This window comes from Protomyctophum parallelum (genome assembly GCF_964188405.1).
Source record: "Protomyctophum parallelum genome assembly, chromosome: 5".
Classification (NCBI taxonomy): Eukaryota; Metazoa; Chordata; class Actinopteri; order Myctophiformes; family Myctophidae; genus Protomyctophum; species Protomyctophum parallelum.
Genome location: NC_139702.1, coordinates 31,139,296 through 31,211,384, shown reverse-complemented (window position 1 = coordinate 31,211,384; position 72,089 = coordinate 31,139,296). Strand labels below are relative to the sequence as shown.

Sequence of the window (72,089 nt, the reverse complement as noted above, 5' to 3'; positions counted from 1 at the left end):
GCACAGTGATATTATCCTCACTGTAATTCAACTTCAAAGTGACGATTTATACACTTTAAAAAAATAGGATTTTCCTGGTCCTATACGTGGGAAAAAACCTTGCATTTCCCTGTGTTACTTTCTACCTTTCAGACCACTATTAGTCTCGCGTAGCCAGACCAACTATTCCACAATCTCAGAATGCCATATAGAGTCTGGAACTACATGCATTTTAATTAAACATCTTTACACTTTGTTTTAGAATTTCCATTTCTAGTAAGCGGCAATCTTCAATTATTTTTGATTTGAAGTAGGACACATTTGCGTGACCGTAAAGACGAAACGGAAGCAACGGGGAGGAGGAGGCGTCACGTTCGCTGATTTATCCTCTGGTCGTTTTCAGAGCTTCCGTTTTGCTCCAGACTGTACGACGGGAAGCATTTGAACATTGTGGGTTGGCAACAGTCTGGCCACGCCAAACTAGACCACTATGTACAGCATAAGTCCTCCAGTCCAGAGATAGCCCCATGGTGTATTACTTTACCACTTTATTCTATTGTATTGTATTTCCCTTTGTTTTATTGTATACATTTTTTTTCTTCTTTTTTGGGGGGGGAGGGGGGGGGGGATGCACTTAATATGTAGCTCATTCCTGTTACATGATGGTGGATGGAAGGAGTGTGTGTGTGTGGGGGGGGGGGGGTCAATAACAGGGTTCAACTGCAATGATGAGCACTTCCATACGCCTTGTGGTAATACTGTAATCAACTGTATATTCTACCTGCGTGTTTGAATGTATGTGGGTGTTGTGTGAATGTTCTTCATCTTGTATATACTGTAGTAATACTGTACATGTCGGAAGTGACCCTGTGTGTGCATGCGTGCGTGCGTGTGTGTGACTGTGTGTGTGTGACTGTGTGCGTGTGCGTCCGTGTGTGCATGCGTTCATGTACGTGCAACACTGTCTCACCCTCAAAAGCCATATTGTGACCAAAAATCACACCCGTGTGAAGCGCTCTTATCATCGTACATCATCCACTCATTGTCAATGGGAATTTCTTTGTGTAGGACAAAAATAGCCAATTTGCTCGTCTACATATGATGTAAATTCTCCATTCATTGTCAATGGACACTATAGCTGAATATAGGAGGGGCTAGCGACCCTCAAAAACTGTGACTTGGCTGGAACTTCCAGTTCTCAGACCCTAGACAGTCCACAAAAGAAACGGCGCGACGCTGGTGTGCGCCGTCTCAAGCAGACTTTAGCCATGGGGGGCATCGCCGAGGGAGTCGTCAGGCGAGTGAGCCGTCGTGCCAAGCGTTGTGAAGTCGGACTGAGCCGACTCAGCGCAGTTTAAGTTATGTCCAAAATGGTAACTCATATTACCCCTCGTCAACATGTGACTTATTTACTCCCACTTCAAGTCACCGTTTAACGATTGGTCACTTTTGCCCCAAGAGGTCACAGTATGACTTTTGGAGTGAGACGTGTGTGTGCGTGCATGTGTGTGTGTGTAACATGGTTAACCTTGTGTCACAAACGCCACTAGCCTCTGTAATGGCGTCACTGTACGACAGCCTACTAACTACCCTTTGCAGATTGACGTTGAGGTTCATCGCGTCTCACGTTTTGTCTTCGTTGCACTGGATGTTGTTGCTGAGTGGGAATGGCCAGCAGCTGTGAGAGAGAGAGACCTGTGAAATATAGAGTTTTAAACAAATAAAAAAAGACTGTAAAAAAATCTACGAGTAGTGAATCATTGAATGAAGGAAAGTTGGAGGGTGAAAAGAAAGAAACACAAGCCACACCGAGTCGATGATGAAGACGTGAAGGGGTATTCTGATTTAACCCTTTTCTCGCTGTATCTGGATCTGTACTCTAACTCTGACTATGGTTAAGACGCCACAAATCTGCCGGAGTGCGATCCAACGGAGACACACACACACACTATCTTTTTCCACTGACCGTGTGTTTAGTGCTGGGCCGGTTGTGGTGTTGTCTCTCTGTGTATGTCGTGTGTCCGCTGTCCGCTCAAATTTTCGGCCCATCACATCGCGGAAAATGAAACCACGGAGTTGGGTTGTGAAAGCCCTGCTGTGGGCGGTGTGACGCGTTTGAAAACGCAGAGGTCAAGACAGTGACGTGTCACAGCCATAGGTCAAGACAGTGACGTGTCACAGCCAGAGGTCAAGACAGTGACGTGTCACAGCCAGAGGTCAAGACAGTGACCTGTCACACAGAGGTCAAGACAGTGACGTGTCACAGCCATAGGTCAAGACAGTGACGTGTCACACAGAGGTCAAGACAGTGACGTGTCACAGCCAGAGGTCAAGACAGTGACGTGTCACACAGAGGTCAAGACAGTGACGCGTCACAGCCAGAGGTCAAGACAGTGACGTGTCACAGCCATAGGTCAAGACAGTGACGTGTCACAGCCAGAGGTCAAGACAGTGACGTGTCACAGCCAGAGGTCAAGACAGTGACGTGTCACAGCCATAGGTCAAGACAGTGACGTGTCACAGCCAGAGGTCAAGACAGTGACTTGTCACAGCCAGAGGTCAAGACAGTGACGTGTCACAGCCAGAGGTCAAGACAGTGACGTGTCACAGCCAGAGGTCAAGACAGTGACGTGTCACAGCCAGAGGTCAAGACAGTGACGTGTCACACAGAGGTCAAGACAGTGACTTGTCACAGCCAGAGGTCAAGACAGTGACTTGTCACAGCCAGAGGTCAAGACAGTGACCTGTCACACAGAGGTCAAGACAGTGACGTGTCACAGCCAGAGGTCAAGACAGTGACGTGTCACACAGAGGTCAAGACAGTGACGTGTCACAGCCAGAGGTCAAGACAGTGACGTGTCACACAGAGGTCAAGACAGTGACGTGTCACAGCCAGAGGTCAAGACAGTGACGTGTCACAGCCAGAGGTCAAGACAGTGACGTGTCACAGCCAGAGGTCAAGACAGTGACGTGTCACACAGAGGTCAAGACAGTGACGTGTCACACAGAGGTCAAGACAGTGACTTGTCACAGCCAGAGGTCAAGACAGTGACGTGTCACACAGAGGTCAAGACAGTGACGTGTCACAGCCAGAGGTCAAGACAGTGACTTGTCACAGCCAGAGGTCAAGACAGTGACGTGTCACAGCCAGAGGTCAAGACAGTGACGTGTCACACAGAGGTCAAGACAGTGACGTGTCACAGCCAGAGGTCAAGACAGTGACTTGTCACAGCCAGAGGTCAAGACAGTGACGTGTCACAGCCAGAGGTCAAGACAGTGACGTGTCACAGCCAGAGGTCAAGACAGTGACGTGTCACACAGAGGTCAAGACAGTGACGTGTCACACAGAGGTCAAGACAGTGACTTGTCACAGCCAGAGGTCAAGACAGTGACGTGTCACAGCCAGAGGTCAAGACAGTGACGTGTCACAGCCAGAGGTCAAGACAGTGACGTGTCACAGCCAGGAAGCACAGGCGTAAACGGAACTTCTGCACACTGCATACGTCACGTCGTCTATGACTTGCTCAACTGAACTGCGACCGACAGAATATTGTTTAGGCTTTAGACCGGGGGGTGGCCAAAAGGTATAGATCGCGATCTACCAGTACGGTAAACCACATGACATTCCCCTAAAAATATATAATTTTAATAAAAATCACACCTGTGTGAACCGAGTGGTGCAACTCCCCTCTCTCTCTCTCTCTCTCTCTCTCTCACAGTGTGCGTGTGCGTGTGTGTGTGTGTGTGTTTCAAAATTCACCATCAAAGCAAGACTGCAAGTATTACCAACCAAGTACAATCTGTCCATCTGGTATGCCGACACCCACACTCCACTCTGTATAAACCATCATGATTCTGAACAACACTTAGAATCCATCGCACACATAACAAATGGATGTAGTGCATACAAAATTGATTGTTGCAGTTGCAGTTCGAAAAGATGTGCCATCTAGTGCAGCAATGTATAACATTCGAGAGTGTTACCAGATTGGTTTAGCTGTGCATGCGATGTCTTTGCTAACATCCCAAATACACCTGATGTTGTATTTGTTGACACCAGTCACAAGGAGGTCCTGATTCTGGAGGTCTTTGATTTGTACATGGACCAGGCATTCCAAGATAAACATTCTAGTAAGTACCAACCATTACATGGAAGTATAACAAACCTGGGGTATCGTATCGCTGTAGATTTGCCATACTGATATTTGGTAGCCTGGGCCGCATGTGCATAAGTTGACCATGAGTGGCCTGATAGCTGGCATGACAAAAAGCAAAGCCAAACAACTTGCCAAATACTGCTCTGTTTCGGCTGCTATAGGCAGTTTGTCTGTGTGGAGGAGGAGGTGCCATGTGTATCTTTAAGTGAACATGAACTGTCAACCCTGTTATATTTGTTTCCTTTTGTGGAAAAATAATGTGTGTGTGTGTGTGTGTGTGTGTGTGCGTGCGTGCGTGCGTGCGTGCGTGCGTGCCGCAAAACATGCCAAGTCAGCTTTCTTTGCACGCAACACTGTCATACAAAAGAGTTATGAATGGTGCTCGACTCTGTGGGAGAAGAGGTCTGTCGGGTCGAGGGAGAACACAGAAGAGGAGAAGAGGTCTGTCGGGTCGAGGGAGAACACAGAAGAGGTGCAGAAAGCCAAGAGACGAGGGAGAGGAAGGAAGCAGAGAGGGCAGACGGCGTGGGCAGGAATGGTATCATGCTATGGAGGCCAGAGTGAGTGTAGGGCTCAGACTTTATACTGTCTGCAAGGTACGGCCGCTAGGGTTGGGATATCCCTCTCAACTGTCTGATTCCTTAACGGTTATCTTTAACGGTTTGGGTTCCAACCGGGCCCTAACAGGTGTGTAACTCTGAGGGTGTACAAATGGACCCTTACGGGCCCATAATGGTTCCATTTGTACACACTGAGTAATGGTGGTCCTTGAAATGTCAAAGTTTGAGAGCCACCGGTATTATGGTATTTACATAGCAGACGTGAAGTCCACATACCAGCTCTGATAAAACACGGTTCCACAAACGGTTCCAAATGTGACGGAACCGATTCCGGATCCTCCGGTTCCGGGTCTCGGATCCCAAACCCTAATGACCACACAGCTTAATGGAAATCTGTCAAGCCTTCGGCTACAGAGTGTGAATTAGCCCTTAGACTTCTTAGAAAGACCTTGACAATGCCATTTTGGTGGGCGACAAGGTCGACAGGCATTTTGTCTTATACGAGTATAAAACAGCCTTTAAGGGGGGACAGTACTTTTGTCAAGGAGATAAAATAAGTCCTCTTAAGTCCTCAATATATCCTCTATCGAAGTCCCAAACTGGTTTTGAACACAAGCAGGACCTTTTGGCCAAAGCATAGAGATGAAACACCTGTCATATTGATGTACTGCCCGGGAGGCTATAGTTCCCTTTGTGCATTTCTGTAATTACCTGTAATATGAGGCTAATCTGCTAACGCCATCAGTCACGAACCAAATGAAAACTCAGCGATTTCCCCCAAAACCCACTCTAGTTCCTCTTACTGTAACCTTATATGTCGTTTCCAGCCCATTCGGGGGTATAATGATCTGTGTGCTTTACAGAAGTAACAACCGAAAACAATACACCGTCAAAACGAGAGGCAAGATAGGGCCCTATAGGGTTCATGTGGTTAATTTACTAAATAAAATGTAACCAAATGGACCCTTGTGGTACACTTGAGGATTTTACAGCCCAGAAACACCATGCCCATAAAACTGAATCATGGCAGCAAAGCTGGGTTTTTGAACTTCCCCTTGTAGCTGGTACTAATGCCTGTGTGACCTTTGCTTTGGCTTTTTATCAGAGAGGCTGCTGGGATACAAAGCAGACTGCAACAAGGTCTCGGGAGAGGGAGGGGGGCTCGTTTTAGCTTTGTTTTAACAATCACTGCTTAACATACGGTTTATTTATGTAGGCAGTGACTGGACTGTAATTTAGCATCTACGTAGTACACGTGCGCGCACGCACGCGCACACACACACACACACACACACACACACACACACACACACACACACACACACACACACACACACACACACAGTCACACACACACACACACACACACACACACACACACACACACACACACACACACACACACACACACACACACACACACACACAGTCACACACACACACACACACACACACACACACACACACACACACACACACACACACACACACACACACATTATATTGTACATAGATAAGAGGATAGAGCCTAGGCGAATTTATAATTGATTTATACTTAGTTGCACACTGGTGTTCTTGAAGATATATAAGCTCACAATGCCTCGCGTTCGTGACGCGCTGTGAGCTTGTAGATCTGCTATTTACTGAGCACGACCAACACCGGCACGCACTAAGTATAACTGAGGCTTTAGAGAGAGAGAGAGAGAGAGAGAGAGAGAGAGAGAGACCTAAAGCCACAGAGTGGGGGTGGGACAGACAAAGGGAGGAAGAGAGAACACAAGAAAAGGAGAGTGACAGAGTGAGGGAGGGAGGAGAGGAAAAGAGGAGGGGGAGGAGGACGGGAGACATGTTTCCTCTGTTGAACCCACTTCCTGTTCTGAGACTAAATGGAGCGACTGTGAAAAATGACATCCCCCCCATCTCTCTCACATGCACACACACACACACACACACACACACACACACACACACACACCCTCACACACACACACACACACACACACACACACACACACACACACACACACACACACACACACACACACACATCAGAGAAACCCAGACCACCTCCTGCAGGGTCCTATACATGGCTTCAGAAGGGAGTAGAGGGGAGTGGAAAGGAGTGGAAAACTGTCTCCCCAGTGGCACCGAAACACGAGGAAACCTCTCCAGCACAGGACGTTTTGTCCTTGTCGTGCACTCTGTGTGTGACTGTGTGTGTGTGTGTGTGTGTGTGTGTGTGTGTGTGTGTGTGTGTGTGGACGTGGACGTGAATGATACATTGAAAATTTTAAATAGTTGAAAAATATATTGTCATAATCACAGGCAGAAACCTTGCGCTAATATTTTAGAAATAGGTCAACTGGCCCCAAGGCCAGTGCCCCCCAAAAAATGAACCGAACTACTTAATATTGACCAAAACCAGAGCAGAACTCCCACCACGGGACTCGGGCAATCAATGAATACAGTTGCAACCACTATATTAATGGCAAGTATTTCATACAGCTTAAGTTAAAAAAATCTGAACTATCCCTTTAACTTGGCTGAATAGTTGGGAAAATAACCCAGCTAAATGGAGGAGTGGCATATCCTGGCATTTTCAACTACCTAGTGAATTCTCCAGATAAGTATTAATACTTAGTCTTGCAAGATGTAATATATATCTGGGTACAAATATATCTGGGTATTGAAAATCTCAAGGGATGTGACCGTGACGTATATACCGTGCGACCCCTTTAACTTGAGATTTACAATGCTAGCACTTTAGAATCTCTGATGGAGTATATTACGACGCGCACACACACACACACACAAAGCACACAAAGCACACACACACACACACACAAAGCACATCATTCCTCTGTTGTAGCAGAGTTAACAGTTCAACTCTCCCTCACATTTTAGTAGTGGACCCATCAAGTCCATTTAAAGGGCAATTGCACGTCACGTCACGTCACGTCACGTCACGTCACGTCACGTCACGTCACGTACGTCACAACACCTATGTTTGTGCTGAACCTGGGGGAATAAGATGAGTGGAACTCACTCTGGTGTTATGCCTGTTTTGGCCTGATGGCCACTGGTCCCTTGAGTACGTCTGTCTGTCCTCAACCCATGAGGCATGTGACAGCAACATTTACTTGTTGTTAAACCTCAAAACAAAACCTAGAGAAAAAGCCTGGTGCCTGGTCTCACACCTCTCTCAGCAGTTACTAAAGTTTATAAAGTTAGAAGTATTTTGTGATCCTGAAACTGCTGTTTGTTATGCTATATTGAGTGCATTCTTCAACATTTTAATTTGTGTGTAATGTGAAAAACCTAATTTAAAAAAGTGCACAATGTTTCCGTGGCACTTTATATCAGATGTCATGTCAGTGTGTGTGTGTGTGTGTGTGTGTGTGTGTGTGTGTGTGTGTGTGTGTGTGTGTGTGTGTGTGTGTGTGTGTGTGTGTGTGTGTGTGTGTGTGTGTGTGTGTGTGTGTGTGTGTGTGTGTGTGTGTGTGTGTGTGTGTGTGTGTGTGTGTGTGTACTCACTACTGTGAGCGTGCAAGTGCTCGCTTGCGCGTGCCGTCACTGCCGTACACACGCTAGACTATACATGACAGACATTACATTATTATTAGTGGCAAATCAAAGCCTGGACACTTTAATTGCAATCTAAAGCTTGGAGTTCACGGATCGTCAAATGCATTTAATGAGAAAAGTGACAGTGGTGAATGCTGCTCACTGTTCTAATATCAACAAACCCCACCAGCACCCACATGCATACATTCATCATCCATGCACACTGCCCTGTGTGTGCGTGCGTGTGTGGTCTCATGACTGTTGTTAAACTGATTTCCCTCAGGCATGTTTTCATTGGACCTAAAGCTGAACTCTGATATTTAATAATGAGAAAACAAGGCCGGGTCTCTCTCTCTCTCTTGGTAGTTATAATAAGTTATAATGGTTGACCATGAGTCCCTCATGTCTCTATACACTATAGACCGATTCACAGAGGGTTTCCTGGGTGCGGCCATTACTGAGGTGTATCATTAAGCGCAACAGCACTGATTAGCTACACCTGGCCTACGGAGCACCTGCCCAGGGCACCCCTCTGTGAATCGGTCTATAGTGCAGGGGTCTGCAACCTTTTTAACATAAAGTGTCATGTTGTATCATGCCAATTTTTGATTATGGAGATATCCTGTATACAGTATGCATGATGCCACTGACAGCGTTCTAAAACCCTTGGACGCAATCTATCACAGTGCACTCCGCTTTATTACAGGAGCAGGTTTCAGAACACATCACTGTGCACTATATACATCAGTAAGAATGGTCTTCTCTGGCTCTTAGGCCTGACTCACACCTTTGCATCTAGCATACAACATTGATGCATGCTAGATGTATGAAAGCCAGGGTTTGTTTACATCTTGCCCCAATGCATTTCCAATGGAAGGCACATGGTTTGACACAACATTTGTGTTGTATGAGGGGGAGGGGTCCAGTCGAAACACAGCCGAAAGCCGTACAACAAAAATGTTGTGTCAAACCATGTGCCTTCCATTGGAAATGCATTGAGGCGAGATGTAAAGAAACCCTTTCTTTACATCTAGCATGCATCAATGTTGTATGCTAGATGCGAAGGTGTGAGTCAGGTCTTTGTCTGTTATAAAGGTGTGAGTCCTAGAAGGAAACAACATGCTACCCTGTTTACGTATAAAGCACTAATTGGTAAACTACCTCTGTATTGAACAAAACTGCTAGATCTCAATACATCAGCTTATTATGGTACCAGATCACAAGATACGCTTTTGTTGAAGGTACCAATACAACTACTACTAAATTGGGAGATACTGCCTTCAGGGTGTATGCTCCACATTTATGGAATAATTGTCAAAACAAATTGAAGATGAATGTCCTTGTTTCATTTACTACTTTTAAAAGACTCTTAACTGACCTCACACTAGAGCAGGGGTGTCAAACTGGTGATCCGCGGGCCGCATGCGGCCCGCGACGTCGTCTTCTGCGGCCCGTCTTGCATTTTTTTAATAGCCAATTTTTTTTTTGTAATAGCCAAAATATAGGCTAATAAGTAAGGCTGCATGAGATATCGAACATGTACCTTCATCAAAGTGGAGAATATAAGTATAAATCAAGTTGAGTAAAGCCACTCTTCTCTGCCCCTCTCTCTAACAGACACAGTTAACGATCGCTTGTTAAGTGCCTGCCAGACAGACAATCAGATGAAATGAAGGCAGGTGTAGAGTAGAGTGTAGACTAGTGAACTGAACATGCTCTCTTTATATCAAGTACTTCATACCAGCCCCTTATGAAACTACTTCTCCCCAAATCCAAATGGATTTAATTTTCCATCCTGAATTGCAGTAACTAGCATACAATGAGAACTGAGAAGATCTCCACAAAGGTTTACTCATCAAAACTGATTATAAAACTGTAACCATCAAAGCATGCACTCAACATATAATGGTTATGTGACCATGGCATGAGCATAATATAAAATCTTATACGTTTTATCTGATATTGATTAATATGGGGGGTGGGTTCAATTAATCGATTATTAATCGGCAGAGCTGTCGACTATTCGATTTGACTGATGGTCACTTTGTGGCATCCCTACAAGTTACAACAAGTGAGTAAGTGACTATCTCTCTTCTATACTGGTGTGTGGCGTCTCTTGCGTGATATGATGAAGTGGAACGGTGCCAGTAGCCTGTGCACATTATAGGGACAAAGTTGTGTGTGTGTGTGTGTGTGTGTGTGTGTGTGTGTGTGTGTGTGTGTGTGTGTGTGTGTGTGTGTGTGTGTGTGTGTGTGTGTGTGTGTGTGTGTGTGTGTGTGTGTGCGCGACTTGTTTCTGTTCAGAGAGAGAGAGAGAGCCCACAGATGTGTGGGCATGGGGAAATCATGGAATGGTTTGAACTAAGAAAATGTAAAAATAAGGCATTTTCCCACGTTCCAGTTTTCTGACTTTTTATTTGGCTGGGTCTGAGCACTATGTGTGTGGCTTGCTGGCTGGCTGGGTCTGAGCATACATAGATAGATAGATAGATAGATAGATAGATAGATAGATAGATAGATAGATAGATAGATAGATAGATAGATAGATAGATAGATAGATAGATAGATAGATAGATAGATAGATAGATAGATAGATAGATAGATAGATAGATAGATAGATAGATAGATATTATAGTAGTGACTGACTGAGACATCGAGCGTGCGTCCGCAACTGGTTGTGGCCCCCATCAAGTGACCTTTTGACCAATGCGGCCCTCGCCCCAAGTTGAGTTTGACACCCCTGCACTAGAGGAAGGCATATGCAACTGCTTTTTGTTATAAGGTTTTGTTTCTGTGTGTATGTGCTTGTGTATTATATCTTTTGTACTGTGTGTCCATGTCATGTATGTAAAATCGTTGCTGTAAATGTTCTTGTTTGTATACAGGGCGCCATTGAAAAAGAGACAATGGTCTCAATTGGATTCCCCTGAAATAAAGGTTTCAATCAATATTTTGTCATTTTCGTGATAGTCAGTGTGCCATATAATTATGATGACACTACATCAAAATGTAATATTTCCAGTTGATTTTGATACATTTGATTGTCCACAGAATACACAACAACCTTAGAAATATTTTCTTTCACATCAGGATGTAATCTCCCAGAATCCCTCCCCAGTTTTGAGTTGGGAGTTTGAATTAATGTACAATTATGTGCAGGATGTAATTTGTAGATGTGAATGGACTTAATTTAACTGATGAAACTTTTTTGGAATATTTTATTTTAAAAGAAAAAACATCTCTGTCTCACACTTGTGCCTAATCACCCGAGTTCATAAATGTTGTAAAAGATGTTCATACAATCAATCAATAAATCAATCAATCAATCAATCAATCAATCAATCAATCAATCAATCAATCAACTCTATCAACAAAATATTGTACTTTTTCTTATATACATTTGTAGGAAACAAAAACGAAACGAAAAATCCCTATTTCACATAGTGAAAATAAATACAAGCTCACAAGTGTTGCAGCAGGGCACATTGTGAGCTAATTGTTATGCTTTTGAATAGGCCTACTTCAGTATTTTTGAACTTAAGTATGTTTTTAAAAGTCTACAGCTCTCTCTGGTGGTACAGACGGTGTACTGCAACCGTTACAAAAAACGAATAAAAAAAGCTGACACTTCCAATGAGATTTGTCGGAGCATTGATTGATTGATTGATGAATAGGTGCCCTTGAGAGTGGTTTTGAGGGATTCACATGTCTTAATGACTGTTGGTAGAGCGTTCCACATTTTGGTGGCATAAGAGCGAAAATAGTCCCTTGTTTCCGATGTAGTATCACCGAGCAGAGCAGACAAAGTCGAGCTGAAGGAGAAAAAATATCATTCATATTTTATTTGTGTGTAAAATGAGGACGACCCATTTTCCATTTGACACTCTCAAAAGATCTATAAAAGGGTCCATTTGATTTTTGGGTACTATTTATTAGCCTACCATCCTTTAGTTGGGGAGTCGGGACCACAAGGTGGCCTCAAGAACTACTGGTGGTCCCATGGGACCATGGTTTAGATTCGACTGTACTAACTATTGAACCTCAACTAGGCCGTTTAGCTCAGTTGGTTAGAGCGTCGTGCTAATAACGCGAAGGTCGCGGGTTCGATCCCCGTAATGGCCACAGTACTATTTTGATGAATTGAACATATGGTGGACCCTCTTGTAAACAAGTGTAATGCTTAATTGGGTCGTCCACTCACAGTTAACAGTCTTTGTATTGAGTTTGTGCTTGAAATGTACTGTAATTCTGCAAACTGTTAATAAATATTTCAATCAATCAATAAAAAAAAGCCTCACCAGACTTTCCACACTACTAGACCATCGGTGAAATGCCACATTGAACCAGTGAGCGGCAGCAACGCACCACGGCGGCGCCTACGTCTAGCCTTTACGACGCAAGAGAAGAAGATATTACAACCGGAAGAGGCAGAAGTGTAAACAACAACATTTCACCATCTAAACTTAAGCTAGAAGTGTTTTCATTAAACTCGTCGTTGCTGACACCCGGTGAGTTTTGTTCTGTTTCATATTATTGACATTCTTAATAATTACCCGATCCTACTTCGACGTTCTTGTAAAGCAAAGAGTAATACGCATTTTAATCATCTTAAACAGCACGGTGATTCTGAGCTAACATCGGAAGCTAAGCTAACTGTGTTGGTCATTATTGAAATGATAGAACCATGTTATTTTTAGTTTTTTAGAACGGCCTACATCTTTTAACCTTTAAAGGACCACTTCACCGATTTTCAAAAATGGGTCGTCCTCATCACTAATACTCATTATAAGATGGCACCATTTCTGTCTACTCGCTTAGCCCTAGAATGTCTATGTTGTTACATGATACAGTTGGTACAGTATTCCACATACAGGAGCCATAGAACACCTAGCCCCTTTCGGGACCCTAGTTTACCTTTTCTGAAGTTTGGACGAAGGTAACCCTAAGGTCCCTGATCGGTTATTAAGCCCTCCATGGGATGCAGATGTACTAGAGTAGACCTAGAATGCCTGTGATCATTTAATTATACTTAATTAATAATTCCAAAGACGTGGAGTGAAATATGGTCCTCTAGTTTTATATCCATGTGAAAGTTCTGGCACAAAACGTGTATTTAGTCAATTATCTCCACTTTTTCAAGAGATGCACACGGACATCTTTCTCTCCGGGCGAGGGGGGGCCGGAATGATCGATGAACTGATTTTACAAATACGTCCTGTTTACCACAGACGTCATCACCAATTGACCAGGGAAACACAAAAGTTTGCAGTCACACAATTGGCAGGTGGTGTGATTAATTACCCAGCACCTATCGCAAAGCGATGTGATGACATTTGTGGTAATCAACAGGAATTGTTGGTAAATTCAGTCCATCGATCATTCCGGGCCCCTCGCCTGGAGAGGGTCCGGGTGCAGCTCGTGAAAAAGAGATATTTAACTAAATACACGTTTTGTGCCAGAACTTTCACATGGATGTGAAACTAGAGGACAATATCTCACTCCACGTCTTTGGAATTATTTAATGGGTGAGTACAAACGGAGCATTTATCACATTTATGCAGCCGTTCTGCCGCTGCAACCGCAAGTCAAGGACACTGTTCTATGGCTCCTGTCTGTGTTTGGAATACTGTACCAACTGTATGTAACAACAGAGACATTCTAGGGTTCCAAACGGAGCTCTGATTATCAGATTTTTCGTTTTGGGGTGATTGTCGTACATGTACAATTGTACATGTGGTTCTATTTCAGCATGATAACTTTCCAGGAAGAGAAAGGATGTCTTTATCAACCTTTTCAGGCCGTGACTCCTCAAAATAGTTGTATTTATTTTGAACTGGGGACCCCCACCCTTAGAGTATGCCCTCACCACCCTGACAAGCAGTTGGAGTAGGAGTTTGTTGACATTACTAGCCGTTGAACACCAGCCAGCATTAACCCATTTTGAGCGGGAAACCCTTTTGGTGTTTTAACTATTATGTTATACTGTAGCTATTGAAAAATAGCAGATCTACAAGCTACGAGCTTGTAGGTCTGCTATTTTAGAAAAATCGTGAAAATGCGGCACAAATCTTGTGAACATATGTATTGCCATGTAATACATCAATGTATTACCTTCTTGCTTACTGTGTAAATCGCTCTGGATAAAGAGCATGAACTAAATGCCTAAATTCAACTGTAAAACAAAAGTGAGTACTTTCCCCCCACCACTGCTTCTCAATCTCTTTTGGTATTATCCACAGTCGGCAAACAGCAGGTACTTGTGATGGTGGACGCTCTGGGTTACTTCACTCCTGCCAGAGAGGAGGAGTTCTGTTGGAACAGAAGCACGGAAACCCCCCGCAGAGTTCGGACGAGCAGCCCACCCCTCAGTGGAGCGCAGGCCCGGAGGTTCTACGAGAGTCTGACCGAAGGAGATGATGATGATGGGGAGAGGAGGAGGAGAAACAGCCCCATGGAGGAGGGAGGTAGGGCCATGTCACCGTTATATCATTTAAGTTGATGATTGGTCACGGTAATAATTGCAATTGACACTTTAATTATTGTGTATTTGGCATTGAACATTGGAACATATGAATACAATACAATGTTTGTTTTTTTTAATTTAAAATTCTGTTTGGTTTTTAGGCTTCATAATCACAAATTGCATGCGGAATATATGACAAATAACTTATTTATACAAATGAATTACTGACACATTTAATAATTTTACATATACAGAATTTCTGCTATTTTTGGAAAATGTATCATTTCAACATGGAAACGATTATGACGATTATGCAAGAATAATTGCGATCATGTAATTCTTGTAATGGGCCTGGGGACAGGAGGAGGAGGCAGACGTGATGCAAGAGAAGAGTCAGGCAACGTGAGACCTGGTACACGGGAAAGGAGAGTTGGAGGAGGTCGAGGGGCCCGGACGACGACGAGGAGGAACAGTAGAGAAAGGAGGACTCATGCTCCACAAGAAGTCGTCAGCTCCAGCACCGCAGAGCTCCAGGGGCTCAAACTACTCCGTTGTGCCCAGGAGGGAGACCTCTCTGGGCTGAAGGAGCTGCTCTCTAGAGGGGTGGACATCAACTTCCAGGTAGGGTGTCGCTGCGCCGCGTGTCTGTGTAAAATACAGTGGATACGTCTATCATCATAACATGGATGTAGTGGTTTACTTCATTATATTTCACCTAGTATTACTTTTGCATTCCGCTTTGTGTTCTTGTTATGTCTGAGCACACTTCCAAATCATCAAGTCAAATTCCAAATCAGTTAGGTTGGTTTTGGCAATACATGATTGAATATTATGAATGTTCTTCCATTGCTGTAAAATAATTAGCTCCGATGGAGTGAACAGAAATGACACAACTCTGTGCCTCTCTCAATGGCTCTGGGACACCCATTATTAAATGAATGCACAAATGTTCAGTTATACCAAGTGTAAACAAATGTTGTTTACATTTGTATCACAGATTTGCTAATTCATTTCATAAAAATCACACCCGTGTGAAGTGAGTGGTGCAACTCCGTGTGGGGGTCTTGGGACACAGGAACGTGCCCAGGGTGCCGGCCCTGGTTCCGGTGAGCCGCCTGGTGTCCGAAATGGTAGAGAAATAAGAAAGTTACCATGGGGGGTTTCCTGAGGATCCCCGGAACATCCAGACCCCCAGGAACGCGCCCAGGGAGGCAGGCTGATTTCAGCGAGCAGCTCCACGTCCGAAACGGTTGAGAAATGACAGAGTTAAGGTCCCTACACACCAAGCTTTTTTTCAGATTTTTAGCGGCGTTTCTCCATCGGTTTTCCGAAAAACGCGTCCAGTGTGCAACCACCTTTACTGTGTGGGGGTCCCCAGGGGGTCCCTCTACTGTACTGTCACTGTACTGTGTGTGTGTGTGTGTGTGGCTCCTCACTCAAAAATAGAAACGTGAGTGAGAAACGTGCGGTTGGGTGTTAAATGAGACGTTTCATTGGTTTTCCCCTCAGGACACTTTCTTCTGGACAGCGGTGATGTGTGCCAGCTCGTCTGGCCAGAGGCCTGCAGTCAGACTGCTGCTGCAGAGAGGAGCTGCGTGGGTGGGAGTGGTGGACGTGCAGGGCAGGGACGCCAGGGACCTGGCGTTGGCAGGTACTACACTACCCCATGCATTGTGGTCGCTATTCTGTACAAACATCAGGCAAATATTTGCCCGATAAACACCTAAAAGCGTGTGCACACCACACAATCTCCATGTGTAACTCAGAGAGTACAAATACAACCGGGGTCCGTTTGGTAATACTTGTGCACTCTCCGAGTTAAAGACTTAAGTTATAGAAGAATACGTTTTTCTGCACTTGTAGCGCATTTCCGTGGTCACCATATGGGCATACCTGACAATAGGTGCCAAAACAAATCAGCACGCTAAAATATGTATATCTGAAAACATTATAGGATAGAAATGAGCCACGTAGTCTGAGCAGGCTGTCCGTGTCTCATTGTAAACAAACACAACTCCACGTAGACACTAACGTCCCATAACCTGAAGGGATGCAACGCTCTGATTGGTTCAGATACACATGGGCTTCCGTTTCAGACTGAAACTGAGGGTTTCACAGGTTTCCAAATGTGGAAAACTGTGATCTTTGACTGGTGTTTGTACCGTTTATCTGGACTGTCCCTCTCCAGAAGGCCACCAGAGGGTGCTGGAGGAGTTGGAGAGCTATGGGAGAGGCCCAGAGCAGGAGACGCCACCTGATGCCAGGTGAGCACACCCGGCAGGACGACTCCTCACAACACCTATGAACCTTTTTAATTTTTTATATTTTGTCCCACGATTTTGTAACCCATTTTTCACCCCTGTGTCAATCATCCTGTGATGTGATCCTGGGCTCTACACACCCTCCGCCAACCTAGGGAGAGCAACGGACTTAACTCATGCTTCCTTCATGCTTGAGTGTCCAAGTTGCTCCTTTACACCTGACAGGGGGGAGTTTCCCTGGTTGGACGTAGCGCGTGGAAGGAACACGTTATTCCAACCAGTTCCTTTCCCCTCCATCAGGCGTCCCGGCTGGCCAGGGGGAGGCAGTTTAGAGACCAGGATTACTGCATGTTTTTGTGAGGGTACCTACCCTAGGGTAACCTATGAACCTTTTTAACACAACCTCTTAAGCCATTAAGACCTGGGACCAGATTCTAAAAATGTCTTAATCAGTCTTAATCAACTTAAATCAGTTTTCTGAAATGTCATAAAAACAATATTTCATGCCAAGACCCCCTAGAATGATATGTAATTGGCCGCCGACCCGCATATTTGGTTCCAGGAACCTGCAAATATTTGCGTTAAAAACGCATGTTGTGAAAGAATATATATTGAAAGATTTGCACACGTTTTCACGATTTTTCAAATCTACAATTCAAGTGTATGAGCTTGTAGATCTGCGATTCTTTTCAACAGCTAAAGTATGAAATAATGGTTACAGATGTGTTCGTATCCTTAATTTCTTAATGTGTGTACTGTGCTGTGCACATGCCATGGCACTGTCTTTTACCGTCATTATACATGTCATACTGTGTGTATGGCTGTGAAGCTGCTATGGAATTCTTATTGCAACATATATTATCAGCAATATATTCTGGCTCTTGGCACAGTTTACCGCACATGTGCTGACTGTTATTGTATGCAAGTGGATTTGAATCTCCCTGGCACACATTGCCAATCTGGGCTAGAGCATGGGTCCCGAAAGTTGACCGGGTCAGTTGGGGGTGCGAATTTACTTTTGGTCATCACAAATATTTTACATACCTGAATAGAGACAAATGTGAACGTTTATTTGCATGAAATCACCTCCAGGGTTAGGTTGGGGTTGTGACTCAATGGCAGCATTATTTTGGGGTCGCGGGCTGACAAGTTTGGGAACCCATGGTCTAGACCAGGGGTTCTCTGGGGGTCGCAACCCCTCGGGGGGGTCCCCAATCTTTTTGTGTTTGATGTTGATGTTATGTTACCTATGCCTATGCTGCTGCATTGTCTGAAGGAAGCCAAACAAAAATAAGTTTTACTCTTATACTCTTGTACCTGTACACTAGATGTAACAATAAAGTACAAACTTGAACCTTGAACAGGTGGCTCTTGACCCGATATGAGCACTGGAGATTAAATAGACGGCAGGTTAATAGCCGGGCCACAGATAAGTGGCAAATGTTGATCCAGACTTGACACCACCAGTAAAACCTTCCCTTTATTTTTGTACTTGTGAGCTGTTCTAACAGATGACTATCGTCGTAGTAACAGTCACTGTGCAGCCAATTATTTTGGATACATGCCAGACGACATGTATCAGCTCGTAGATGGATGTGTCCATGACCCTGTCACAATGAGCCCCAAGCATCCATGAATCCCTATTCTGTGGAAACCGCTTGTAGATCTGCTATTTGTTTTAAATCGTGAAAACGTGTGCACATCTTTTTTTTTTTTTTTAAGATATTTTTTTGCGGCTTACGCCTTTTATTGATTTTTGAAGGGACAGACAGTAGGCTGACAGGAAACGGGAGAGAGATGGGGGGATGACATGCAGTAAAGGCCGTGTCGGGTCCGGGAGTCGAACCCGCGGCACACTGCGACTGGATTACCAGTCCGGTGCCCAGACCGTTACGCTACGGCCTGGGCCACGTGTGCACATCTTTGAATATATATTCTTTCACAGCAAACATTTTTAACTCATATCTTTGCTTCTGGGGGGGGGGGGTCCCTGGAAAAACATACTTTCAGATGGGGTCGGCGGCCGAATACGAATACATATAATTTTGAGCAAAAGTTTGAGCACCACTGATATAGAAACATACGTTTTTCAGAAAACTGTCGTGATTTAGAAGACATTTGTAGAATCTGGTCCTCAATGGGTTAAACATGCTTCTCTTTGTCCTCCAGGAGGTCCCAGCAGCAGCAGCAGCAGCAGTGCTGTGAGGTGTGTGGAGTCCAGTACAGCAGCAGTGTGTCCTCTCACCTGTCCTCCACGCTGCACCAGTTCAACCTGCGGCGGCCTCCGCCCGCCCCCCAGTACTGCCTCCCCGCCTCCAGCGCCAGCTACAAGATGATGCTCCGCTGCGGCTGGGACCCCGGCGCGGGGCTGGGGCCGGGGGGGGAGGGGCCCCGGCGGCCCGTGCCGACCGTGTTGAAGAGGGACCACAGAGGCCTCGGCTACGGGCCGGCGAAGAGAGCCAAGGTCACCCACTTCCCGGCGAAGGACCCCAAAGCAGTCGTCACCGCCCGGCCGGAGGGCAGAGAGCGGAGGAGGGGAAAGGGTGACACGACGGGAAAGAGGAACCAGAGGGAGGAGGAGAGACAGAAAACCTGGGAGAGAGATTTTCGTAACTCGTTTTTTCTTCAAGAATGACTCCACTGCAACACATGAGTCTTCGGTGTGTGTCTGTTGAACTCGTTTGGAACGCGTCTGATAGGACGATATCTGTCTGCATAATCACGCGGCCATAATTCTAAATGCAGATTATCACCTGAGCATTCATTGTTGCCTGGTGTGGTTTGTCCAATGCGCCACTTGCGTGTAGCGGGTTCGAGGTTGGTTGCTGAGTCATAATTTATTGACATTAACATTTGATCAGTCCATGTTTGACATGCTGGGGTGGAGTTCTGTCAACAGTGAAGTCATTCACAGTTGGGGACCATATGAAAATTACATTGTAACGATTCTTGCGGCAAAGGTTATTGCGACTAACGATATTAAGGGGATAATGAAAGTATTCTTAAAACTTAATATGCCTTTTTTTGTTAACCACTTAAACCCTCAGCATCCCTATTCTGTGGGGAACGTTTGCCAAAAATAGTCCATCTACAAGCTCTGAGCTTGCAGATCTGCTATGTTTGCCGAATCGATTTGTGTAGTAAAGTGAAATTAGAGAGTACCAAATGTGCTCTTTACAAGTTCCGTTTTATCAAATGTAGAGGGTTTAAGTGGGACTGCAAAAAAAATCGACTTCATCCTAGTGTATGACGGAGGACAATTTCATAATACATTTAAATCTCTGCGATACGATTGAGTGTTTGTTTTTTATCATGATAAACAATCGTCCCATATCATCCCAGCCCTACTCACAGTGACTCTTTCTCTGATTGGCCAATGCTAAGCTACTGGCATGTGTAGCCGTAGTGCTGGTTAGTCCTAGTCACCCCAGGGCAAATACAGGCTGTCAATGTGATTAAAATACTGTATATAACTGAATTGATAACAAGATTATTAATTATGAATTTATTAAATGAGCTTGTATGAGCTATTTCAACTTTTTTTTAAATGTTTTTCAAAATAGTAAAACATGGTAAAGAAGTTTAGGGATAAGGGCCCGGGGTAAGGCGGCGCACTAGATAGGGCCCATTGCCTACTAGTGGAAACAGAAACTCACTCAAGCATCCAAGAGAGTACAAGAGAGTAGTTCCAAATTACAATCGGTCATATTGACATATACTGTAGCAATAACTTGATGTGAGTTAGTGAGGCCATGATGACATATACTGAATTAGAATTAATCATAACTAGATATAGAAATTACTTTTGTCAAGCTATGGGGTTGTATGCTTAGGTGACCTCCCTCTCAGAGCTAAGCAAAGTCTTGGGTAAGATTATAGGACGGTAGCTTGATTTTGTATAGAACACGCCTGGCTCATGTTTTTACAGCATTGTTACGTAAACTTGCTGTGCGTGTGTGTGCGTGTGTGCAGATTTAGCAAGGAGATCAAGGACACGATCAAAGCATGTTTATATATTATTTACAATGACCTATGTCTCAAAACATTTTACAGCTAAATAACAAATCAGAAGTCATACATACGTACATATATTTGGCCCTCCATATTCTAAACTATTTGTCTTGAAGTTAGAAACAAGGCTATAGCTATAGGCCCTAGGCCTAGGGGCTTGGGTAGAGGTTGTCAAAATGTCAACCTGTGGGTCGTGGGTCATTTTTCAATACCTTTTGAAAAGAAGTAGACCATTAATTACTACATCAAAAGTAAACATTGGCCAAATTGTCAGATGATATACGAAAGAAGCGGACATTTTAGCCGATCTACAAGCTCGGGATATTACAACACAGCTTTGTGAGTTTGTAGATGTTCTATTTTCACAATATTTATCTCCGGGGAGAGATAGATAAAAAACTATTGAGGCCATGAAGATGGTATTTAGAAGGAAAAACATCCTCCAGGAATAAGGGCCAGTCTGCCCCAGGAAGGCTGTAGGCTGTGCCTTCATCGTATTCACCCATTTGTTACAAAATAGAAAAGCTCTTGAATGAAAAAGAAAAACTCAAGCATGAAAATCGTGTGTGTGTGTGTGTGTGTGTGTGTGTGTGTGTGTGTGTGTGTGTGTGTGTGTGTGTGTGCGCGCGTGCGTGTGCGTGCGTCAATCAGGTTAGCTGCAGACAAAGCTGTGCCTTGGAGTGGTTAGCACCACTCAAAAATCTAAACAAAAACAAGACGCATATACATTACACACAAATGTAAAACTAACACAACAAAATATAAAAAGGAGAAAATAACGCTAACCCCCACCCACCCCTCCCTGGACCAATGGCTACGTTTACATGAGCAGTTAAATCCCCTTTTCATTCCGAATAGAAGTTCAATCCTATTACACGTCATGTAAACACCTACAAAAACTTAAATCCGAATGAAAATGCTCGATGCGATCTAAAAACCATTCCGATGTCACTGGCCGGATTATTCCAATGTTCAATGCGATTGAAAGAAAATTGGACTCATGTTTACACTGCTTCGGATGTAAGTTCATTCTGGTCTTTCTGAGCATGCTCCAAGGCGCTCATATCCAAGGCGCGCCGCAGTTTGCACTAGAGCGCGTTATTTCTTTCCTTTTTTCAGATCCGAAATCCACAAAAAACCGTGGAGCAGCAGCAGAATGAGCAGATGCTCTCTCTCTCTCTCTCTCTCTCTCTCTCTCTCTCTCTCTCGTGCTGTAGATAATAAAGTAGGCCTACAAATAAAAACGAGATGATCACCTTCCCAGCGGAGAAGACGGTAAACATAATATGCCCGCCCCTATCCAACCAGCAGCCTCAAAGCTACTGCGGAATGAAATGATGGGATTTCAAAGTAAGTCTTTCGTAAATATGTTTGTATTGTTGAGACAGTCACAATGAATGAACTGCCTATATTTTATGTGTCCAACAGATGGCGTAGTTTCACGTGAATTAACATGTATCATGTCTTGAATGTCTTCTATCACTTCTCCATATAAATTTTAAACACTCATTCGGAATGACCATTTCCCATGGAAACTCGCAGCAAAAACATTACTTCCGAAGTATTTTATTCGGAAGTATTTATTCGGAATGATCACCCTTCATATAAACGCGGCCAATGACTCCACAAAAAGCAGGGTCAAACATCATGCATACATGTGCAACGTTCCTACCACTGTGTAAGGACAGCCTATGCTAGACCATACGTTAAAAAATTCTGTCCAGTTTAAGGAAAGAGTGGCTGTACAAACTGTAGATTTGACTGTATGGTCTAGTTTAGGTACAGTGTCTGAAACACAAAATGGAAATCCAGACCAAAAGCAATTGAGTTGACATCCAAGATATATTACAGTTCGTCCGATGTTTCCTTTTTTTTTTTTTTTTTGCTTTTAACCACTTTAACCAACTTTATTTTAACATAATTTGTATTGAAGGAATGTCACAGGAAGATAAACATCAGTAGTAGTCAAGTTTTGTGAAAAATAACAACAAAAAGAAAACCAAATGGATTATTTTGATTTAAGCATCAAAAGCTCATCGGAGGCCAATATTGTCTTGAGCACAATGAGCAGTGTAATTATTGGTCGTGGTGAACAGATCCCCCAGGCACTTGTGTTATTAAAAGTACTAAACTTAATTCACTTAAATTATTAATTAAGTATGAATGTAAGGATTTATTAACTTAATTAATTTAATTTAAGTACAAATACTCCAACCTATTGGGTTCAATTCAAAAAATAATAGGCCTATGCATTTTATGGTCCAATTCTCCTCTCCAACAGGCCACAGGCAGCGCTAATGATCCTTTAGCCACAGTGTGAATGAATAGTTTATTTCGATCTTTCAGAGAGACATTACACAAAACATTTTTTTTAAGGTGATCGAAAAGGCATAGGCAGAAGCTTATATGTAGCTTGTTAGTGCCTATCCTTATCCCAATGTATTCCAAAATACTAATGAGGATATGCATAACAATGAACATATAAACAAAACAAACAAATGACATTTATAAAAGAAAAAAATGAAAAAGAAACAAACAAAACAAAAAACTGAAAACGAGAAACAAGGAGGAAAAAAGACAAAAAGCTAAAATGTACTACTTCAATCCAACACTAAATAGCATAACATAACTCAACTCCCCACTCATTCCAGGTTATATTTATCCAATAATTCCTGTTTGAGCCTCTTTTCAAATTGCTTTAGGTTGATGCTTTGCTTTATAGGCTGTTCCACAGCTTAACTCCATGAACAGAAACACACATGCTCTTCAAGGTAGTTCCAACACCTATTTGTTTAAAGTTTAGTTCCCCTCTCAACTCATACCTCCCATCCCTATCCCATTGTTCAGTACAGAATTCTTGCTTATTCTGCGGCCCAGATTGCGTCTGTCTCTCGTGTTCTTCCACCAACAAATAAGGCCAGTGACGACGCTGCTGATAACGGCAGTGCACAGCACCACCACTGTGGTCGGTAGGGTGGTGCAAGTGGTGGTGGTTGATGCTGTAGCAGCGGTAGTGGTGGTGGGGGCCTTTGTAGACGATGGAGTGGTTGCAGTTTGAGTAGTTCTCGGTTTGGTGGCTGTGGGTCGAGTTGTGGTGGTTGTGGTGGTGGTAGTTGTAGTGGGAGGTGGGTGTGCGTGACATATCAACTGATCCTCTGTTAGCGACATAAACTCCTGCCCCTTCAAATCCTCTGGACGCTCACAGACTTCAGGTGAAGTGGACTTGATTTTATCTGAGTTGGCCTTCATCCACTGGTACAGGTGAATCAGTCTGCAGTTGCAATTCCAAGGATTGCCGTTGAGATTGACTTTGGTGAGTTTCGCCAAATGTGTGAATATATCCTCCGGAAGAGTCCGTAGGTTGTTGTTAGCTAACCTCAGGGTGGACAGAGAGGCTAGTCTTTCAAATAAGGCTGCATCCAGTGACTTCAGCCTGTTGTTCATTAAATTCAGCTCTGTAAGCTTCTCTGGGCCCTCAAAATATTCAACAGACAAGGTTTCAAAGTTGTTTCTAGACAGGTCTAGCTTTTTAAGTTTCTTGAGAGCACTGAATATTCCATTAGGAAGACTGCTGAGGTTATTTTCTTTGAAATTCAACTCGGTCAATTTGGGCATTTCTCCAAAGAGCACTGGAGGTAGACTAGTGAGTTCATTTTTGTCCAGAGTCAGTGTTTTAAGCTCCGGGAATCCCACAAAGAACCCTTGAGGTAACCCGGTGAGATGATTCCTGTCCAAATACAGCTTGGCCAACTTCGCTGTATGTTGAAACAAGCTGGGCGATAGTTCTGTTATTTTGTTTCCCTCCAAGTTAAAATCCTTCAAGTTGGGAGTGTTGTGCAGTATCCCCTCGGGAAGGGAGGCCAGGTGATTTTCATAGAGTCTCAATATCTGTAGTTTTTTCAGGTTTGAAAACAGACTGGAAGATAAGGTAGTGAGATTGTTCTTAGCCAAATGTAGGATCGTAAGGCTTTCCAGATCATCAAAGGTCCCTTCCTCTATGTATTCTATCTCGTTAATCTGCAGTTGGATTTCATTTAGGTTCTTAAGGCCATCGAACAAGCCTTTCTCCAGACGACGAACCTTGTTGTGTTTTAGGACCAGCCTTTCTAGATTGCCGAGGCCCCTGAAGACTCCCACTGGGATATGTGTTATTGGAGTATTGGAGATCTCAATTTGTCTGAGGTTCACTAAGCCCTCAAAAGCACCAGGCTCGATAGACACGAGTGGAGTGTCCATGATGATTTCCACCTTTTCCAGCTGAGCGCTTCCGTTGAAGACTCCTTCGGGGATAGCAGTGATCTGACTTTTCACAAAGAACACCTCTGTTACCTGTGAGTCCAGAAGACGTGGTATGTCAGCGGTGCTTGCGTCAAAAACTCTCTGGTGTTCCATGGGACATTCAATGTCACTATCACATGTTGGAGATGAATATTCAAACAAAAAAGGTAGAAGAAATAGGACAATCTTGATTCCAGGCATGCTTCTTCTATGGAGAAAAACAAAACAAAGGTTTGGTGTTGAGTTTGGGATCACTCCAGTCGTTTCAATGATGCTGTTAACAATGTAAACTGTACATTAAGACTGTTAACCCATTAAGACCGGGAAGCATCTGTGTCATTTTAGATTTGAAATAAAAAGCATTATTTTATACTTTGGCTTAAAAAAAATAGTAGATATACAAGCCTACGAGTTAGTGGATCTGCTATTTTTGAAAAGTTGTGAAAATATTTGAATATATATATTAGTCATGTAACGATTCACTCAACTCACGATACGATTCGTATCACAATATGAGGTTCACGATACGATTTTCACGATATTTTAAACAAAATATATTTTCCAGACAAATTACCGTTTTTTTATTAATTTTATATAATTTATCTTCCCCCCGAGCTTTTTTTCCCCACTTTTTTTAATTTAACTACATTGCAAAAGAAGTAGCATTACTTTTGACTTTTGAGCATCACCTTGGGCACAGTCACAGACACACAGCTCCTCTCTACGGAACTCTATACTACTGAAAGTGACTGCATGGAGTCTGTCTCATTTCTGTAAGATTACTTAATTTCTGTGCAACAACTGTAAACATGCTTTCTTGTTTAGAACCTAGCTCGAGTTAAGATGTAAAAAAAAGTGTCAACGACCATCACCTGGGCATAGTCACATGCAGACACAGCCCCCCTCTACAGTGCTCTACTACTGAAAGTCTAATTTCTCTCCAAAAGCACTTGAATATGATGGAATATGATTAAAGCTCACATTTCATATCACACACACCATAATTCACTAGCCCCCCTAAAGAAATATATTATATCGTCGAGATTAATATCGATATATATCGATATACGATATATCGTTACATGCCTTATATATAAAATAAAATAAATGTGAACATTTTTAACTCAAATATTTGCTTCTGGCGTCCCTGGAACAATATATTTTGAAATGGGTCCTTGACATGAAAAGGTTTGAGCACCACTGATATAGCAACCAATGTCTATCAGAAAACTATTAGGATTTAGAAGGAATTTGTATAATTGGACTCAAGTCAGAGGTTAAAGCACATCCTTCTCTTCAAATAACCATTACATATTTGTGTATGTTATTTCAAAAACACACAAAATATAGACCAACGTACCTCGTTATCATTTGCTGCCCCAGACGTGCAATGGAAGGTTGTTTCAGTTACAGAGAGAAGTGCAGGGTCATGTTACATGTTATAACGTGATATGTTATATATCATGTACTGTATCTGGCACTGTATCTGAGTGAGTGGGATGCTCGTATGAGGCGTGGTGTCAAAAGGCCTCTGTTGAGTGAGATAAGATTCTATTTATATCTCTGCCTTATTGTTACGGCCTCCAAACAAGTAAACAGAACCAGTGGCTCTAATTGGAAACCCCAACAGAACACCACCAAGAAGATCTGCAAAGTTTTAAATGTATTCTATTTACTTCCCACAAGATAGTGTGTATACTGTAAATATTGGAGAAACAAATACTTCACCAAAATTAAATCAGGAAACCAAAAGGGCCTGGAGATGCCGGTCAAACTCAACGGAAGGATTAAGGTGGGGCCGGGCCACCCCCTATAGGGACGTTTGAAGCTGCTCCCCCCAACCTAACTGAAAAAAACGGACTAAACTCCAAACGAAAAGATATAACTACTGGCCATGTCCAGGCCAAACTAACTAAAGGTAGACTACCGGCCATGTCCAGGCCAAACTTTAACTAACTAAAGGTAGACTACCGGCCATGTCTAGGCCAAACTAACTAAAGGTAGACTACCGGCCATGTCCAGGCCAGACTAACTAAAGGTATAGACCAGGGGTCCTCAACTAGAAATGATGAAGGTCCACACATTTTTTTTTGAATAAGACCGAGGTCCGGTCCCATGCGCGGCGTCCATCGGAGAGCGGGGCTCTATGCCCGTTTAGTATGGTCAAGCCAAGCTTATACAAATCAGATCGCCTTCCACCCAACCAATAATGGGGTGCAGAGTGCAGGCCCGGAGTGGAACTCCAAATCAGGCCGGGAGTTATACGCCCTGGCAGGCCACACTGTGCGCGCGCATAGCGCGCGCCAGAATTTTGGGGGCCCTTGGGGGACATTTTGGGGGCCTTTGCAGCAATTTCACATGAGAAATGTACCATCTGATGTTATTTATATTATTAACTTTAAAAAGTAAAGAGGTGGTCCGCGGTCCGGTCGCGGACCGCGGTCCGCCAGTTGAGTACCCCTGGTATAGACTACCGGCCATGTCCAGGCCAAACTAACTAAAGGTATAGACTACCGGCCATGTCCAGGCCAAACTAACTAAAGGTATAATATAGACTACCGGCCATGTCCAGGCCAAACTAACTAAAGGTATAATATAGATCTACCGGCCATGTCCAGGCCAAACTAACTAAAGGTAGACTACCGGCCATGTCCAGCTTCGGGACACAGCTATATGTCTCCACCAGAGCGTTTGTGATGTTTGGACAAAATGTGTAGGAGTAATATAAACATGTTTTTTTGTTGCAATAATGTGTCTCTTGGTGGTTCTATAACAATGAAATGTTAAAGATATAACACAGTATATTCATAATTCAATAAATGTCTGGCAATATTATTGTAGAAAAGAGGCATCCTAGTGAGCAACAACAACCCTCCCCCTGGCCTATTCCATGTGGACCCACCCACCTCACGTGCTGTCACTCCCTCTCAATCAGTAATCTCACCTGCTCTCACTCACACCTCAATCAGTGGCCAGCTATATATACTGCCTGAGTGCCTATAGTGTCCATGCATGCAGTCAAGTTTGTCAGCAGCAACAACTCCACCACTTGAGAGCCCATGTCCTCCTCTGTCCTGGAGCTTCAGTTTGTTCATGTTCATTTGTATATTGCATTTTATTGGTTATTTGTGTTAAATGTAATCTTTATCTGTTTTCCTGAAACTCTAGCGAGTGTGTGTAATGCGCAGAGCACATAGTCACTTTAGTATTGGTAATGAGTAACTTATATTGAATGTTTATTTCCCACGTTTGTATACTAATATGTAGTGGTAGGTCTACCCATCCCCCCCCTTTGAGTCTAGTTATGTCTTAGGTACCTAATTGTCTGTCTATTTATGCACTGTTGAATTGTATAATTATGTTTCTCTTGTCGTTTTAGTAAAAACCATAACCGTGATGCCTCACCACCTCCTTGCTCAACTCTAATGCTTGTGTGTGTGCAAAGGAAAATAAAGGCTTAAACGGAACTCTCCTTGTCTGTATATTCTGACCGATGTACCATGGTGATGTGAACAGTCCATGAACCAGTCTAAACCCAAACCCTACCCTACAATTATACATGACAGATCCGTCTTGTTTATGACTATAAAGATCATGTGTACCACTGATATTTGGATAATAAAAAGACACTAAAAAAAGTGCACATTAATAGGCCTCCTGGTGGCGCTCTAAAAGCCATCGTTGAAAAATGTAGGCCAGATCTTTTTCATTGGCCTCTAGAGTTTTATGCAGATTGGTGCAGTTTTATGTAAAAACGCGACCTGGCCCAGGCCGTAGCGTAACGGTCTGGGCACCGGACTGGTGATCCAGTCGCGGTGTGCCGCGGGTTCGACTCCCGGACCCGACACGGCCTTTACCGCATGTCATCCCCCCATCTCTCTCCCGTTTCCTGTCAGCCTACTTTCTATCCCTTAAAAAAATCAATAAAGGCGTAAGCCGCAAAAAAATATCTTAAAAAAAAAAAAAAAAAAACGCGACCTGGCCTGTTATAGCGCCACCATCAATCAAGCTGATGTGGAAAATGTCAATTGGCATTTATTTCTCAGCCTTTTGGGAATATGTGTGTACAATTTCACCGCAAAAGGACGCTGCTGTTCACAGATGGACACAGACGATGGAGTGCAAAACATACTGCACTTCGCCTCCCCACCATGCCTTCGGCCTGGTGGAGACTATGACATAACTGAAAAGGAACGATCAGTGTGGTTGAGGTTGTTGCTGGGTCTTTATTTAATCACTGTCAATTTTTTGCAGAGAAAAACATATTGGGCTTTGATGCCATCTTTGAGATCAGATAGGCCTGTTTGACCGTGCAGAAACATAATTGCCTTGATGCATAAAATAATGTACTGTACGTGTGTCAACGAGCAGCTGCACACAGACACCCTCTGCAGTGCTCTAAACTAAAAGTGACTGGAGTCTGTCTCATTGGTTTTTGTCTCCAAAAGCCAGAGGAGGCCTGGCACCCACGGTGGAAAATCTGCCCCCTCAGTTTAAGTTTTATATTGTTTTACTATTTAAAAATGGTGTGCCCCCGTGACATAACTGCCCCCTCAGTCATTAATTTAATCCTGGATCTGAGCCTGCCTTGAATATGATTAAGGATTACTGTGCAAAAAATCTGAAGAAAAGATTTCAGGAAAATGGCAGATCCACAAGCTCAAAACATGTCACCACACACAAGTAGGCCTAAATCATTGACTAATCTTTGATTGGTCAATGATTTACCTGCTGGACTCTGCTCATACAGGGAGGTTACCTGAAGTTAAAAAAACATTGGATTAATTTTGTTTCCGACTTGCTCCAGGCCGAGAAGACACGTAGTCGAGCAATGGATTTCCTGCCGTTCTCTGCCGAGACGTGGACTCTCCTGGCTGCCGTGGTCACCCTGCTTCTAGTGTATGAGTCTCTCTCTTTCTGAGATTTTACAGAAATGTGTGTGGGTGGCGTGTGTGTATGTGCCAGGATGTTATTGAGTTTATTGAACTCTGAATGGAGAGATCTGGATTATTTTATTTTTTAAGTTGAAGTCCTATCTTTTAAAGGATCTAATGATAATTATTTGGTCTTTACACACAGGTACTTTTATTGGCCCTATTGGACGTTTAAGAGGCTGGGCATTCCGGGTCCTACTCCGATCCCTATAATTGGCACCATGCTGTCGTATAGAAAGGTTGGAGCATTGTCCATTTAGCTTCTTCTTTTGACTATCCAGCACACATTTCCCTTTTTGGGCACATGCAAATGACTATAGCCACAATTTGAAACACTAGATTTGTTTTTAAAGGGTTGACTAACCAAACAAAACTCCTATCTGTACGAAAAGGCTTGAATTATCCTTTCTATCTGCAAAATGTTCCACCGGGTCTGTAGGTCATGTTATGAGCTACTTTCTGTCAAGAAATTCTGTGCAGGTGATAATTGTGTTGGAAATCACTCAACGGCCCTGCATACGTTTCTAAAGCAGCAGGATGTTGCATTATTGCAAATGAGCGCTTCCAAACTCCAACAATTTGAAAAAGAATCACCATTTACAGAATTTCTTGACGGAAAGTAACCAATAACATGTTGTCTAGTTGTCTACAGTGGATTTTTATAGAAAGAGCATCATTCAAGCCTTTCGTATGTTAATGTTGGTGAGTTTAACGTTGGCAATACAATCAGATAGGACTTTTCTGTTGGATGTACTGTATGTCAATGGCTGGTGTTGAAACTCTACATTTAAAACATTAAAAATAATCTAGTGTTGAAAGTTGCGGCTCGCCAATGACCTGCGTAGTTTATACTTGTACACCATATTCTGATGCTCTAAGCGTTAGCAATTTAGTTGCCAAATTAGCTACTGACTCTATATTATGATTTATATTATTGTTCACACCTAGGGATGGGCTGATTTTGATATGGACTGCTTCAACAAGTATGGAAAAACATGGGGGTGAGTACTAATTGTCCACCTCTTAATTTCAGAGCTGCCTATACCTGTTTCATTTGTCTGTTGACAACAAAAAATCAACCAGCATCACATGCTTCCTAAAATCATTGGTCTTTCCTCACAGACACGGAACGAGCCATCAAACACCTAGAACTAGAAAAGTGAACTTGGCATTAAAGACTGCTATTATTACTACTATGTCTGCTTGTCAAGCCACCATATCACCATGCCCATTATCTGGCTTAATTGGTCCTGGCTGTTATGTTGTTAAAAGTCAACAAGGGTGCAAAACCTCATTCCATAAACAAGATAGTGATAAATTGCCCGTCATTACCAATGAGTATTAATTTGTTGTGTCGTGAGTCTAGCTGTCAATGGTGTCACTGGTCGCTAGCTGTACTAAACACTGTAGCCTCAGAGCAAGCAAACAAACAACATGGCACCCGGAACGAGTCCTTCTAAGGCAGGCTCCACCCAAACTCTGCACATTTCTCGTCCCCTATAGCAAATGAGCCTCAATCTCACAGTTCAGTTCTCACAGTACTGCACTATGGAAAGAGATATAGGAAAGCTCACTTTAGCTAGCAGGCATTTCATCCACGCTGCCACAATTTCAGAATTAACCAAACCGGATGTATTTAGGAGATTCCATGTATCGTCTTGAGCTGTATGGTGCTGTGTTTCTATGTTGAACAGGCTGTGAATACAAATCTCCCTCTGGGACAATACAAGATTAATATCAATATATCATACTGTTTGCATGTGTGTACGCATCTATAAAGGCGAGCGTGATGTTAATGGATTCAGTGCAACTGAAGTGTCTCTTCTTTGCGTGTCAGCATCTATGACGGCCGCCTGCCAGTGCTGTGCATCACAGATCCTGCCATGGTGAAGGCAGTCCTCGTTAAGGAGTGCTACTCTATATTCACCAATCGCAGGGTAAATGCACACACTGACCATTATGCGCAAAAGGTAGTCTCACCGGCTTCACCGCCAGGGGAGCATTACCCAACGGGTACAGGCCCTGAGTTAGGGGAGGGGGGCTTGAGCCTCTCAAGCTCAGGGGGCCCCAAAAAGTGCAAAGTTGGACTGCATCACTGTTATTAACTTTGCATCATAACTAGTTCAAAGTCTTCTAAATGAACATGATGTTCATATAGTTGGTTATGGACCCATTAAGAGTAAGATAAATGATAAAACGTGGTGCATTGTGGATGGATAGATAGACATTTATTGATACTGCAGGGGAAATTCATTCGTGTGTACGACTCCTGGCTCCTTTTCTGTTCAGTTGTCAGTTGTCTATTGTCAAGATCAGATTGAATACCTGTTACCTTTCTGTGTCATAGAACTTCCGTTTCAACGGGCCACTGTATGATGCTGTGTCCATCGCTGAGGATGACCAGTGGAGGAAAATCCGTGGAATCCTGTCTCCCACGTTCACCTCTGGACGACTTAAGGAGGTACGGTACCGTGTCTCTTCACACCCTGAACTGGTTCAACAAGTCCTGTAGACTAGAGTAACTAAACATGACGTCTACAGTCACACACAGCAGGAAGGAACACCACTAAACATGAACTCCTCTTTGCCACAGATGTTTGTCATAATGAAAAAGCACTCGGCTAACCTGGTCACCTGTATGAAGAGGACAGCAGACAAGGCTGAAGCCTTAGACCTGAAGGAGTAGGAATCGCACTCGCACTGCATCATGTGCATGAAAAATTTCCACACAAACTGAAGTTTTGTCAGTCAAGCCTGTGTGTTTTGAACTGTTTTCAAGGTTTTTTGGAGCCTACAGTATGGACGTGGTGGCGAGCACATCGTTTAGTGTAGACATTGACTCACTGAATAACCCAGCGGATCCCTTTGTCACCAACATCAAGAAGATGCTGAAGTTTAACCTGTTTGACCCACTCTTACTATCAGTAGGTAGGACACCTTATTAGTGTCGTTGCCCTAACAGGGCAACCAGACTATATATAATTGTAACACTTTTTTATTCTTAACTTATTTTGAGTCACTTCTCCTCCCACCATTTTGACGGTACGCACTTGAGCCATATGTCAAATCGACCGGCTTCATCGGGAATCGTGTGCTTGCTCATTGCTAAGAGAAATGTTATATCGTTTAATTTATTTGTGCATTCAATTTCCCCATTGACGTGAATGGAGGAAATGCGAAAACTTGAAAAGCATTCAAGTATTTTTTTCCTCAGAGACCGTAAGCGCTAGTTACAAAACTTGGAGGGGAGGTTCATAATAATTACTAAAATGAATTAACTTCAGCCTCATGGTGGCGCTATAACAGCCAACCTTACGTTTTGAACCGTAATCTCCGGACCTATCCGATTAAAACACCACAGGCAGAATATATATATATATACGTATATATATATATATATTTATTTATTTTGCTTTTTCTTCCTTTATTGATAGGTTGAAAGTAATTTGACAGGAAATGGGGGGAAGACACGCGACAAAGGCCATCGGGAGTCGAACACGTGGCACGCCGTCAGGCTGGCTTTGCAGCCTAGGTGCCCAGACGGTTGATCTTACCGCCCGGGCCACCACAGGCAGAATTTTGTTAGTGCGTATCGTTCAGCCGTAATCTTTTTCCGAAATTAGTGGGAGGGGCCTATTTTATGATTTTTTTTTATTAATCCCCTCCAAATTACAGGGGTGACATAAATTAATGGGAGGGGCCTATATAAGTGATTGCGGCAACCTCTAGTTTTTAAATTAATCTAACCTGGCAATTTATTCTCCCCCTTCCAACTTCCACGTATACATTTTATACATGTTATTTTCCTAAGCATACTGTGATTTGTTTTTGTGTTGAAGCCTCTAGATTCCATTAATTTCCTGACGGTATGAAACTATAAACTTTAATGCATTTGTAACTCTAATATCCATTTTCAGCTTTGTTCCCCTTCCTGGCTCCCATCTTTGAGAAGTTAAACTTGTCTATTATTCCCGCCTCCGTCGCTGACTTTTTCTACGCTTCAATGCAGAAGATCAAGTCCAACCGAGAGGCCACTGCACACAATGTATGGTTGACCTTTTTCTTTATTAAAGACACAAACATTCCTGAAATGTATTAAGAAAAGGTCAAAGGCTTAGTTCCATTGTAGTCCTTCATGGTCTAAAAGTTTTACATGGTATGACTTGTTCGTGTGTGTGTGTGTGTGTGTGTGTGTGTGTGTGTGTGTGTGTGTGTGTGTGTGTGTGTGTGTGTGTGTGTGTGTGTGTGTGTGTGTGTGTGTGTGTGTGTGTGTGTGTGTGTGTGTGTGTGTGTGTGTGTGTATATACTGTAATAAAAAGTATCACGTTTTCAGAGTCGGGTAGACCTCCTTCAGTTGATGATTGACTCTCAAAAAGTCGACAACCCCAAGGAAGATGAACCAATTAAAGGTGACTTATATTGCTCTTGTACTGCATGGTAGCCTACTGGTATAGTAAATGTACATTACACCTTTTAGGCTCACAAATTAATGCCTCACAGCCGGTACACACTTATGCATGCAAACGCATGCACACACTCAGTCTCTATCTAACCTCGCGTCACCAGGCTTTCCACCACTTATCTATCTCTGCTGGATTTCATCCAACATGCACACTCCCACATGTACAGTACACCTACCCAAGTTGTCATAGCCTTCTTAATCTGCACAGAAGAATCCTATAGCCTACTGTAAAATAGTACATCTACAAGCACGCAGGCCGGGCGTTGCAATGCAAAGCGTTCTGAGATTGCAGATCCGTTTTCTTTTTTGCAGACTGTTTGGATTCTAGGGTTCGAGTGGTTCAAGTTAATTAACTACCGGTGGTGGCTCAGGGGTAGAGTGCCTGGATGGTAACCGTAAGGTTGCCAGTTCGAACCCGGGCTCCCCCAGAGATACTGTCGAAGTGTCCTTGAGCAAGACACTGAACCCCTAATTGCTCCCGATGTGCTAGTTGGTGCCTTGCATGGTTTCCGCTGCCATCGGTGTATGAATGTGTGTGTGAATGGGTGAATGTAATGCACAATCTCTGTAAAGCGCCTTGGATAAAGGTGCTATATAAATGCACCATTTACCATTTAACTAATGCTAAGCTAATGCATGCTTTGTGGAATGTGGAGGTGATCTGATCTGACACATACACACAGAGAACATCTGTTATCATTTATCAGTCATGTCTAATTCTTGTCTCTCAGGGTTGAGCGACCATGAGATTCTTTCTCAGGCGATGATCTTCATCTTTGCTGGCTATGAAACCACAAGCACTTCTCTCACCTTCTTGGCCTATAACTTGGCAACAAACCCTCACATTATGAAACGTCTGCAGGAGGAGATAGATACCACCTTCCCTAACCAGGTAAGACGTTAGGAAATAAAACGTCTGGGTCTCCGAGGCTAGTAAAGAAGTAGACAACTGGTGGTCTTAACTTAATTTCCCAATGGTGTGGAATGGATCCCCAGATGTCACTGCGATGGGTCTATGCAGGGTGCAAATTTAGGGCTGACCTTGACTACATGGTTGTACTTGTTCTTGTTCAGCATTTTGGTTTGTCTCTGGCAATGTAAATGTGCTATATACTGTAAATAAACGTCTTAATCGGTTAATATAGTCATAGGAACTTATCTACTAATCGATTACGAATAGTTGATTTTATCAACAAATTGTTACATTTGTGTTTGCTGCATACAGTTGTGCAGAGGACATTTTTTTTATTTTTTTAATATATATATTTTTTATCCCACGACTTTGTAACTCATTTTTCACCCCTGTGTCAATCATCTAATCATGTGATCCTGGGCTCTACACACCCTCCACCAACCTAGTCCCCATATATGGGACAAAAACTTCTAATGTCATAATGGCTAATTGCTAGTATAGACTCACTGCTGGCATAATTAAACAGTTAAATGAAGTTTCCATCCTGGGGAAAAGAATCATACAAATCAAATTACAAAGCGTCGCCTAAGACCAAACGGAGGATATCCCTAGTAGAAATGCCACGTAACATTCAATGAAATGCCACGATAGACACTCCAAATAATGTCTGAGTCCCAGCCAAGTTGGAGCGTTGTAATGCACACATAACGCCAGTGCTTAATTGGACTAAGCCAAATTATACAACAGCAAAAGGAAAACTATCTGACACATTGGAAAGAATTAAGCAACACAAAAGCACAGTAAAAATAGAATGCTATCTGGCCCTAAACGGAGAATACACTGGCAGAATACCTGAGCACCGTGACCCAAAACAGAGAAAAGGTAGCAGTCTTGTCATTGAGAAAGGCCGTCATATGCAGACCTGTCTCCCTAGAGAAGACGGACTATGACCCCACTGGCAGTGGGGTCATAGTCCGTCTTCTCTAGGGAGACAGTGGGCCACTGCACACAAAAAGTGGAAACTGGGCTAAATCTGTCCACTTGTACCAAGATATCGCATATCGGACACATATACACATATTCCCACAGATTACAATCACCCACTGAGATTTAGAAAACATCTGCTGGGTGAAGTACAACAATGTGCAAACACAACAAGTTTTGTGAGCTGCTGTGATAGGAGAAGGATATCAAATGGAACGCAACCACCATGAAGACTAATTCAATCAATTGATCGTGGTACATAGAAATTGATTATTTGACATTCTGACTTTCAAGTGTACATACATCTTGTTTTGATTGTATTATTCCACTTTTTGCTTTGGCAATGTATGTATAGGCTATGTTTTCTCACGCCAATAAAGCCCGGGCATTGAATTGTGGCTTGTTGTCCTGCAGGCTCCAGTCCAGTACGAGGCACTGCTGCACATGGAGTACTTGGACAGTGTGATCAGAGAGTCTCTACGGTTGTACCCCGTCGTCCTGCGCCTGGAACGTGTTGCCAAGGCATCTGTGAAGATCAATGGCTTAACGATTCCAAAAGACACGGTTGTCGCGGTACCCGTATGGACCCTACAAAGGGACCCGGCTGTGTGGCCCAATCCAGAGGAATTTAAACCCGAGAGGTGTGTGTGTCTGTCTTTATTTATGTGCCACCAATAGATTATTCACATGAAACGAACCAACACAAGACAACCTGTCACTGCCTTGCTGTTTGTCATCAGGTTCAGCAAGGAGAACAAGGACACAATCGACCCGTACACCTACATGCCTTTCGGTGCGGGGCCGAGGAACTGTATTGGAATGCGCTTTGCTCTGGTGTCGCTGAAACTGGCCTTAGTCGAGGTCCTGCAGAAGTTTAGTTTTGCTATGTGCAACGAGACAGAGGTGAGACTGAATGTTTAGGTTTTGGTTTTTCATAAACTGTTAAAGGTGCTGTACAGTAAATGACATTTAAATCAATGTTGTTAAAGATTATTGTGGTTTTAATCATTGCTATTTTTAGTCCTGGGTCTGCCATATGGTCTCCAGTTCTTTAGTAAACACAGGGTACATTGTCGGGTGGGTTGCCAATTTCATCCAATTCAGGAGAGACAATCCCACAGATTATTTTGCATAATAATGTTCCGATGGTTGTTCAACTCCTTTAAGAATTAAAATAAAAAGGGCTACATTTTGTTTTGTAAGGTGTTCCATTTGTTCTCATCCTATCTCTGCTTTGTCATTTGCTCATAGATTCCTATTGAGATGGACATCCAGATGATGCTGATGCCAAAACGTCCAGTTAAACTGAAGCTGGTGGCGCGTACGCCCTGCTAATGCCAAAATCACCAGTTAAACTGAAGCTGGTGGCGCGTACACCCTGCTAATGCCAAAATCACCAGTTAAACTGAAGCTGGTGGCGCGTACGCCCTGCTAATGCCAAAATCACCAGTTAAACTGAAGCTGGTGGCGCGTACACCCTGCTAATGCCAAAATCACCAATTCAACTGAAGCTGGTGACGCGTACACCCTGCTAATGACAAAATCACCAATTCAACTGAAGCTGCGTGGAATAAATTGCTTTTGCCAGTCATTTGCCTTCTGTATATGCTTAAGTTAGACCCCTTCAAATGTTCCTTTGTCAGGATGACCACCCAAACTTGATTTGACCTTCTGACACACCTGGATTGAATATATCTTAATATTGCATAGAGATGGACCACCCAGGGCATTGTCTGGCTACAATCCTGAAACTGGTTGAAGACCATATCGGAGGACTGCATCCAACCGGGCCATTGTGTGTACTCGTCGGGACCCATATCAAAACTCTGCCCAATATTTTGCACCAATATGGCAATACTAATATTGTGGTGTCTGTGCTAGCCATAGGTTCATTTTCCTACTTATATTGATCCCAAATGACTTGCCATGGGGTCCATTTAGCAGAAATGCCCCTGTCGTCCACTTTCCACAGCAGACCCCAACAGCCCTCATAGCATAGAGTGGAGCCCCATAAGCTTTTTTTGGCTCCCACACAAGCCGCCAAAGTTTCGTAAATCATGTTTTGAGGTGAGCGTTGGGCACAAGTGCCAATCAAAGTGACTGTACTGGCCAATCACAGCGCGTCTTTTTCAGGACTTATGCAAAACACATATTAACAGCATAACCTCTGTTAAGCGACTGTGGTGGCTCGTGTGGACAACAAAGGCCGATTGATAAAAAATAAATCTCACATGAACACAACAAAATAATGTGTGCTCCTGTCCTTCAGTGAAATAAATGCAGACACTTGAAAAAGCATAGTGTTTAGAAAAGTTTTTGTCTGCAGCAAGAATCACAGTTAAGTATAATAGGTAAACTCTAATAGTGCACAGACACATGATGGAAATGGTATCATTCTCCGCTGTAATGGAATGAGCTACGAGAAGGTAAACAAGGGACAATCAGTCTGGCCAATCAGAGGTGTGTGTGTGTGTGTGTGTGTGTGTGTGTGTGTGTGTGTGTGTGTGTGTGTGTGTGTGTGTGTGTGTGTGTGTGAAAAAAGTACAGGGTTCTGTTTGCACAAACATTCCCCCAATCGAAGCTCATAACAACTTACCCTTTCCTTTGTACAAGGAAGGACATGCGTACATACATACAATAACCATGTGTAATACATGCAGGGACTGGAGTGTATGGGTGTATGTGTTGTGTTTGTATTATGAGTTTGCAAAGTCCTCAGTGGAGTCTCATTTTGACTCTGAACTAGTGAACTTTCTCTGTTTCTTTGTCGTGCTTCTCTGAGCTGTTGCTATGGTGATGTGATGGGCGCCTGTTCTCCTTATCCATCGCTAGAACCCTGCTGGACCTGGTTGAGAGAGAGAGAGAGAGAGAGAGAGAGGGACACATGAGAGGTCCATCCAGATGAATAGGCTCTCTGCAGAGTCAGTCATAAACTGTACATCACAAATTTGTCACTGTGTCTGGGCCGTGGCTCAGCGGTCCAGGCACCTTGGCTGGTAATCCAGTCTGGCAGTGTGCCGCGGGCTCGACTCCCGATCCCGACGGCCTTTAATGCATGTCACTCCCCCATCTCTCTCCCCATTTCCTGTCAGCCTACTGTCTGTCCCTCCATAAAAAATATAAAATAAAGGGTGAAAGCCACAAAAAATAGAAAACAAATGTGTCACTGCCTCACTGCACACTACATCAGCTTTGTTACACACCTCAATATCAGCCTTTTTTTGCTGACTTTTTGGATAACATTTTACCACTTTCAACCTGGTTGCCCTTTTCTGGGCATGTCATAGGGTTTTTAGTTTTTATGTTTTGAAACAACATGGCTAAAAGCTTAGTTACAATTACAATACATTGCTGTAGCTTGTAGATCGACAAATTTTGAAGGTTTTGAATAGGCTTTACATGGTTAAATCAAAAGTCATGTTTATTAAAACGTTTTGCGTTTAGTTAAAAAAGAAAAGAAGAAAATATATTCAGAGGCTCTGAACTGGCTACTACTGCATTTATGCAGTATTATATATATTATATATTTATGTAGTATGCCGTAGTAGCTTTAGTCAGCACATTTAAGACAAATAAAATAAAACAGTACATTCATCAATTAACTATGATGACAATCCTAAAACATAAATTGTATTTTCAAATGGAGAGTGATTAATCCTCCTTTCAGTCTTTGGAGACTTCATAAAACAAACAAGCTTCATGAAACAAATTCAACTAATCAGTTTACTTTAAAACTGAGAAAAATGATGAGTGCCAAAATCACTGAAGTGAAAAGGGGGAGGGGTATATGTAGTATGAATAAATTGACCTTGACTTTTATTTTTACAGGTGCCCGTTTCGAATTACAACTATTATATAGAGCTATTTAACACACCAAAACTATCAATAACTTCCTTTAAAAGAGGGCAGAGAGAGATCTCCATTTTACATCCCAATGCCGCCACCATGTGGACATTGTTTGATTCGCCTAGCTTCTCCTGCTCCAATTCCTCAATCATATGGATCCAGTATCCGACTTTTCCCACCATCTTGTACTTTGTGTGTTTATAAACAGAGCAACCCCTCACATAAAAAAACCCTCTAGGATGGTCCATACCTACACCATAGAAACATCTGTTTCTAAGAAACGCACCAAAATATCACTTAAAAGATTAGAGATTATTACCTGACTCAAAATGTAGGCAAAGTGATTACCTCTCAAACTGTAATCTGTCATGCAGTCTATATAATTACTACAAATCACAAGGTTAATTGGAAGGCTTTCAACTATTTATTTATTTTTGATTCGGCCTCAAATGTATGAGACAGTTAAATCTCTTTATAGGCCTATAATGCAATTTCATTACTTAGGGTACTCACTGTATAGGCTACAGTTAGCCTACCATTTCTTAAATTAGATGCACTCGTTATCCTTAGTTATCCTGTTAATATGCTAATTCCTGCAACATCAGAGGCAGATTTGGAAAGTTTCATCTATTGCCTCATCATCCAGAGGCCATCTGATTACATTGCTTTGAGATCTTAGAAACTATTTGTTGCATTGCATTGTGAATGGGTTAAAAAACATTATACCTACAAATTCCTGAGGAACTGCACAGGAACTGGGTTAAAAAATGTGCAAGCAGTTGAAAGTAACACACACACACACTACTGTCAGTCAGACTGTTTGAATACCATAGATAGACAGTCCCTATTTCATGTCCTGTGCTCCCATCCCAATGCTGCCTCCATGTGGTCATCCATTCATCCGTCCATCCATCCATCTTCAACCGCTTATCCGTAGTCGGGTCACGGAGGCAACAGCTCCACCAGAGAGCTCCAGACATCCCTCTCCAGAGCAACATAACTTCCTCCTGAGGGATCGTCCCAGTGGAACGTGCATCGAGGACTTCCCTAGGGAGACGCTCGAGAGGCATCCTAACCAGATGCCCGAACCACCTAAGCTGGCTCCTTTCCTGGCGAAGAAGCAGCGACTCTACTCAGAGTCTCTCTCGATGTGGTCATCTCACTGATTGATTATCTCCTGTTACTTTCTTCCTCAACAAAGTCCTAGGGAGACATGGGGAGAACATACAAACTCCACTCCACCAGAAAAAGCACTAAGACTTGTTTACATCAGGGTCCTCCATTTTCAATTCATCAGAACATTTAAAGGTATATTCAGTGATTTCACTCAAAAAACCTTAGGTTTCGTTTTTGGCTGTGGGACCCAGCCTTTCGTCCAATCAGGATAGAGAGTCAAAAACGAAACCTAAGGTTTTTTGACCCCCAGGGGTTAACTGGGGACAGGGAGGAACTCCTTATATGGTCAGCACACTCTATAGTAGGGAGGATTATCACAACAAAACAAAAAAATAAGTGATATTTGAATTAAGTGAAATCACTGAATATACCTTTAAAGACATACAAATATACACTGCGATGCAACAAAATAAATCATCATATACACAGTTAAAAAATAAGGGGGGACTTTGACGTTTTTACAGGGGCCACTGGGGCCAGTTTCGAATATGCAGCCGGCCGTAAGTGCTCTTTGAGAGCAGTATTGAGGGAGTCTAGGGATTCATGTTTCTTGTTTGGCTGTTGGTAGGGTGTTCCACGTTTTAGTGACATAGGAGTGAAATTAATTTAGGCCAAATCTGGGTTGAACGTGGTTTGTGGAACTACATAGGTACCCTCACAAAAACATGCAGAAATCCTGGCCTCCCCCTGGCCAGCCGGGGCACCTGATGGAGGGGGAAGGAACTGGTCGGAATAACGTGTTCCTTCCACGTGCTACGTCCGTCCGAGGAAATTCCCCCCGTCAGGTGAAAAGAAGCAACTCCTCATGCATAGAAGGAAGCATGAGGTCATTCCGCTGTCCCCCCAGGTTGGCATTTTATTTTTTGGCACTTGGAGCACTTGTAATATCACTATATTTTTACTTAAGTAAAAAATAAAATAGCAACTGCTATAATAGCCTGTTGGTATGTTGCCAGACCAAATTTTTTTCCAAGATAAAAAAGGGCTAAAAAAACCCCCCCTCAAGGACACATGGGGGTCCCCACAATAAATGATGCTTTATGCAACTATTAACTAATTATATTTATATCACACAGTGCACACTGATACTTATTTTGATATCCTGCAATTTTATGTATTTTATTTATTTGCACAAGACAAGAGACTTTTTTATTAGTACTATTTCTGTTTATTCGCTCAAGACAAGAGATCGGGCACTCTGTTATATCAGTATCATTTCTTATTATGGAGGTCAATGGGTTCATTTTCAATTTAAGTACACTGTACACAAACTACACATTATATATTGTCATTTTCCTCTTCCTGAAAATGCAATTCGTGGGAACATAAATTCACCCACCCTGTAAACTTGACAGTGTGACAACAAACTTGGAAGTTGAAGTTGAGTTCATGTTACCGTTACTAACTGGGCCAAGCACAGAGTCCCGTCCACTCGTCCAGTTCCCCACACCGCATCTTCAGAGCTGCCCAGAATCCATGTTGTGTTCCTCGAGCCACGGAGCACGAGCACTACTGTGGCCCAAAGTAACAACTCTCTCACGTTGCACGAGCCCTCTGTGTGTGTTGACCCCCCCTCCTCCCCTGACACAAAACAACATGGCAGATTACCGGGACGACACCGGGGCTCGAGCCCTGCTGGCCCTCCAGTCCGCCCCGTGCAGCCCCGTGCGGGTCTCGCACGGCTACCACCACCAGGGAGGCATGGTGCTCTCCACCTCCATCGGCGGAGGAGTGATATCGGCGGCCCGGGACGGCGCGATGCGCCGCCTCGCGTCCCCCCCGCAGCAGGCCCTGGCCCGGCTGGAGGGCCGGGACTTCGAGTTCGTCATGCGCCAGAGGACGGTGACGGTGGGCCGCAACTCGTCGCACGGTTCCGTGGACATCAACATGGGCCACTCGAGCTTCATCTCGCGGCGGCACCTGCAGATAACGTACGGCGACGTGGACGAGAGCGCCCGCGGCGGCTTCTCGCTGCGGTGCCTGGGGAAGAACGGCGTGTTCGTAGACGGCGTGTTCCAGCGGAGGGGCGCTCCGCCGCTGCTGCTGCCCCGAGAGTGAGTTCATTCAGTGGGGAGGAACACCCCGACACAGACCTCCCGTTAGCATGTTAGCGTAGCACGTTAGCATGCTTGGCTGGCTAGTAATGAGCCTAGATGTGGCTAACTAGCCACAGGGCTAATTCTCCCATTACTCAAACGTACTCTAACGTTAGTATGTTAGCTTAGCACGATAGCATGCGGAGGGAGAATTAGCTCTGTAGCTACATAGCTAATTCTCATATAAACTCAAAGTCGATGCTAATACTAGCCGCTAGTAGCTGCATAGCATATATTTTGGCCTGCTACATTCATTCTAACACGCCTTAGCTAAAGGAGTGGTTTATATTATGCCGTGCGACGGTGTTGTTCGCGTCCACAATTCGAAATTAGCAGATCTAACATAAGATGTTAAATCAGCTTATTTTCGAAAAGAGACGTCATGACGAACTTAAATCAGGCCTTTTGTTAACTTTGCAAGTTACAAGGGGAAAGGGTGCAGGCTTAAAAGTTTGCAAGTTTCGGAGTTTGACATTACTTGCGCGAAAACGTTTTTAGTCACACATTGAAGGCCAACTGACGATGCTAAAATGTAAACAAATGCGTCAAAAGCAGCGACAACAGCAGCATGCATGATTGATTCCAATAGTATCTCGGTGGAAAGGAACACATGCGTGGTTTGTGTATTTGCTGTTATGGGGGGTAGGTTTGTTTACGTTGGTGTCGATGTGTAAACAGTGGAGTACAACACCTATATTTTGTTCAGGCTACATAGCCTGTCAAAAATAAAGTGCATATTTATTTCCCGTCTACAAGCTAAACACTCGAATGAAGACTGTATGTGACTTTAACTTGTTCCGTTTTTTCGAGTGTCAAGCTCAAACCATAGCATGTTGTTTTTATTATTATTGTTTTGACATGGGATATGTTGTAATGTGTGTAACCCGAGTGTCACATTACGTTCACATTGTTTAACATGACGCCAGTGGCGTTTTTACGTCCCCAGTGTAAACAACAACCCTGTGACAGCTGTATGCATGATCAGATAGGGGCCTTTATTATGCCACCTCTCTCACAGACACAGCACCCAAGACTGTGTTGTTTACGCAGTGCTTCAATTCACCATCAGAGACTTTGACATGCTATTGATTGATTGGCATAGTGCGTGCGCGCGTACGTGTTTGTGTATATACTGCTCCAAGGGGCAGTGCCCTTGCGTCATCTGATTGGCTGTCAAGTCTTGTTTGTGGGTGTGTCAAACAGCAATCGGGAAGTATAATCTGACATCCTCATACCAGAAGGCCACATGGAGTAAACACAAGAGCTCAGACACATAATTTATTTGTATATGCTATTGTACGATGGTGATATCTACTGCTGTAGGTCAGGTTTAAGCAGAGACAGTAAACATTTCTTTATGAAGCTTTTAGGGTTCCTTGACTACAGGGTTGATCTGTGGTATCTGAGGTAATTAGTGACTGCTCGGCCTCTGTGATGGCTGGATAATTAGGCCAGTAGTGTGGCCTTGGCCTGGTTTAGTTTAGGTTGGACTGGGTAGGGTAGGTGATTCATTCCACCCTATTTTAAGATGAAAAGAGTGTTCGAAGTGGTCTAGCAGTAGAATGAAGAGTTCGTTTTTGAAGAGCCAGTGTTTGAATTGGTCAAACTAACAGAATAGAATACATGTTCACTGCATCTTCCATAAAACCCCAATGGTCTGAGAAATTTTATAAAAGCAAAGGTTAAAGCCTCGATCTGTGATTACTTGTCTTCAACAGGCTGTATGTAGAACAATACATTCTAATAAACAAAATGATTCATCAGTCTTACAATTTTATTTAGCTTTATTCCATGGAGTATTGTATAAAGATTTTTTTTAACTGCTGTCAGCCAGGTGAGATAACGATAAGATTTACCATAATCCAGTGAATTTTTAAATTTATATCTTTAATTTAGGGTGTAAATTGATTGAATAGATGAATAAAAAAATCACACCCGTGTGAAGTGAGGGCGCTCTTATCATCTTACAACATCGAGGACAAAACAAATTCAGACAAAACAAACATTAAACTCTGGTCTGTTCAACTTCATTGTTAATGGCATTGGTTTGTGTTAGTGACAAAACAAACATTAAACTTTGTGGTCTGTTCAACTTAATTGTTAATGGCATTGGTTTGTGTTAGTGTCAAAACAAACATTAAACTCTGTCCATTGTCAATGGCGTTTTTTATGTTTGTATAAAGAAAAACAAACATTAAACCTGTAATAGGAGGGACTAGCGCGGCAGCGCCCCTCAAATAAGATTACGGGCTATCACGGTAGGCTGTTACGTTAATTGATCTGACTTTGGAGAGGTAATTGCAGTAATTAACCTTTTTTGTGACTACAAAATACACACTCAAATAAGTCAAATATGATCAATTTTCTCTTATTGTGTTTTCAACATGATTTAGAAACACAGGAAACGGGGCCTGATCCCCAAACTTTAGATCGTATCTGACTGACTGTGTAACTAACTGTCTGGCTGCTTGGAGCTGTCTAAGCTCAACATATCCTCTTGGATTACAGTAATACACTGTATATTATTCCATTGTGAGTGTAATAACAGTGTCACATAAACATTGCATTCAACATTGAGGATTTTACTCTGTAGTTTTACATTTTGTCTGCCTTATTCATGTCGGGCCAGTACTCGGCTGTAGACAGTCCACATCTATTTTTGTCTGCCCACATCATCTAATGTTGTCTGTAGAAACACACGTACATTCCACAGTTCATCATTCATTATGCTTAAAACAAAGAGTAGCTGTTTTATGAGAGTATTATCATTTTATGAACCAAGACCTTCCTGTCAGCAGTATTCCAAGGTTTTATTCGTTGCATCCAAAAATATCAGCTACACACAAGAGTAATTTTCTTTTGTTTTAGGTTCTTCGTAATTGTAGCAACAATAACAAAAGAGAGAATTATCAGTTGCAGACAAGTTGTTCTTTTCTCAAATGGTTTGTTTATGTTTATCAAATGTCTCACTCTACTCTTTTGTGTGTGTGTGTGTATGTCACCTATCCCTTCTCGCTGCTGTCTGTTCATTTCTTTTCCTCCTTTCACCTTTTTCCTTTTCTACCTCTTAACCCCCGTTCTCCCGAATCCCATGTATCCTCCCTCCTCTCCATCCATTAACCTTCCACTCCATCTCTGTCTCTCTCTTCCCACTCGCTGCTTCTTCTTGTGTGCCCCTGCCGCCCCTCTCTCTCCCCAGGTGTGTGTTTCGATTCCCCAGCACCGTCATAAAGATCCAGTTCATGTCGCTGCTGGAGGCCGAGGAGCAGAGAGAGGAGGAGGAGCCCTCGCCGCCACCTCGCCCGCTCTTCCCTCACATCTCGCCCCTCAAAATCAGCATTCCCACCATGCACGAAGAACACCTCAGGCCCTTCAGTCCGCCTCTGCACTCGCCCACAGGCACCATCAGGTGAGGTGTAGCACAAACACACACGCAAGTTAGTTCTGTGCACACCATTTGCACACATCACATAAAATAGCCCAAAAGCAACAACATAAGCGGCTTGTTATCAATAGTGCTCACGGATCAAGCATGATCAAACATGATAAAAAACAACTGTTGTTTTTTCAAGAGGTATGCCCAAAACAGGGACGCCAGGTTGAAAATGGTTAACTCCCCGTCTTGGGATTATGAAACCATCCATAAGTGTTTCTGGCGGTGTTGTAGCTTTGGTGAAAATAGTTGCTGACTATTGACTTAATGTTTATGCTATTGTGCGATGGTGATCTACCAGAAGATCTACAAGATCACTAGGCAAAGTGCTGTACAGACACTGTATCGGTCAGGTTTAAGCAAAGATGGTAAAGGTAAACATTTCTTTATGAAGCCTTTAGGGTAAAATGGACCACCACTTTATCACCTTGTAATATTTGCATTCTGTGTGCTTGACACACAGCAATTTGAAATTAATGCTAAATAATTGCACGAAAGAATTGCTCCTTGTGTGAAGGACCTACAAATGCATTCTAAATCAGTAGTTCTTAAAACGTTTCTTAATTCAAATTTATTCAAAACACTTTAACTCTATCTCTACCGCTAGCTGTTAGCATAAACCCCAGCTCCAGGGGCTATACTGTACATGCTCACTTTAATGAGACATTGTTTGCCCGCCCCCCCGCAGCCCACACACTGTTGGAACACTCACACACACTCCTTACCTCTCGTCAGAAGCGTTTACATGGCGCCAGCGGCGCGGTAAAAATACACAAATTAAATCAGAAATGTGGATGGCAGAAAATCCACCAAGGACAGCGATCTTAGAACCAGAGATTGAAAATCCTCTCTTCCACTGCTCTGCACTGTGTATATATGCATCAACCATTACATAGACGGAGTCTACGTTGGGGTACGTATGTATATATATATATATATATATATATATATATATATATATATATATATACGGACATGGTATATGACGCCACCTAGCGTCGACTTACTTATATACGTACCTGGGAAAAATAGAGTTAAACATTTTTTTCAAAGTTCAAAAATAGCGTATGTACAAGCTTGCACAAAGTGACTCACGGTGAGCTTGTAGATCTGCTATTTTTAAATAGCTAAAGCCCAAACCTCACCAAATGATTCGCCATGCATCTCCTTGCAACATGCAACTACTTGCAAACATTATTCCCAATGGCAGTTGCAAGGAGTTGCATTGTTGTGGTTTGGGCTTAACGCTAAAATGAGTCATTGACACACATGCTTTCAAGTTTAAAAAGCAGGTGGCTTGTGCTGGACTAAAGGTAGATACATGAATGAAGAAAGAAGTCCGCACACAGGCTCTGCTCCAGTGGTGTTTTGTTTTATTTAAAACGCCATTAGTTAAGGCACAACGTTTCAGCCGTGAACGGCCTTCATCAGTTTTGAAAGCTAGTATGCTTTCAAAGCATACTAGCACTGCATAGTATGCTTTAATTAGTTCTGACTGTAGTTAAGGAGGTATAGATGGGACATCTGTTTCCATATTTCCATGTTCACACTACATTCTGCATGATGCTTATTGCTATGGATATGGATTGCTATGTACATCTATGCAATGATGCATCGGCGTTGGAAAAGATTGAGGAAAAGAGTTTATTCAACTCCGTTCAGTAGCATTGACTTGATTTTGGAGAGGATGTACGATACACCAGAAAGAATGGTCCCATGAGTTATTGTTCCACGACTGGAAATAATGGTCTTTTAGATTGAAAATAATTCTCTGCTTTCTGGTGTTTTTTGTTCAAAAACAAGCCACATTCAACTGCCCATAACTATGGAAAGGATTATCACGGCGGCACAGTACTTTCCCCCCCGACTCTACAAGACTGCTGCGTCTTTCAAAGCGATCGGCTGGTGGATCGTTGTGAGGAATAATATTCTATGATTTTTCAAAGGTTGGTAAACGCCTGGAATGGCTGGCAAGGGCAGCTATAGACAATGTTTTAACTCTGGCAGTCAAATAGGTAAAGGTTTTAGTTAGTGTTACCACATGTAACATTGACCTCATTGACCTCTCCAGCCATGTTGGTCATTGGAGTGTTGACTTGTCATTAGCCTGATTTTGTATCACCACAAGGTAAATGCTTGTCCATTTAGTCAGGGAAGCACAGGCTCAGTTGTGAGTCAAATCGCTCTGTGTGAAGGCTGGATGTGGCCTCTGGAGAATGGCTGAGAGATGGACATGTCACTGTTGTAAGAGCTTTATAGATGAAGAAGAGCACAATTGTTTTGTTCATCACTTAAATACAGTACATTAACCACACAAGGCCTAAGATGGTGTTGAGCTGTAAAAGCAATAGCAGATACAGGTACGCTATGTTTGCAATCTATTGCCTATAATAACCATGGCACAAAATAGGGACGCCAGGCTGAAAGTCTCCTTTAACCCATTAAAACTGGGAAAGCATTTGTGTCATTTTAGATTTTTGGCATTGGCTATTCTAAAATAGTAGACGTACACAAGCTAAAGGCTTGTACATCTACTATTTTTTAAAATCCTTTTGTAAGTGTGTGAGAATTACTGATTTTAGAGGGCATTCTTTATAGAATCAGCTTCGGGTCATCATAATGAGTTAACCCATTTTGCGTGTGAACCCCTTTTGGTGTTTTAAACATTATGTTGTAATTTAGCTATTGAAAAATAGCAGATCTACGAGCTTGTAGGTCTGCTATTTTTGAAAAATCGAAGAACGACTGACATAGAAACATAGCTTTTTCAGAAAACTGTCAGGATGTAGAAGACATCCTTAGAATCTGATCTCAGGTCAGAATGGGTAAAAGTCTTGGGCTTATGAAACCGCGCATAAGTGTTTCTGTGTCATTGTGGTTGCGTTCTGTGGAAACGCTGTTCCTCCTACTGTGTGCATGTGTGTTCCGCTGCCTTCTCTGTGCTGCCGCATGCATGCAGCACATGTTGCTGTGTGTCTGTCTGTCTGTGTCTAGCAAGCAAGCATGAATGAGAAAACGTGGTCGGTGTGTGCGCCCTCTGGCGGCTTTGATCCTCCAAGTATGCAAGCAGTCCAACCAATGTGAGCTTGTGTACACACGCCTTATATGGAAGGGCTGCAGCTTGCAGCCGTGTGATTGGCTCTAGGGCAGATTGTTTTGCCTGCAGAACTTTTTTCTTTTTTTCTTTTTCTTTTCCGTCCAGTTGTGGCTTCCTTTCGAGAGCCCCCGACACCTCCCCCTCGCCCTTCAACCCCTACTCTCACACATGCACAGAGACATGCACGCACTCACACACGCACACACAACATACACACACTGTCCTCCACTTAACTGTGGCCTTTTTCAGGCAGACTCTGATGACACTTTAAGCAACAGTGCCCACATATACACAAAGGAGGTGTGATGTATGTACACACACACACACACACACACACACACACACACACACACACACACACATGCTCAAATCAATAACACAGGGTCACATGGTGACATTTGGAGTCACTTGTCTTGTTGGACAAGTTAATTGTGGTTACATTAACACTTGTCCCTGTGACCTCTCATATGAAGAAAGATTGCCCAGCTACTGAAGTATGAGTTATAAGGCAGTGTGTGTGAAAAATGTCGTTGTTGTGTGTTTTGGGCATGAATGTGTCGTGTTTTAATTGTGAGATGTATTGTCTGCCTTTCACCACTCTACCGTGTGTGTGTGTCTGTGTGCACACACACACACTCCTCTCTCTCTCTCCCACAACTATGATTCACTGATGCCAAAGGCAAATCAAAACACACGTACTCGCTCGCCCAGAAACCACTGTTTACTTTAGAAGAAGCGGCCGGTGTGTGCGTGCGCATGCGTGTGTTTGTGTATGTGTGCGTTATGTAATGTGTTATTACTGTGCAGTTGTGTTCTCAGTCAACGTGGCTCCTACAGATAAAACCTAGTTAATAATTAGCCTGCATTGTGTATCCGTGTGTTTGTGTGTGTGTAGTAGAGAGTGAATGTTCAGTTTATGTACTTGGTTAGTTACTGCGAGAGTGAGGTCTAGCCAACACAAACTCAGGATTCCTGGATCGCTGCCCTCCATACTATCATCAGGTTCTTGAGCTCTTCAGTGTTGTCGCGCCGCAGTACGTCTACGTAGGTGGTATGCTTATTTCCCCTCCTGGCTTTGCCCTGGGTTGGCTCCCATAGTCGATTAACTTGCCTCAAGTTCTGGGTGGCTGACGCAGTGCCCTGCCAGCCTCATTCTTCTCTCTCTGACTTTGTCCGTGACCCGTGGTAGGTCCCCATAGAGGTCCACATTTCTGATGCGGTCTGTCCATGTGACACCTAGAGCCATTCGTAGCATTCTTGTGAAGACCACTCCATCCAGGGCTCTTTCCTCTTGTACTGTGAGGGTCCAATGTCTCAGCCCCATACAGCAGTACTGACTCCACAGTAGCATCATTTTTTGACCACGGTCATGGATTTCACAATCCATTGCCATCCCATTTCCTGCTTACTGATGCATGTGTCCCTAGCGATGACATCAGGGAACAGACAGTTTTCTACCTCTGGTCTGCTTTGAGGCAGGATTCCAGAGAAGAAGGGAAGATATAACCTCATTGTCAGCTCTGTAGCAGTTGCCGGCAAACTGTGTTCTTCTGGATCGGACTAGTGAAGAAACGCAGGGAAGTTTGCCGTATATTAGAGAGGTCGATGGGTGGCACTTCCAAGAGAGATTTTGCACTCTCATTAGAAGGCGGGTGTAAGTGCCATCCAGCTGTTTCGCTAATTTCTTTGAAAGTGTCTCAGAGCCAAAGAGTAGGATCGGCTCAACGGTCGTCCTGACCTTACTAAGCTGGGATGACCAGATCTTATGCATGTCATTGCAGGCTGACCAGGCCATACCCTTCCTAGTTTGAAAGTCCTTTTGGGAAGAAGATAAATATGAACCCAAATACTTGTAGTCATCAACCTGTTTGAGAGGAGTCTTAAGTGTTTTTATAATGTGGTTATTGTTGGATTTGCATATATTTACGTATTCAGTTTCCGTCTCGTGGGGATAAAGACCAACACAGTTGGAGGCCTGCTCAAGAGACTGAAGGAGAGCCTGAGCGTATTCCAATGTTTGACTGATAAGCGCAATGTTATCAGCGAAGTCGGTGTCTGTTAGGTATTTAGCAGGATGACGAGAGCTTCTCCTAGGGTTTAGTTGGTAGCCCTTATCATTGATAGTATCAACTGACATACGAAGAACATATTCAACAACAATAATGTATCGCCTTGGAGTGTGCCAAAGGGTGTCGCCTTGGAGTATGCCAACAAGGATGGGAATGAGTAAGGATGGTCGCTGAGGTATTTGTATATAGAACTTTTATGGCATTGATAATTTTGTCGGGGATGCCATATAATTTAAGAATTTCACACTAGTTATGAACAGCCATCTCTTAAGGTCTTCTCCCATGTCTGATTTCCACACTCTCCTCGTCCCATGCAAGGCTTTCCAGGCAAGTGCTCTCCGAATTTTGAGATGGGGAGGCAGCAGAAAAATACATAGCGCTTTCGAGATTGTTTTTAAGTGGTATAGTCCAGAAAAGGTTGGGAACCCATGTTTTAAAACCCTGTCAGGTCACCATGGTTAGGCTACATAATCGTGGGAGGGCTTTAATGATGTAGGTATTCAAATGATTGCAGGCCCCTTGGTGAGAAAGCGCTCTCGAGAGTCAACACAACATATTTACTACCGCCGGACAGTTGAGGAGAGAAAGAAATAGTACATTTCCAAGTGCACAACAATTCATAGAAGACTACAGTTATTGTGACCTAGACAGACACTCGATTCAATTGTATGTTATCATGTCACGTGATGGCTGATTACAGGCTATTTGCCGGGTAAGGTTCTCACCAGACATTTTTGTGTAAAATATAGACGTGGATTGGCAGTCAGCAAAGCAGCACCTAATTTACAATGCCAAACTAATTATCTGGTCAAGGTTTATGTTCATTTGAGTTGTAATATAAGCCAGATCATATATTCTTTCAGTTTGTCATATCACACATTATCCACGACTTGTGACAGCAAGGAAGAAAGGCTAAACTGTTGACCTGGACCACCTCATTCTCCTATCTTTTGACCACACTCTAATCAGATATTGTAGTTTTGATGAGTTCCGATGATGCTGGCGTCAAAACTAACCACAGCCCTCTCAAAATCGCAGAAATGTAGCGTTTGATTGCCAGACAGTTTTGAGAGGTGCCGCCGCTCCATTACGCAGCTATGCGTGTCCCTATGTGTACGTGTCTGTCCACACACGGACAGCTGCAACATCTAAAGTGGCCAGTAGAGTACAGCACAGTGTACACTACAGTACGTGTATGCATGTTGTGTCCTGTAAGTCCATGTGGGCTGGGAACCTTTGGTGCATGACACAGAAATATAGGAATCTATCAAAGAAAAAAGATCACACCTGTGTGAAGTGAGTGGTGCAACTCCATGTGGGGGAACTTCCAGACCCACAGGAACGTGCCCGGTTCCGGCGAGCCAGCCGTCCGAAACGGTTGAGAAATGACAGAGTTACGTGTGGGCGTCCCCAGGTGTACCTCTACTATAGGAGACTGGTTCATGCTGTCTGCAGCATTACGTATAAAAGGTTTAGCCATCAGCTGTGTTCTGAACATGGTCTCCTGTCCTCCTCTGTCTGCACAGTGTTCCTAACTCCTGCCCTGCCAGTCCACGAGGGGCGGGGTCTTCAGGATACCGCTACGGGCGCAACGTAACCTCTGACCTCCAATTAGCAGCTGAGTATGCCTCCAAGGCCGTTTCCGAGCAGCGGCGAGCTGTCGCCGAGCAACGGGGGGGAGGAGCCGACATGCGAGGGGACCTGACCGGTGGGGACAGTCCCAAGGTAAATACATATCCACTTAAAGGGCAAGACCACTATGGTAGAGGTTTGGGTTGTGTAGTTACCTTGCCATGATGTAACCCCAAAGGTGAACAAATCAAAAAAAGGTTGCTCCATTGATTGGAAATTGATCAATGGCGTTCACTTGCATTGGCCTCAATTTCCCAGAAGCCCTAGCAGCCCAGCGCATGGGTTGATTTCCGGTTTCGTCATCAAAACATGATGGCCTCGTCATCAGGTCCGCAGCAAAGCCGGAGTTTCTTTTTAATTATTAAAATACGGCGAATTAAACCCATGAAACAAAATTCGGGAAAGCCGTATTACATGCGGTGGAACACTGGATTAAACAATTGGCAGCCGTCAAACTATACATTTTTGATTTCTTGTCCACCTTTGGAATTTGTCATGGCAATGAACATCAAAACCTTACTGTCCCTGATGTCGTTATTGGCTTTCAGACCCCAGTGTAAATGTACTGTGTAGCCCACCATGTTTACATGTTAACATTGTTATGTCTTCCAGGATGAGTCCAAGCCACCCTACTCCTACGCGCAGCTGATAGTCCAGGCCATCTCCTCGGCCCCAGACAGGCAGCTGACACTAAGTGGCATCTACTCCCATATCACCAAACACTACCCTTACTATCGCACCGCTGACAAGGGCTGGCAGGTGCGTACGCTCATCTGGCTTACTGTAGCTTGTGCAGTAAAATTTATAATAAATGTAATTTTTTTTAAATTCAAGATTCTTTGGAAATAGCAATGCTTGTGTTTATAAGGTTTAATGTGGGGCGGCAGTGGCTCAGGAGGTAGAGCGGACGTCTTGGAATCCGAAGGTTCCAGGTTTCGTTTCCAGGCTCTCCTGGCAAAGTGTCGAAGTGTCCTTGAGCAAGACACTGAACCCCTAATTGCTCCAGATGAGCAGGTCGGTGCCTTGCATGGTGTCCTCCGCTATCGGTGTGAATGTGAAGTACATTTTAATGTAAAGCACTGTGGTCGCCCTAGCCCCTCATATATTCAGCTATAGTGTAGACTTTTGTTTTACACAAACATTAAATTCCCATTGACAATGAAATGAGAATTTACAATTATGTAGACGAGCAAATCCACTATTTTTGTCCTACACAAAGATTCCCATTGACATTAAATGGATGATGTATGATGATAAGAGCGCCCCTCACTTCACACGGGTGTGATCTTTATGCTTTGTTTTTCTGGGGGACCCCCTGGAACCTCCTCACAGACCCCTGGGGGTCCACTGATCCCACATGTAGATCCATTGGTCTGGGATCTGCCGCAAAAGTGGTTGAAATAGCAAATCTTCAAGCTCACAGTGCATCATTTAATGCCACTCTGCGAGCTTGTGCATCTGCTTTTTTTTTTTTCATTTTTGAAAAATATGAAACATTTGAATTTAACAAAAACATCAGACCAGTCTGAAGCGAGTGGTGCAACAGCACCCCCTATTGGTACTCTAAACATCGGGACATAGTCACATAGGTTAGGACATAGGGACATTGCTGTTCCTTGGAGTCGTTGCACCACAAAAATCTTCTTCTGGAGCTCCCTGGCACAAAACCTTTTCAGATGGACGTTCCATGGCCAAATGCATTACCGGTATCAATTTGAGGGTCCTTGGCACGGAAAAGTTTGAAAACCACTGTTGGTTGGTGTTCACTAGAATTGTTCTGTCCAAACCCCTCCTCCTCCTCTGTCCGTCCAGAATTCGATCCGACACAACCTGTCTCTGAACCGCTACTTCCTGAAAGTGGCTCGCTCTCAGGACGAGCCTGGCAAAGGCAGCTTCTGGCGCGTGGACTCGGCTTCCGAGAGCAAGCTGGTGGAGCAGGCCTTCAGGAAGAGGAGACAGAGAGGCGTGGCTTGCTTCAGGACGCCCTTTGGACCACTCTCTTCCAGGTAGCGCTTCTAAATCAAACGATTCAACGAACACACGTGCGCGCACACACACACACACACGGTCTGGCCTTGTTTTGGCTCGGTTTAACCCTCTTATCTCTGCTTCTCCTCGCGGCTGACATGGGATTGGATAGAACAAAGTAAGTGGGATTTGTAGACCGTCTTTATCAGCGCTGCACGATATTAGGAAAACATCTGATATGCTTTAACCGGTGTTGGGTGACGTTACTTTTAGAAGTAACTTGTTACATTATTTTTTTTTAAACCCCTCTGCGAGGATGTTTGATCAACATCAAATCAAAGCGTGCAGCTACAGGACCAAATTCGACAAGTGTCTCATTACACTTCAAGGAATATACATTTGTACACTCACATGTGTATGCCATGGCTCAATGGTCCAAGCACCTTGGCTAGTAATCCAGTCTGGCAGTGTGCCGCGGGTTCGACTCCCGATCCCGACGGCCTTTACTGTATGTCTTCCCCCCATCTCTCTCGCCATTTCCTGTCAGCCTACTGTCTGTCCCTCCATGAAAAATATAAAATGAAGGCGAAAGCCATAAAAAAACATTACAAAATAAATAAATGTGTAAGCGTTCATTTGGAACCCCTTCAAGGAACCTAGATGCTCCCTGTACCCCACTTTGAGACCCACTGTCCTAAATATGTTTAAATTACTCACTGGTATCGGATCGGTACTCGGTATCGATAGACCGGTCCGCAAGTTATGGGTTATCGGAATTGTTGTAGAGAACAAAATAATTGTATCCGCGCATCTCTACTAGTGTAGGCGTTGTCTGTGTTACGTTATGTTGCTTCTGTGAGCAGGATTGTTTTGTTTGGTGTCACTCGTTTACCATTAAATCGCTTTTCTCTCTTTTGCTTCTGTCCCCTCCTTGTCCCGTTCCAGGAGTGCCCCGGCGTCCCCTACCCACCAGGGCCTTCTGTCTCCCCCCTCCAGCGGCCTGCAGACCCCAGAGTGTTTGAGTCGAGAGGGCTCACCGGTCCCCCACGACCACCACGAGCAGCTGGCTCATAAGCTGGCCTCCGTACCGGAGTACCGCTACTCCCAGAGTGCCCCAGGTGAGAAGCACGCGCATGTGCATGTGGAAAGTCGCACAGTAATAGAGCGTCGCAGTCCCGCCCCCTACCAGGGCCCAGGAAATGATTCTCCGTTCATTTTCCTCATAGACATTTCAAAAAGTATTTATTTAAAGACGTTTACGCCGCGGACAAAGCCAACTCTTGTCGTGACAAATCATGACAACGCACATTTTTGGGCCGAACAAATAATTAGAAAGAAGAAAAAAACGGCAGGTTACAACACTTTTTTTGTTGTTTTTCTTCTTTGTAATTATTTGTTTGGTCCAAAATATTGTGTTTGTTGTCATGAGTTGTCACGACTCGAGTTGGCTTTGCCCGCTGCGTAAGTAAGTAAGTAGCCTTGCCGAGCCATGAGGCCCATAAGGCAGGAGCCTATCTCCTGTTTCTGTAGCGTGAGGCAGCTTGATGTACAAGTACACCCCCTGGACATGACGCTAGTATGTCGCAGGGATTTACTCCCAATCCAACCCTTGATGCTGAGTGTCAAGCAGGGAGGCATTGGGTCCCATTTTTACAGTCTTTGGTATGACCCGGCTGGGGATTGAACCCCAACCTCCCAGTTTCAGGGCGGACACTCTAACCACAAGGCCACTGAGCGGCGTAACCGTCTTTAAATAAATACCTTTTGAAATGGGAAAAATGCATTGGGAATCATTTCCTGGGCCTGGCGTCGTCATGAAAGGGGGTGGGACTGTGACGCTCTATTGGGAGAGCGTGGCAATTTTGTTCACTATAAACCTCTCATCTCCATATTTGAGATTAATTTTCTTCCATTATCTTTTTCATAAATTAGTGTCCCCTATTTGATCATACTACAGGTGTCGCACAAAGGCATGAAAAGTACCCGATCCACAAGCTCGGAAAGTAGCGTGAAGCGACACATTTTGAGCTTGTAGGTCCGCTGCTTTTGCAATGTTTTGAATTTGAATCCTTCAAAAGTAACCGTTTTCCGTCTGACAGACGATATATCTTTGTGTTGTCTAACCACAACAACCACAATCACACTTGCTACAATCCAGAATTTCCCAATCTATGGGATAGCATGGGAGATCTGTTTGCCAGCACATGGACAATACCATTGGCAGCAGAGTGGCGTATTTCACCTATGAAGAGCAAACTATAATAAAATGAACAATTGCAACACATAATCCAAGGCTTAATCGCCACAGTTGCAGCTGCCAAATGCAGGAAGGCTAGCTGGCCAAAAGACTCAAGACTGTGTAAATATACATACGTTAATAGCTTTTAATACCACTGCTAGTAATAATTTATAGACGTGCATATCCCAATGTCCAATAAAATGTCTTCCGTTGAGGACGATTTAATGTACATCTTGAGCAGCACAGCCTCTTCCTTAGAGAGCACAAGTATCTCTGACTATAAGTGTGTGCATTACATTAAATTAACAGGTCAAACGTCTTTAATATATATTCTTTCAGAGTGAACGTTTTTTGTAGAATGGAGCTCAGGTCTAAATGGGTTAAAAGTGGGGGATTTTTAACGGTTGTCTTGGTCCACCAGGCTCTCCGGTCAGAGGCTCTCCGGTCAGTGCTCAGCCCGTCATCATGGCTGCCCCCTCTCACCATCCCACGCAGCTGACTTCAGGCCTGGGGAAAGCCCTGGCCTTCCTCCCCAGCGGCGGCGGCCAGGCCCTCCACCTGCTCCAGAGCCCCCCGCCGCAGACCGTCACCATGGTGAGGGTGGTCACCAGCGTCCCGCCCCAAATAAACCCAGCCAACGGGTACACTACTGCCTGCACTGTCGGCTCAGGCCAGCAGGGGGGAGTGGAGGGCAGCAGTGAGCTCAGAGGTGTGTATTGCGGTGGTTCAAACCCTTTTTTTCTGGACTCTTCAAAATAGTGTTTGTCTATGTTGCTTTTGACAGGAAATTTAGATTTCGTTTTAGTCATAGTCTTTTGAATAAAATTCCATTTAGTTTTAATCATCTGAAAGGTTTTTGTGTAGTTTTAGTCAACTAAATATAAGATTTTAGTCGACTAAATCTGCAGTTGATTTAGTCGACTGAAAAGCATTAATACGCAAAAAACTACACGTGCATCCATAAATATTAAAAAAAAATTACGTGTCATGCTACGACACGTGAGCTTGTAGATTGGCTATTTTCGGAGAGTGACACTTGCACACACAACCACGCATAAAATTACTTTACTAGTCGCCTCCCTAACATTTTAGTCTAGTTTTTATTTGTTGACAAAATTGTCAGTATATTTAGCCATACTTTAAGGCCTATTCATACACATACTTGTGTTCGGATGAGCGGTGAGTCGCTTACCACCGCGGCATGATGTCATTTTGTAGTTTCCGGTGGTCACCTCGTCACCTAAAACTGGAGTATGACTAGGCCTTAACACTGGTGTGTGTGTGTGGTTGTTTGCGACTAGGCCTTAACACTGGTGTGTGTGTGGTTGTTTGCGACTAGGCCTTAACACTGGTGTGTGTGTGGTTGTTTGTGACTAGGTCTTAACACTGGTGTGTGTGTGGTTGTTTGTGACTAGGCCTTAACACTGGTGTGTGTGTGGTTGTTTGTGACTAGGTCTTAACACTGGTGTGTGTGTGGTTGTTTGTGACTAGGCCTTAACACTGGTGTGTGTGTGGTTGTTTGTGACTAGGCCTTAACACTGGTGTGTGTGTGTAGTTGTTTGTGACTAGGCCTTAACACTGGTGTGTGTGTGTGTGTGTGTGTAGTTGTTTGTGACTAGGCCTTAACACTGGTGTGTGTGTGTGGTTGTTTGTGACTAGGCCTTAACACTGGTGTGTGTGTGTGTGTGTGTGTGTGTGTGGTTGTTTGTGACTAGGCCTTAACACTGGTGTGTGTGTGTGGTTGTTTGTGACTAGGCCTTAACACTGGTGTGTGTGTGTGGTTGTTTGTGACTAGGCCTTAACACTGGTGTGTGTGTGTGGTTGTTTGTGACTAGGCCTTAACACTGGTGTGTGTGTGTGGTTGTTTCCCGTGCAGAGTTGCATCAGAACAGGGAAAGAGTGATCCAGATGGTGGAAGGGGCGGTGCAGGGTGGTGGCATGGCCCTGGGTCTCCACCAGCTTCCTGTTCGCACCGTCACCCAGAACGGCAAACACACTGCCGCTGTCGCCACCAGCCTGCCCAACACCTACAGTGAGTGGTCGTTAACATTACAAATGTTCATATATTTTCAATTATTAAATGGATGAATGGTGGAATTGGCAGATATACAAGCTCGAAACATGACAGCTATTTCCACTATTCAATACATACAGTAATTCAAATTTGTATGTTATTTGTCTATTTGATTAATCATCAACTTAAATGTTGTAATCGTGACAGCCCTATCTATTTATTTTTGTAGTTGTCTGTTCATCAACATATTGGCTAATCTCTCTGTCTTCTGTGCAGCTCTGAGCAGTCCTCTGCAGATCCTGGCTGCTCAGGCCTCCAGCTCCCCGCCGGTGTTGCTGAGCAGGCCTCCCGCCACCGGGGGAGCCGACGAGCCGGGCGGCGAGCCTCAACCAAAGAGGATCAAAATGGAGGAGGAGGCGGCGATGGGCCCGGACTCAGCCCCCCCGCCTCAGGTCACACCTGCACAGCAGCCCGTCATCGTCGCCATGACCTCGCAAAGCCACGACCCCAGGAAGTGAAAACACCAGGAGCTCTGCTGACCCCCGGGTGCCTCAGAGAAACACCTCGCCTTCTTTTCTTTCTTTTTTTTACTCTACACATTTGATACGGACTGCAGACACAACGCGGCCAAAAAACGGAACTCCAGGCAGCCTTAATGGGGAGTTAGACTTGGTTGTGGTGCGTGCCAGTGTCGCTCGCCGAACATAGCCGATGTACAAGCTGACGCGTCGCACTGCAACAACCCATTGTGAGCTTGTAGATCTGCTGTTTCCAGTGCGTGACACGGCGCACAAGCGAGTGTAAATCAGCCATTTTCAAAGCCTGTTTTCCATTTCAACAGAAGGGAATTGCGGTTAGAAAACATCTGAGATTCGTGTTGTTGAAAATTGAAACTGATTATTATAATTTTTTTAAAGCAAATCTGACAGGATTTTGCCACTGTCTTTTTTTATGATGTTCTCCGTCATTCACAGACACAGACCGGTAAGGACATTATATTCTTAATGGAGAATTTGAAACAACAGTCTTTGTCCATCGACGTTGCACTTAATCTCTGTGTATGGTGGAGGACGTTAACTTGGACTGAGAGATGCCCTCGCCACCTACTAGTTTAAATGGATTTAAACCCAGTTCTGTCAGTTTGTAAAGTCACTGATAGGCCAAAGAAGTCACCTGTCCATAATACCTCCCACTTTGACTCACTGCTGATTTGCCTTGAGAGGGAAGGAACTCAAATCAGAGAGGGATTTAGGCAAGCGCTGCAGGGGGGGGGGCAGGTTGTAAGACCCATGTACTGGTCCTGGAGACGAGCGAGTGTGGAAGACTTACTCAATGTTTTTAATGTGGGAAAGGAACAGTGTACAATGGTGGGTGGGTGGGGGGGGAGGGGTCGAAGAAGTGATCCTGCAGGCGTCCTCCTTAAAGGTAGCTCTCCACCGCTGTAGTAAAGTGTTGGAAATCGTCTATTGCCGAAAACCTGCTGTTGAAAGGCTGGTGGGTACACTGTTGTGTCGGGTCGCAAGTTGTAGGGAAGCGTTGAATACCGCCGGATAGCAGCGAGCTTGTTGTTGGAAAAAGTCAGTGTCGGCTCTCGGGTACATTCAGAAACTTTTTTTTTCACACCTTCCAACTGACCGGCTGATCTTCCAACTTCATTCGACTGCCAGTCTGTAGTAAGTCTTGGTTTGGTGGAGAGCCAACTTAAGAGCTGAAGAGTGGAGAATGTTTGTCGTAAGAACTGCCAGGACACCCAATCTCAGGATAGAAAAATCTCTTAAAAAAAAAAAAAGATATCAAATAAAATAAAGTTGCCTTCTCACCTCGCACAAGGAAGATGAGAGTGACAAGTGTTGAAATTCCCTGAAATCGACCAGGGAAAGTCCAGAGCCAGCAGTTTTCCACTCGGCTCCAGGTTGTTTTAACGGTGTAATGAAACTCCTCAGATATCACTGGCGACGTGAGGGGGGGGGGTTAGAAAAGTGTGGTGAGCAATCGTGGAAATGGAGCTAACCTAATGTAGACAAACTGATTGTCCTTTTTTTGTTTTGTTTTTGTAGTTAGTAAACGGAAAGACAGAGCAGTGCGTGTACAGTTTATTTTTTGTTTTAGCTCAGAAAAGAAAGAAAGAAAAAAAACATTATGATCCTTAAAAGCCTTAAATGTTTCTTACCTTTTTTTTTTCAATGTTTAGTTTATTTTAACATTTTAGAGAGCGTTACCTTTTTAGAATGCTAACATTGCGTTTCTTTATAAGCGCACACAAACCTGCTACACACTACAAAGACCTCCGACAGATTTATTATCAGGGGAAGGGGTGGGACCAACTACACACAACCACATAAATCTGTTAGTATTTTAGTTTTTTGTTTTTCTGTATGGCACTCCCTCCATCCTTTTACCTATTCATTCATTCATTCATTCTTTCACGTTTTCGTCCTTAATTCCTGTCTCCCCGTAAGCCGGATTTATGCTTAGCATGCATGCCCCGGAAAAAGAGCCAGTCTCCAAGCTTGGATCAGCTATTTTGTTTTGGTGAGTGACACCAGTAGCACGCAGCCAAGTATAAAAAATTATGCCTTATTAATTTCTCTGCTTCCCATACCCTCCCTTGGTATTCAGTCTGTAGGCTGTGGTACAGCTAAGGTACAGACTACAGACCATGCACCTCGAAGTATTCATTAGGGATGCACCAATCGTGAAGGTCTAGGCCGTTATCGATGGTTTTCTATTTATTTAATTTTTTGTTATTTATTACCCCTCCCTTTTGTCCCAGGGTAACTAAGAAAAGCTTCATGAACTAACTTTTTAAAAGTATTTTCAGTGTTTTGAACGAGCACACATTCAATCATACAAATTCACGAAATAACCTTTTTAATGTCCACATTTTTTGTGTGAAAAATATCAGTTTCAAAGGTTTTTTTTCTTTTCTTTTTCTTGCTATGCAACTACCTAGAAACATTGTCCACTGCCATCTGTGTGAATGTCGGCCATTAGCCAATGTGTGCCGATATACAGTAACTGGGTGTATCCCTGGTTGGGTTGCCAACTGTGCCTTGAAATAAGGAATCCCTTATTTTAAGAGTTCAAATAGCTCATATATAATGTACATAATATACTATATGCTAATACAAGTTGTTAACCACTTGAACCCTCTTCACTTGGTGAACTGGACCCACTTTTTTCTCTAAACTAAATGTCTTTGCCAAAAATGGCTGATCTACAAGCTTTGTAGATCAGCTAATTTCTTTTGGTTAATATCTCCCCCAGAATGTGGATGCTGGGGTTCAAGTGGTTAATAATATAATATACAAAAACTGTACATATATATACAGTGAGATTTCATCTTTTTCTCAGGGCGTCCCTTAAACATTTCTTTTTAAATAAGAGATGCCCGGCGGGGGATTGTTGGCAACCATTACTTACTTACTGTCTTTTATGCTACTTGGCATGTAGGCCAACCCTAATCCCTAGTTTAATGTCTCTGTCGGGTGGAAACCTCATATGTCAAAAACTGTTACTTTTCAGGATCAATAAAAAGAAAAGCGTATGTAGCAGATCTACAAGCTCGAAGTCGAAACGTGTCGCCTCGCGACGCATTTTGAGTTTGCAGATCTGCTGCTTTTGTGTGATGCTGTAGTTAAAACAGGAGACGGGATGTTTCTGCCCTGACGGAGACGATTTGTCTGCACTTTCATCTGCCTGCTCTTCTCCTCAACGTCTCTCAACCTCTTCTCTCACTCTGCCTTCTTCAGCACGTCTGCAATGTCCTTCACATCGTCTTCAATGTCAACCAATCAGTCACCAGTTACGGAATGTTTAATGGCCGTTTGTTGCACATGAATTGTAAAAATGAAACAAAAAAAATGCATAATGATTGTATGCTGCTCTTTCTATCTGCTAAATGACAAAGCTTTTGGAAGATTTTTTTTGTTTTGTTTTCCTATTTTGCAAAAAGAAGAAAATAACTATTTTGCTATCTGCAAACAGCTGTCATCCAACCGTAAAAAAGAAGAAATAGAGAAATATAAATATGTATTTTTAAATGTTTTTTTTTTTGTGATTTGTTAAAACAAAGTGTGTAGCACAAATTAAAATTCCTCATTGACTGTCTGGTGTCTTATGTGAATTGGGAATGCTCTTCCGGGCTGCTCGTTGTCATGAAAGGGGGCGGGACTGTGTTTTTCACGATTTTCAAAAAATTATAAATCGGGAAACGAAATACTATAGTATGCCGTTTTTCATGGTTTCCGTCTCCGACGACATTCTATATAGTATTTTGAAAGTGTATTGGAGGAAGGCCCCTCTCATCCTGATTGGATGAAGGCTTTGCCACCCAAACCGAAACTAGGGATTTTTTTTTACCCCAGGGGCTCACTGGAGACGGGGAGGAAATCCTTATATGGTCAGCACACTTTATAGTAGGGAGGATTATCCAAAAAAGAAATGATATTTGAATTAAGTGAAATCAATGAATATACCTTTAACTTAAACGCATTCTCAATGGCACTAGCACAAATGTTGGCATGCTACTAGTCCTACATACACCTAGAAACCCCATTCTAGCCTATTTAGGTTCATCTTACGGTGGACATGTTTGCCTGAAAAGGAATCTTTGAAATGTTTCATAGTTTAAGAAATATAAGGCTTTAAAATTTGAGACTTTTAACATGGGGCTCAATGGCAGATTTTGGCACGTCAAAAAATCTCTTTCTCCTAGAAACTCCATTCATACTTTTTATTATTCAGCTTACTGTGGAGACACATGCTGGAACGTTTTACTTTGAAATGTTTTGTAGTTTCTGAGTTATTTAACTTAAACGCCCAATGCATTCTCTATGGCAATAGCACAAAATTTGGCATGCTACTAGTCCTACATACTTACACCTAGCAACCCCATTCTAGCCTACTTAGGTTCATCTTACGGTGGACATGTTTGCCTGAAAAGGAATCTTTGAAATGTTTCATAGTTTTAGAAATATAGTGCTTTCAAATTTGAGACATTTAACATGGGGCTCAATGGCAGCTCTATAGGCACGTCAAAAGTCACTTTCACCTAGAAACTCCATTCACACTTTTTATTATTCAGCTTACTGTGGAGACACATGCTGGAACTTTTTTTTATTTTTATGTTTTGTAGTTTATGAGTTATTTAACTTAAACGCCCAATGCATTCTCTATGGCAATAGCACAAAATTTGGCATGCTACTAGTCCTACATACTTACACCTAGCAACCCCATTCTAGCCTACTTAGGTTCATCTTACGGTGGACATGTTTGCCTGAAAAGGAATCTTTGAAATGTTTCATAGTTTTAGAAATATAGTGCTTTCAAATTTGAGACATTTAACATGGGGCTCAATGGCAGCTCTATAGGCACGTCAAAAGTCACTTTCACCTAGAAACTCCATTCACACTTTTTATTATTCAGCTTACTGTGGAGACACATGCTGGAACTTTTTTTTATTTTTATGTTTTGTAGTTTATGAGTTATTTAACTTAAACGCCCAATGCATTCTCTATGGCAATAGCACAAAATTTGGCATGCTACTAGTCCTACATACTTACACCTAGCAACCCCATTCTAGCCTACTTAGGTTCATCTTACGGTGGACATGTTTGCCTGAAAAGGAATCTTTGAAATGTTTCATAGTTTTAGAAATATAGTGCTTTCAAATTTGAGACATTTAACATGGGGCTCAATGGCAGCTCTATAGGCACGTCAAAAGTCACTTTCACCTAGAAACTCCATTCACACTTTTTATTATTCAGCTTACTGTGGAGACACATGCTGGAACTTTTTTTTTTTTTTATGTTTTGTAGTTTATGAGTTATTTAACTTAAACTCCCAATGCATTCTCTATGGCAATAGCACAAACTTTGGCATGCTACTAGTCCTACATACTTACACCTAGCAACCCCATTCTAGCCTACTTAGGTTCATCTTACGGTGGACATGTTTGCCTGAAAAGGAATCTTTGAAATGTTTCATAGTTTAAGAAATATAAGGCTTTAAAATTTGAGACTTTTAACATGGGGCTCAATGGCAGATTTTGGCACGTCAAAAAATCTCTTTCTCCTAGAAACTCCATTCATACTTTTTATTATTCAGCTTACTGTGGAGACACATGCTGGAACGTTTTACTTTGAAATGTTTTGTAGTTTCTGAGTTATTTAACTTAAACGCCCAATGCATTCTCTATGGCAATAGCACAAAATTTGGCATGCTACTAGTCCTACATACTTACACCTAGCAACCCCATTCTAGCCTACTTAGGTTCATCTTACGGTGGACATGTTTGCCTGAAAAGGAATCTTTGAAATGTTTCATAGTTTTAGAAATATAGTGCTTTCAAATTTGAGACATTTAACATGGGGCTCAATGGCAGCTCTATAGGCACGTCAAAAGTCACTTTCACCTAGAAACTCCATTCACACTTTTTATTATTCAGCTTACTGTGGAGACACATGCTGGAACTTTTTTTTATTTTTATGTTTTGTAGTTTATGAGTTATTTAACTTAAACGCCCAATGCATTCTCTATGGCAATAGCACAAAATTTGGCATGCTACTAGTCCTACATACTTACACCTAGCAACCCCATTCTAGCCTACTTAGGTTCATCTTACGGTGGACATGTTTGCCTGAAAAGGAATCTTTGAAATGTTTCATAGTTTTAGAAATATAGTGCTTTCAAATTTGAGACATTTAACATGGGGCTCAATGGCAGCTCTATAGGCACGTCAAAAGTCACTTTCACCTAGAAACTCCATTCACACTTTTTATTATTCAGCTTACTGTGGAGACACATGCTGGAACTTTTTTTTATTTTTATGTTTTGTAGTTTATGAGTTATTTAACTTAAACTCCCAATGCATTCTCTATGGCAATAGCACAAACTTTGGCATGCTACTAGTCCTACATACTTACACCTAGCAACCCCATTCTAGCCTACTTAGGTTCATCTTACGGTGGACATGTTTGCCTGAAAAGGAATCTTTGAAATGTTTCATAGTTTTAGAAATATAGTGCTTTCAAATTTGAGACATTTAACATGGGGCTCAATGGCAGCTCTATAGGCACGTCAAAAGTCACTTTCACCTAGAAACTCCATTCACACTTTTTATTATTCAGCTTACTGTGGAGACACATGCTGGAACTTTTTTTTATTTTTATGTTTTGTAGTTTATGAGTTATTTAACTTAAACGCCCAATGCATTCTCTATGGCAATAGCACAAAATTTGGCATGCTACTAGTCCTACATACTTACACCTAGCAACCCCATTCTAGCCTACTTAGGTTCATCTTACGGTGGACATGTTTGCCTGAAAAGGAATCTTTGAAATGTTTCATAGTTTTAGAAATATAGTGCTTTCAAATTTGAGACATTTAACATGGGGCTCAATGGCAGCTCTATAGGCACGTCAAAAGTCACTTTCACCTAGAAACTCCATTCACACTTTTTATTATTCAGCTTACTGTGGAGACACATGCTGGAACTTTTTTTTATTTTTATGTTTTGTAGTTTATGAGTTATTTAACTTAAACGCCCAATGCATTCTCTATGGCAATAGCACAAAATTTGGCATGCTACTAGTCCTACATACTTACACCTAGCAACCCCATTCTAGCCTACTTAGGTTCATCTTACGGTGGACATGTTTGCCTGAAAAGGAATCTTTGAAATGTTTCATAGTTTTAGAAATATAGTGCTTTCAAATTTGAGACATTTAACATGGGGCTCAATGGCAGCTCTATAGGCACGTCAAAAGTCACTTTCACCTAGAAACTCCATTCACACTTTTTATTATTCAGCTTACTGTGGAGACACATGCTGGAACTTTTTTTTATTTTTATGTTTTGTAGTTTATGAGTTATTTAACTTAAACTCCCAATGCATTCTCTATGGCAATAGCACAAACTTTGGCATGCTACTAGTCCTACATACTTACACCTAGCAACCCCATTCTAGCCTACTTAGGTTCATCTTACGGTGGACATGTTTGCCTGAAAAGGAATCTTTGAAATGTTTCATAGTTTTAGAAATATAGTGCTTTCAAATTTGAGACATTTAACATGGGGCTCAATGGCAGCTCTATAGGCACGTCAAAAGTCACTTTCACCTAGAAACTCCATTCACACTTTTTATTATTCAGCTTACTGTGGAGACACATGCTGGAACTTTTTTTTATTTTTATGTTTTGTAGTTTATGAGTTATTTAACTTAAACGCCCAATGCATTCTCTATGGCAATAGCACAAAATTTGGCATGCTACTAGTCCTACATACTTACACCTAGCAACCCCATTCTAGCCTACTTAGGTTCATCTTACGGTGGACATGTTTGCCTGAAAAGGAATCTTTGAAATGTTTCATAGTTTTAGAAATATAGTGCTTTCAAATTTGAGACATTTAACATGGGGCTCAATGGCAGCTCTATAGGCACGTCAAAAGTCACTTTCACCTAGAAACTCCATTCACACTTTTTATTATTCAGCTTACTGTGGAGACACATGCTGGAACTTTTTTTTATTTTTATGTTTTGTAGTTTATGAGTTATTTAACTTAAACGCCCAATGCATTCTCTATGGCAATAGCACAAAATTTGGCATGCTACTAGTCCTACATACTTACACCTAGCAACCCCATTCTAGCCTACTTAGGTTCATCTTACGGTGGACATGTTTGCCTGAAAAGGAATCTTTGAAATGTTTCATAGTTTTAGAAATATAGAAAAACGAGGATAAAAACGAGGATAAAAAAAAAAAATCAAAATTAAAAAAACGATGGGCTATAACCCATCATTTTTTTCATTTTTTCATTTTTTTCAAATCCTCAAAAATGATGAAAAACGGCGTGCTATAGTATGCCGTACGATATGGGCTATAGCCCATGGTCCAAAATGATGAAAAACGAGGATTTCTTTTTTTTTTCAAAAAACGATGGGCTATAACCCATCGTTTTTCAATTTTTTTCAAATCCTCAAAAATGATGAAAAACGGCGTGCTATAGTATGCCGTACGATATGGGCTATAGCCCATGGTCCAAAATGATGAAAAACGAGGATAATTTTTTTTAATCAAAATTCTAAAAACGATGGGCTATAACCCATCGTTTTTTTTTTTTTCATTTTTTCATTTTTTTCAAATTCTCAAAAATGATGAAAAACGGCGTGCTATAGTATGCCGTACGATATGGGCTATAGCCCATGGTCCAAAATGATGAAAAACGAGGATATTATTTTTTTCAAAAATTAAAAAAAACAATGGGCTATATTATAACCCATCGTTTTTTTTAATTTTTAAATTTTTTCCAAATCCTCAAAAATGATGAAAAACGGCGTGCTACAGTATAGTATGCCGTACGATATGGGCTATAGCCCATATCCTCACGGTGTATAGCGGTGTATGAGAATGGGTGTTGCGGAGGATGAGAGCATTCCTCTCATCCTCCGCAACACAATGCATTCTCTATGGCAATAGCACAAACTTTGGCATGCTACTAGTCCTACATACTTACACCTAGCAACCCCATTCTAGCCTACTTAGGTTCATCTTGCGGTGGACATGTTTGCCTGAAAAGGAATCTTTGAAATGTTTCATAGTTTTAGAAATATAGTGCTTTCAAATTTGAGACATTTAACATGGGGCTCAATGGCAGCTCTATAGGCACGTCAAAAGTCACTTTCACCTAGAAACTCCATTCACACTTTTTATTATTCAGCTTACTGTGGAGACACATGCTGGAACTTTTTTTTATTTTTATGTTTTGTAGTTTATGAGTTATTTAACTTAAACGCCCAATGCATTCTCTATGGCAATAGCACAAAATTTGGCATGCTACTAGTCCTACATACTTACACCTAGCAACCCCATTCTAGCCTACTTAGGTTCATCTTACGGTGGACATGTTTGCCTGAAAAGGAATCTTTGAAATGTTTCATAGTTTTAGAAATATAGTGCTTTCAAATTTGAGACATTTAACATGGGGCTCAATGGCAGCTCTATAGGCACGTCAAAAGTCACTTTCACCTAGAAACTCCATTCACACTTTTTATTATTCAGCTTACTGTGGAGACACATGCTGGAACTTTTTTTTATTTTTATGTTTTGTAGTTTATGAGTTATTTAACTTAAACGCCCAATGCATTCTCTATGGCAATAGCACAAACTTTGGCATGCTACTAGTCCTACATACTTACACCTAGCAACCCCATTCTAGCCTACTTAGGTTCATCTTACGGTGGACATGTTTGCCTGAAAAGGAATCTTTGAAATGTTTCATAGTTTTAGAAATATAGAAAAACGAGGATAAAAACGAGGATAAAAAAAAAAATCAAAATTAAAAAAACGATGGGCTATAACCCATCATTTTTTTCATTTTTTCATTTTTTTCAAATCCTCAAAAATGATGAAAAACGGCGTGCTATAGTATGCCGTACGATATGGGCTATAGCCCATGGTCCAAAATGATGAAAAACGAGGATTTCTTTTTTTTTTCAAAAAACGATGGGCTATAACCCATCGTTTTTTAATTTTTTTCAAATCCTCAAAAATGATGAAAAACGGCGTGCTATAGTATGCCGTACGATATGGGCTATAGCCCATGGTCCAAAATGATGAAAAACGAGGATAATTTTTTTTAATCAAAATTCAAAAAACGATGGGCTATAACCCATCGTTTTTTTTTTTTTCATTTTTTCATTTTTTTCTAATTCTCAAAAATGATGAAAAACGGCGTGCTATAGTATGCCGTACGATATGGGCTATAGCCCATGGTCCAAAATGATGAAAAACGAGGATATTATTTTTTTCAAAAATAAAAAAAAACAATGGGCTATATTATAACCCATCGTTTTTTTAAATTTTTAAATTTTTTCCAAATCCTCAAAAAATGATGAAAAACGGCGTGCTACAGTATAGTATGCCGTACGATATGGGCTATAGCCCATATCCTCACGGTGTATAGCGGTGTATGAGAATGGGTGTTGCGGAGGATGAGAGCATTCCTCTCATCCTCCGCAACACAATGCATTCTCTATGGCAATAGCACAAACTTTGGCATGCTACTAGTCCTACATACTTACACCTAGCAACCCCATTCTAGCCTACTTAGGTTCATCTTGCGGTGGACATGTTTGCCTGAAAAGGAATCTTTGAAATGTTTCATAGTTTTAGAAATATATTGCTTTCAAATTTGAGACATTTAACATGGGGCTCAATGGCAGCTCTATAGGCACGTCAAAAGTCACTTTCACCTAGAAACTCCATTCACACTTTTTATTATTCAGCTTACTGTGGAGACACATGCTGGAACTTTTTTTTATTTTTATGTTTTGTAGTTTATGAGTTATTTAACTTAAACGCCCAATGCATTCTCTATGGCAATAGCACAAAATTTGGCATGCTACTAGTCCTACATACTTACACCTAGCAACCCCATTCTAGCCTACTTAGGTTCATCTTACGGTGGACATGTTTGCCTGAAAAGGAATCTTTGAAATGTTTCATAGTTTTAGAAATATAGTGCTTTCAAATTTGAGACATTTAACATGGGGCTCAATGGCAGCTCTATAGGCACGTCAAAAGTCACTTTCACCTAGAAACTCCATTCACACTTTTTATTATTCAGCTTACTGTGGAGACACATGCTGGAACTTTTTTTTATTTTTATGTTTTGTAGTTTATGAGTTATTTAACTTAAACGCCCAATGCATTCTCTATGGCAATAGCACAAAATTTGGCATGCTACTAGTCCTACATACTTACACCTAGCAACCCCATTCTAGCCTACTTAGGTTCATCTTACGGTGGACATGTTTGCCTGAAAAGGAGTCTTTGAAATGTTTCATAGTTTTAGAAATATAGTGCTTTCAAATTTGAGACATTTAACATGGGGCTCAATGGCAGCTCTATAGGCACGTCAAAAGTCACTTTCACCTAGAAACTCCATTCAC

General features: G+C 42.7%; 4 protein-coding genes across 4 annotated transcripts; 3 read left to right on the top strand and 1 right to left on the bottom strand.

Moving 5' to 3' along the window:
• Positions 1–12,693: 12,693 nt before the first annotated feature.
• Positions 12,694–19,891, top strand: gpank1 (G patch domain and ankyrin repeats 1). Its single transcript, XM_083766108.1, has 6 exons — positions 12,694–12,768; positions 14,500–14,724; positions 15,085–15,344; positions 16,233–16,374; positions 16,912–16,987; positions 19,154–19,891. The coding sequence occupies exons 2-6, from the start codon at positions 14,523–14,525 to the stop codon at positions 19,617–19,619; spliced, it is 1,146 nt and encodes a 381-aa protein (XP_083622234.1). The 5' UTR covers positions 12,694–12,768; positions 14,500–14,522; the 3' UTR covers positions 19,620–19,891.
• Positions 19,892–22,987: 3,096 nt separating this feature from the next.
• Positions 22,988–25,463, bottom strand: LOC310859520 (uncharacterized protein). Its single transcript, XM_083766104.1, has one exon. It carries the CDS (start codon positions 25,385–25,387, stop codon positions 23,807–23,809), a length of 1,581 nt encoding a protein of 526 aa, XP_083622230.1. The 5' UTR covers positions 25,388–25,463; the 3' UTR covers positions 22,988–23,806.
• Positions 25,464–30,104: 4,641 nt separating this feature from the next.
• Positions 30,105–37,901, top strand: LOC310858325 (cytochrome P450 3A30-like; the record flags this gene model as incomplete). Its single annotated transcript, XM_083764433.1, has 13 exons — positions 30,105–30,172; positions 30,353–30,446; positions 31,156–31,208; positions 32,045–32,144; positions 32,555–32,668; positions 32,801–32,889; positions 32,987–33,135; positions 34,125–34,252; positions 34,541–34,616; positions 35,401–35,561; positions 36,981–37,207; positions 37,307–37,469; positions 37,818–37,901. The coding sequence occupies 13 exons, from the start codon at positions 30,105–30,107 to the stop codon at positions 37,899–37,901; spliced, it is 1,506 nt and encodes a 501-aa protein (XP_083620559.1).
• Positions 37,902–43,074: 5,173 nt separating this feature from the next.
• foxk1 (forkhead box K1) lies at positions 43,075–61,427 on the top strand. The gene is made up of 9 exons (XM_083766101.1): positions 43,075–43,642; positions 46,884–47,093; positions 53,810–54,008; positions 54,528–54,674; positions 55,728–55,921; positions 56,829–57,001; positions 58,544–58,831; positions 59,999–60,154; positions 60,413–61,427. Exons 1-9 carry the CDS (start codon positions 43,185–43,187, stop codon positions 60,652–60,654), a joined length of 2,067 nt encoding a protein of 688 aa, XP_083622227.1. The 5' UTR covers positions 43,075–43,184; the 3' UTR covers positions 60,655–61,427.
• Positions 61,428–72,089: the final 10,662 nt, after the last annotated feature.

Excerpts from the sequence above, each read along its gene's own strand:
- gpank1 (XM_083766108.1), top strand. The coding sequence starts at position 14,523 with ATGGTGGACGCTCTGGGTTACTTCACTCCTGCCAGAGAGGAGGAGTTC. Across the intron at positions 14,725-15,084 it reads CAGCCCCATGGAGGAGGGAG|GAGGAGGAGGCAGACGTGAT; the intron begins GTAGGGCCATGT and ends GCCTGGGGACAG. Across the intron at positions 16,375-16,911 it reads CAGGGACCTGGCGTTGGCAG|AAGGCCACCAGAGGGTGCTG; the intron begins GTACTACACTAC and ends GTCCCTCTCCAG.
- LOC310859520 (XM_083766104.1), bottom strand. The coding sequence starts at position 25,387 with ATGGAACACCAGAGAGTTTTTGACGCAAGCACCGCTGACATACCACGT.
- foxk1 (XM_083766101.1), top strand. The coding sequence starts at position 43,185 with ATGGCAGATTACCGGGACGACACCGGGGCTCGAGCCCTGCTGGCCCTC. Across the intron at positions 47,094-53,809 it reads TCGCCCACAGGCACCATCAG|TGTTCCTAACTCCTGCCCTG; the intron begins GTGAGGTGTAGC and ends CTGTCTGCACAG. Across the intron at positions 60,155-60,412 it reads CAGCCTGCCCAACACCTACA|CTCTGAGCAGTCCTCTGCAG; the intron begins GTGAGTGGTCGT and ends TCTTCTGTGCAG.